Raw genomic sequence first — 72089 nt, 5'->3', positions numbered from 1 at the left:
AGTGGATATTTTCACAAAAAAGTGAAATTTTCAAAAATCCAGAAAATTGTCTGAAAACGACTAAATATCAAGGACTCATTGGGCGAATCGCTCTGGAACTGAAATCGGACCGCTCACTGACATTTACCCTATCTGAAAGTCTGATAAACGCCGGAAAAATGACTGAGTCCAAAAAAAAATTTTTTTCAACTTTTTTCAATTTTACCCCCGTGGGATATAAATTCTACCCACACACATTTGGTACTCTCCTGGGGTACCCTCACACATATTATTCCCTCATTTAGTTGATATTTTCACAAAAAAGTGAAATTTTCAAAAATCCAGAAAATTGGCTGAAAACTACTAAATATCAAGTACTCATTGGCCGAATCACTCTGGAACTGAAATCGGAACGCTCACTGACATTAGACCTATCTGAAAGTCTGATAAACGCCGGAAAAATTACTAAGTCAAAAATTATTTTTTTTTAATTTTACCCCCGTGGGATATATATTCTACCCACACACATTTGGAACTCTCCTGGTGTACCCTCACACATATTATTCCCTCATTTAGTGGATATTTTCACAAAAAAGTAAAATTTTCAAAAATCCAGAAAATTGGCTGAAAACGACTAAATATCAAGGACTCATTGGGTGAATCGCTCTGGAACTGAAATCGAAACGCTCACTGACATTTGCCCCATCTGAAAGTCTGATAAACGCCGGAAAAATGACTAAGTCCGAAAAAAAAAAATTTTTGAACTTTTTTCAATTTTACCCCCTTGGGATATATATTCTACCCACACACATTTGGAACTCTCCTGGGGTACCCTCACACATATTATTCCCTCATTTAGTGGATATTTTCACAAAAAAGTGAAATTTTCAAAAATCCAGAAAATTGGCTGAAAATGAATAAATATCAAGGACTCATTGGGCAAATCGCTCTGGAACTGAAATCGGAACGCTCACTGACATTTGCCCTATCTGAAAGTCTGATAAAAGGCGGAAAAATAGCTAAGTCCAAAAAAAATTTTTTTCAACTTTTTTCAATTTTACCCTGTGGGATATATATTCTACCCACACACATTTGGAACTCTCCTGCTGTACCCTCACACATATTATTCCCTCCTTTAGGGGATATTTTCACAAAAAAGTGAAATTTTCAAAAATCCAGAAAATTGTCTGAAAACGACTAAATATCAAGGACTCATTGGGCAAATCGCTCTGGAACTGAAATCGGACCGCTCACTGACATTTACCCTATCTGAAAGTCTGATAAACGCCGGAAAAATGACTAAGTCCAAAAAAAAAATTTTTTTGAACTTTTTTCAATTTTACCCCCGTGGGATATATATTCTACCCACACACATTTGGAACTCTCCTGGGGTACCCTCACACATATTATTCCCTCATTTAGTGGATATTTTCACAAAAAAGTGAAATTTTCAAAAATCCAGAAAATTGTCTGAAAACGACTAAATATCAAGGACTCATTGGGCGAATCGCTCTGGAACTGAAATCGGACCGCTCACTGACATTTACCCTATCTGAAAGTCTGATAAACGCCGGAAAAATGACTAAGTCCAAAAAAAAAATTTTTTTGAACTTTTTTCAATTTTACCCCCGTGGGATATATATTCTACCCACACACATTTGGAACTCTCCTGGGGTACCCTCACACATATTATTCCCTCATTTAGTGGATATTTTCACAAAAAAGTGAAATTTTCAAAAATCCAGAAAATTGGCTGAAAACGAATAAATATCAAGGACTCAATGGGCGAATCGCTCTGGAGCTGAAATCGGAACGCTCACTGACATTTGCCCTATCTGTAAGTCTGATAAACGCCGGAAAAATGACTAAGTCCAAAAAAAAATGTTTTTCAACTTTTTTCAATTTTACCCCCGTGGGATATATATTCTACCCACACACATTTGGAACTCTCCTGGGGTATCCTCACACATTTTATTCCCTCATTTAGTGGATATTTTCACAAAAAAGTGAAATTTTCAAAAATCCAGAAAATTGGCTGAAAACGACTAAATATCAAGGACTTATTTGGCGAATCACTCTGGAACTGAAATCGGAACGCTCACTGACATTTACCCTATCTGAAAGTCTGATAAACGACGGAAAAATGACTAATTCCAAAAAAAATTTTTTTCCAACTTTTTTTAATTTTACCCCTGTGGGATATATAATGTACCCACACACATTTGGAACTCTCCTGGGGTACCCTCAAACATATTATTCCCTCATTTAGTGGATATTTTCACAAAAAAGTGAAATTTTCAAAAATCCAGAAAATTGGCTGAAAACTACTAAATATCAAGGACTCATTGGGCGAATCACTCTGGAACTGAAATCTCACTGACATGTCCCCTATCTGAAAGTCTGATAAACGCAGGAAAAATAACTAAGTCCAAAAAAAAATGTTTTTCAATTTTTTTCAATTTTACCCCCGTGGGATATATATTCTACCCACACACATTTGGAACTCTCCTGCTGTACCCTCACACATATTATTCCCTCATTTAGTGGATATTTTCACAAAAAAGTGAAATTTTCAAAAATCCAGAAAATTGGCTGAAAACGACTAAATATCAAGGACTCATTGGGCGAATCGCTCTGGAACTGAAATCGGAACGCTCACTGACATTTGCCCTATCTGAAAGTCTGATAAACGCCGGAAAAATAGCTAAGTCCAAAAAAAATTTTTTTTCAATTTTACCCCCGTGGGATATGTATTCTACCCACACACATTTGAAACTCTCCTGCTGTACCCTCACACATTTTATTCCCTCATTTTGTGGATATTTTCACAAAAAAGTGAAATTTTCAAAATTCCAGAAAATTGGCTGAAAACGACTAAATATCAAGGACTCATTGGGCGAATCGCTCTGGAACTGAAATCGGAACGCTCACTGACATTTGCCCTAACTGAAAGTCTAATAAACGCCGGAAAAATAACTAAGTCCAAAAAAAATTTTTTTTTAATTTTACCCCCGTGGGATATATATTCTACCCACACACATTTGGAACTCTCCTGCTGTACCCTCACACATATTATTCCCTCATTTAGTTGATATTTTCACAAAAAAGTGAAATTTTCAAAAATCCAGAAAATTGGCTGAAAACTACTAAATATCAAGGACTCATTGGGCGATTCGCTCTGGAACTGAAATTGTAACGCTCACTGACATTAGACCTATCTGAAAGTCTGATAAACGCCGGAAAAATGACTAAGTCAAAATTTTTTTTTTTTTTATTTTACCCCCGTGGGATATATATTCTACCCACACACATTTGGAACTCTCCTGGTGTACCCTCACACATATTATTCCCTCATTTAGTGGATATTTTCACAAAAAAGTGAAATTTTCAAAATTCCAGAAAATTGGCTGAAAACGACTAAATATCAAGGACTCATTGGGCGAATCGCTCTGGAACTGAAATCGGAACGCTCACTGACATTTGCCCTATCTGAAAGTCTAATAAACGCCGGAAAAATAACTAAGTCCAAAAAAAAATTTTTTTCAATTTTACCCCCGTGGGATATATATTCTACACACACACATTTGGAACTCTCCTGCTATACCCTCACACATATTATTCCCTCATTTAGTGAATATTTTCACAAAAAAGTGAAATTTTAAAAAATCCAGAAAATTGGCTTAAAACGACTAAATATCAAGGACTCATTGGGCGAATCGCTCTGGAACTGAAATCGGAGCGCTCACTGACATGTCCCCTATCTGAAAGTCTGATAAACGCAGGAAAAATAACTAAGTCCAAAAAAAAATGTTTTTCAATTTTTTTCAATTTTACCCCCTTGGGATATATATTCTACCCACACACATTTGGAACTCTCCTGCTGTACCCTCACACATATTATTCCCTCATTTAGTTGATATTTTCACAAAAAAGTGAAATTTTCAAAAATCCAGAAAATTGGCTGAAAACTACTAAATATCAAGGACTCATTGGGCGAATCGCTCTGGAACTGAAATCGGAACGCTCACTGACATTTGCCCTATCTGAAAGTCTGATAAACGCCGGAAAAATGACTAAGTACAAAAATAAATTTTTTTCTACTTTTTTCAATTTTACTCCTGTGGGATATATATTCTACCCAAACACATTTGGAACTCTCCTGGGGTACCCTCACACATATTATTCCCTCATTTAGTGGATATTTTCACAAAAAAGTGAAATTTTCAAAAATCCAGGAAGTTGGCTGAAAACGACTAAATATCAAGGACTCATTGGGCGAATCGCTCTGGAACTGAAATCGGAACGCTCACTGACATTTACCCTATCTGAAAGTCTGATAAACGCCGGAAAAATGACTGAGTCCAAAAAAAAATTTTTTTAAACTTTTTTCAATTTTACCCCCGTGGGATATATATTCTATCCACACACATTTGGAACTCTCCTGGGGTACCCTCACACATATTTTTCCCTCATTTAGTTGATATTTTCACAAAAAAGTGAAATTTTCAAAAATCCAGAAAATTGGCTGAAAACTACTAAATATCACGGACTCATTAGGCGATTCGCTCTGGAACTGAAATCGGAACGCTCACTGACATTTGCCCTATCTGAAAGTCTGATAAACGCCGGAAAAATAACTAAGTCCCCAAAAAAATTTTTTTAAACTTTTTTCAATTTTACCCCCGTGGGATATATATTCCACCCACACACATTTGGAACTCTCATGCTGTACCCTCACACATATTATTCCATCATTTAGTGGATATTTTCACAAAAAAGTGAAATTTTAAAAAATCCAGAAATTGGCTGAAGACGACTAAATATCAAGTACTTATTGGGCGAATCGCTCTGGAACTGAAATCGGAACGCTCACTGACATTTGCCCTATCTGAAAGTCTGATAAACGCCGGAAAAATGACTGAGTCCAAAAAAAATTTTTTTTCAACTTTTTTCAATTTTACCCCCGTGGGATATAAATTCTACCCACACACATTTGGTACTCTCCTGGGGTACCCTCACACATATTATTCCCTCATTTAGTTGATATTTTCACAAAAAAGTGAAATTTTCAAAAATCCAGAAAATTGGCTGAAAACTACTAAATATCAAGTACTCATTGGCCGAATCACTCTGGAACTGAAATCGGAACGCTCACTGACATTTCCCCTATCTGAAAGTCTGATAAACGCCGGAAAAATTACTAAGTCAAAAATTATTTTTTTTTAATTTTACCCCCGTGGGATATATATTCTACCCACACACATTTGGAACTCTCCTGGTGTACCCTCACACATATTATTCCCTCATTTAGTGGATATTTTCACAAAAAAGTGAAATTTTCAAAAATCCAGAAAATTGGCTGAAAACGACTAAATATCAAGGACTCATCGGGCGAATCGCTCTGGAACTGAAATCGGAACGCTCACTGACATTTGCCTTATCTGAAAGTCTGATAAACGCAGGAAAAATAACTAAGTCCAAAAAAAGATGTTTTTCAACTTTTTTCAATTTTATCCCCCGTGGGATATATATTCTACCCACACACATTTGGAACTCTCTTGGGGTACCCTCACACATATTATTCCCTCATTTAGTGGATATTTTCACAAAAAAGTAAAATTTTCAAAAATCCAGAAAATTGGCTGAAAACGACTAAATATCAAGGACTCATTGGGCGAATCGCTCTGGAACTGAAATCGGAACGCTCACTGACATTTGCCCTATCTGAAAATCTGATAAACGCCGGAAAAATAACTAAGTCCAAAAAAAAATTTTTTTAAACTTTTTTCAATTTTACCCCCCTGGGATATATATTCTACCCACACACATTTGGAACTCTCCTGCTGTACCCTCACACATATTATTCCCTCATTTAGTGGATATTTTCACAAAAAAGTGAAATTTTCAAAAATCCAGAAAATTGGCTGAAAATGAATAAATATCAAGGACTCATTGGGTGAATCGCTCTGGAACTGAAATTGGAACGCTCACTGACATGTCCCCTATCTGAAATTCTGATAAACGCATGAAAAATAACTAAGTAAAAAAAAAATGTTTTTCAATTTTTTTCAATTTTACCCCCGTGGGATATATATTCTACCCACACACATTTGGAACTCTCCTGGGGTACCCTCACACATATTATTCCCTCATTTAGTGGATATTTTCACAAAAAAGTGAAATTTTCAAAAATCCAGAAAATTGGCTGAAAACGACTAAATATCAAGGACTCATCGGGCGAATCGCTCTGGAACTGAAATCGGAACGCTCACTGACATTTGCCCTATCTGAAAGTCTGATAAACGCAGGAAAAATAACTAAGTCCAAAAAAAAATGTTTTTCAACTTTTTTCAATTTTACCCCCGTGGGATATATATTCTACCCACACACATTTGGAACTCTCTTGGGGTACCCTCACACATATTATTCCCTCATTTAGTGGATATTTTCACAAAAAAGTAAAATTTTCAAAAATCCAGAAAATTGGCTGAAAACGACTAAATATCAAGGACTCATTGGGCGAATCGCTCTGGAACTGAAATCGGAACGCTCACTGACATTTGCCCTATCTGAAAGTCTGATAAACGCCGGAAAAATGACTAAGTCAAAAAAATTTTTTTTTTTAACTTTTTTTTAATTTTACCCCCGTGGGATATATATTCTACCCACACACATTTGGAACTCTCCTGGTGTACCCTCGCACATATTATTCCCTCATTTAGTGGATATTTTCACAAAAAAGTGAAATTTTCAAAAATCCAGAAAATTGGCTGAAAACGACTAAATATCAAGGACTCATTTGGCGAATCGCTCTGGAACTGAAATCGGAATGCTCACTGACATTTACCCTATCTGAAAGTCTGATAAACGTTGGAAAAATGACTAATTCCCAAAAAAATTTTTTTCCAACTTTTTTTTAATTTTACCCCCGTGGGATATATAATGTACCCACACACATTTGGTACTCTCCTGGGGTACCCTCACACATATTATTCCCTCATTTAATGGATATTTTCACAAAAAAGTGACATTTTCAAAAATCCAGAAAATTGGCTGAAAACGAATAAATATCAAGGACTCATTGGGCAAATCGCTCTGGAACTGAAATCGGAACGCTCACTGACATGTCCCCTATCTGAAAGTCTGATAAACGCAGGAAAAATAACTAAGTCCAAAAAAAAATGTTTTTCAATTTTTTTCAATTTTACCCCCGTGGGATATATATTCTACCCACACACATTTGGAACTCTCCTGCTGTACCCTCACACATATTATTCCCTCATTTAGTTGATATTTTCACAAAAAAGTGAAATTTTCAAAAATCCAGAAAATTGGCTGAAAACTACTAAATATCAAGGACTGATTGGGCGAATCGCTCTGGAACTGAAATCGGAACGCTCACTGACATTTGCCCTATCTGAAAGTCTGATAAACGCCGGAAAAATAACTAAGTACAAAAATAAATTTTTTTCTACTTTTTTCAATTTTACTCCTGTGGGATATATATTCTACCCAAACACATTTGGAACTCTCCTGGGGTACCCTCACACATATTATTCCCTCATTTAGTGGATATTTTCACAAAAAAGTGAAATTTTCAAAAATCCAGGAAATTGGCTGAAAACTACTAAATATCAAGTACTCATTGGCCGAATCGCTCTGGAACTGAAATCGGAACGCACACTGACATTAGACCTATCTGAAAGTCTGATAAACGCCGGAAAAATTACTAAGTCAAAAATTATTTTTTTTTAATTTTACCCCCGTGGGATATATATTCTACCCACACACATTTGGAACTCTCCTGGTGTACCCTCACACATATTATTCCCTCATTTAGTGGATATTTTCACAAAAAAGTGAAATTTTCAAAAATCCAGAAAATTGGCTGAAAACGACTAAATATCAAGGACTCATTGGGCGAATCGCTCTGGAACTGAAATCGGAACGCTCACTGACATTTGCCCTATCTGAAAGTCTAATAAACGCCGGAAAAATAACTAAGTCCAAAAAAAATTTTTTTTCAATTTTACCCCCGTGGGATATATATTCTACCCACACACATTTGGAACTCTCCTGGGGTACCCTCACACATATTATTCCCTCGTTTAGTGGATATTTTCACAAAAAAGTGAAATTTTCAAAAATCCAGAAAATTGGCTGAAAACGACTAAATATCAAGGACTCATCGGGCGAATCGCTCTGGAACTGAAATCGGAACGCTCACTGACATTTGCCCTATCTGAAAGTCTGATAAACGCAGGAAAAATAACTAAGTCCAAAAAAAAATGTTTTTCAACTTTTTTCAATTTTACCCCCGTGGGATATATATTCTACCCACACACATTTGGAACTCTCTTGGGGTACCCTCACACATATTATTCCCTCATTTAGTGGATATTTTCACAAAAAAGTTAAATTTTCAAAAATCCAGAAAATTGGCTGAAAACGACTAAATATCAAGGACTCATTGGGCGAATCGCTCTGGAACTGAAATCGGAACGCTCACTGACATGTCCCCTATCTGAAAGTCTGATAAACGCATGAAAAATAACTAAGCCAAAAAAAAAATGTTTTTCAATTTTTTTCAATTTTACCCCCGTGGGATATATATTCTACCCACACACATTTGGAACTCTCCTGGGGTACCCTCACACATATTATTCCCTCATTTAGTGGATATTTTCACAAAAAAGTGAAATTTTCAAAAATCCAGAAAATTGGCTGAAAACTACTAAATATCAAGGACTCATTGGGCGATTCGCTCTGGAACTGAAATCGGAGCGCTCACTGACATTTGCTCTATCTGAAAGTCTGATAAACGCCGGAAAAATAACTAAGTCCCAAAAAAATTTTTTTTTTACTTTTTTCAATTTTACCCCCGTGGGATATATATTCTACCCACACACATTTGGAACTCTCCTGGGGTACCCTCACACATATTATTCCCTCATTTAGTGGATATTTTCACAAAAAAGTGAAATTTTCAAAAATCCAGAAAATTGGCTGAAAACTACTAAATATCAAGGACTCATTGGGCGAATCGCTCTGGAACTGAAATCGTAACGCTAACTGTCATTAGACCTATCTGAAAGTCTGATAAACGCCGGAAAAATGACTAAGTCAAAAAAATTTTTTTTTTTAACTTTTTTAATTTTACCCCCGTGGGATATATATTCTACCCACACACATTTGGAAGTCTCTTGGTGTACCCTCGCACATATTATTCCCTCATTTAGTGGATATTTTCACAAAAAAGTGAAATTTTCAAAAATCCAGACAATTGGCTGAAAACGACTAAATATCAAGGACTCATTTGGCGAATCGCTCTGGAACTGAAATCGGAATGCTCACTGACATTTACCCTATCTGAAAGTCTGATAAACGCTGGAAAAATGACTAATTCCCAAAAAAAATTTTTTCCAACTTTTTTTAATTTTACCCCCGTGGGATATATATTCTACCCACACACATTTGGAACTCTCCTGGGGTACCCTCACACATATTATTCCCTCATTTAGTGGATATTTTCATAAAAAAGTGAAATTTTCAAAAATCCAGAAAATTGGCTGAAAACGACTAAATATCAAGGACTCATTCGGCGAATCGCTCTGGAACTGAAATCGGAACGTTCACTGACATTTCCCCTATCTGAAAGTCTGATAAACGCCGGAAAAATAACAGTCCAAAAAAAAAATGTTTTCAACTTTTTTCAATTTTACCCCCGTGGGATATATATTCTACCCACACACATTTGGAACTCTCCTGGGGTACCCTCACACATATTATTCCCTCATTTAGTGGATATTTTTACAAAAAAGTGAAATTTTCAAAAATCCAGAAAATTGGCTGAAAACGACTAAATATCAAGCACTCATTGGGCGAATCGCTCTGGAACTGAAATCGGAAAGCTCACTGACATTTGCCCTATCTGAAAGTCTGATAAACGCCCAAAAAATGACTAAGTCCAAAAAAAATTTTTTTTCAACTTTTTTTTAATTTTACCCCCGTGGGATATATATTCTACCCACACACATTTGGAAGTCTCCTGGGGTACCCTCACACATATTATTCCCTCATTTAGTGGATATTTTCACAAAAAAGTGAAATTTTCAAAAATCCAGAAAATTGGCTGAAAACGACTAAATATCAAGGACTCATTGGGCAAATCGCTCTGGAACTGAAATTGGAACGCTCACTGACATCTCCCCTATCTGAAAGTCTGATAAACGCCGGAAAAGTAAGTCCAAAATAAATTTTTTTTTAAACTTCTTTCAATTTTACCCCCGTGGGATATATATTCTACCCACACACATTTGGCACTCTCCTGGGGTACCCTCACACATATTATTCCCTCATTTAATGGATATTTTCACAAAAAAGTGAAATTTTCAAAAATCCAGAAAATTGGCTGAAAATGACTAAATATCAAGGACTCATTGGGCGAATCGCTCTGGAACTGAAATCGGAACGCACACTGACATTAGACCTATCTGAAAGTCTGATAAACGCCGGAAAAATTACTAAGTCAAAAATTATTTTTTTTTAATTTTACCCCCGTGGGATATATATTCTACCCACACACATTTGGAACTCTCCTGGTGTACCCTCACACATATTATTCCCTCATTTAGTGGATATTTTCACAAAAAAGTGAAATTTTCAAAAATCCAGAAAATTGGCTGAAAACGACTAAATATCAAGGACTCATTGGGCGAATCGCTCTGGAACTGAAATCGGAACGCTCACTGACATTTGCCCTATCTGAAAGTCTAATAAACGCCGGAAAAATAACTAAGTCCAAAAAAAATTTTTTTTCAATTTTACCCCCGTGGGATATATATTCTACCCACACACATTTGGAACTCTCCTGGGGTACCCTCACACATATTATTCCCTCGTTTAGTGGATATTTTCACAAAAAAGTGAAATTTTCAAAAATCCAGAAAATTGGCTGAAAACGACTAAATATCAAGGACTCATCGGGCGAATCGCTCTGGAACTGAAATCGGAACGCTCACTGACATTTGCCCTATCTGAAAGTCTGATAAACGCAGGAAAAATAACTAAGTCCAAAAAAAAATGTTTTTCAACTTTTTTCAATTTTACCCCCGTGGGATATATATTCTACCCACACACATTTGGAACTCTCTTGGGGTACCCTCACACATATTATTCCCTCATTTAGTGGATATTTTCACAAAAAAGTTAAATTTTCAAAAATCCAGAAAATTGGCTGAAAACGACTAAATATCAAGGACTCATTGGGCGAATCGCTCTGGAACTGAAATCGGAACGCTCACTGACATGTCCCCTATCTGAAAGTCTGATAAACGCATGAAAAATAACTAAGCCAAAAAAAAAATGTTTTTCAATTTTTTTCAATTTTACCCCCGTGGGATATATATTCTACCCACACACATTTGGAACTCTCCTGGGGTACCCTCACACATATTATTCCCTCATTTAGTGGATATTTTCACAAAAAAGTGAAATTTTCAAAAATCCAGAAAATTGGCTGAAAACTACTAAATATCAAGGACTCATTGGGCGATTCGCTCTGGAACTGAAATCGGAGCGCTCACTGACATTTGCTCTATCTGAAAGTCTGATAAACGCCGGAAAAATAACTAAGTCCCAAAAAAATTTTTTTTTTACTTTTTTCAATTTTACCCCCGTGGGATATATATTCTACCCACACACATTTGGAACTCTCATGCTGTACCCTCACACATATTATTCCCTCATTTAGTGGATATTTTCACAAAAAAGTGAAATTGTCAAAAATCCAGAAAATTGGCTGAAAACAACTAAATATCAAGGACTCATTGGGCGAATCGCTCTGGAACTGAAATCGGAACGCTCACTGACATTTGCCCTATCTGAAAGTCTAATAAACGCCGGAAAAATAACTAAGTCCAAAAAAAATTTTTTTTCAATTTTACCCCCGTGGGATATATATTCTACCCACACACATTTGGAACTCTCCTGGGGTACCCTCACACATATTATTCCCTCGTTTAGTGGATATTTTCACAAAAAAGTGAAATTTTCAAAAATCCAGAAAATTGGCTGAAAACGACTAAATATCAAGGACTCATCGGGCGAATCGCTCTGGAACTGAAATCGGAACGCTCACTGACATTTGCCCTATCTGAAAGTCTGATAAACGCAGGAAAAATAACTAAGTCCAAAAAAAAATGTTTTTCAACTTTTTTCAATTTTACCCCCGTGGGATATATATTCTACCCACACACATTTGGAACTCTCTTGGGGTACCCTCACACATATTATTCCCTCATTTAGTGGATATTTTCACAAAAAAGTTAAATTTTCAAAAATCCAGAAAATTGGCTGAAAACGACTAAATATCAAGGACTCATTGGGCGAATCGCTCTGGAACTGAAATCGGAACGCTCACTGACATTTGCCCTATCTGAAAGTCTGATAAACGCCGGAAAAATAACTAAGTCCAAAAAAAAATTTTTTTCAACTTTTTTCAATTTTACCCCCGTGGGATATATATTCTACCCACACACATTTGGAACTCTCCTGAGGTACCCTCACACATATTATTCCCTCATTTAGTGGATATTTTCACAAAAAAGTGAAATTTTCAAAAATCCAGAAAATTGGCTGAAAACGACTAAATATCAAGGACTCATTGGGCGAATCGCTCTGGAACTGAAATCGGAACGCTCACTGACATGTCCCCTATCTGAAAGTCTGATAAACGCATGAAAAATAACTAAGCCAAAAAAAAAATGTTTTTCAATTTTTTTCAATTTTACCCCCGTGGGATATATATTCTACCCACACACATTTGGAACTCTCCTGGGGTACCCTCACACATATTATTCCCTCATTTAGTGGATATTTTCACAAAAAAGTGAAATTTTCAAAAATCCAGAAAATTGGCTGAAAACTACTAAATATCAAGGACTCATTGGGCGAATCGCTCTGGAACTGAAATCGTAACGCTAACTGTCATTAGACCTATCTGAAAGTCTGATAAACGCCGGAAAAATGACTAAGTCAAAAAAATTTTTTTTTTTAACTTTTTTAATTTTACCCCCGTGGGATATATATTCTACCCACACACATTTGGAAGTCTCTTGGTGTACCCTCGCACATATTATTCCCTCATTTAGTGGATATTTTCACAAAAAAGTGAAATTTTCAAAAATCCAGACAATTGGCTGAAAACGACTAAATATCAAGGACTCATTTGGCGAATCGCTCTGGAACTGAAATCGGAATGCTCACTGACATTTACCCTATCTGAAAGTCTGATAAACGCTGGAAAAATGACTAATTCCCAAAAAAAATTTTTTCCAACTTTTTTTAATTTTACCCCCGTGGGATATATATTCTACCCACACACATTTGGAACTCTCCTGGGGTACCCTCACACATATTATTCCCTCATTTAGTGGATATTTTCATAAAAAAGTGAAATTTTCAAAAATCCAGAAAATTGGCTGAAAACGACTAAATATCAAGGACTCATTCGGCGAATCGCTCTGGAACTGAAATCGGAACGTTCACTGACATTTCCCCTATCTGAAAGTCTGATAAACGCCGGAAAAATAACAGTCCAAAAAAAAAATGTTTTCAACTTTTTTCAATTTTACCCCCGTGGGATATATATTCTACCCACACACATTTGGAACTCTCCTGGGGTACCCTCACACATATTATTCCCTCATTTAGTGGATATTTTTACAAAAAAGTGAAATTTTCAAAAATCCAGAAAATTGGCTGAAAACGACTAAATATCAAGCACTCATTGGGCGAATCGCTCTGGAACTGAAATCGGAAAGCTCACTGACATTTGCCCTATCTGAAAGTCTGATAAACGCCCAAAAAATGACTAAGTCCAAAAAAAATTTTTTTTCAACTTTTTTTTAATTTTACCCCCGTGGGATATATATTCTACCCACACACATTTGGAAGTCTCCTGGGGTACCCTCACACATATTATTCCCTCATTTAGTGGATATTTTCACAAAAAAGTGAAATTTTCAAAAATCCAGAAAATTGGCTGAAAACGACTAAATATCAAGGACTCATTGGGCAAATCGCTCTGGAACTGAAATTGGAACGCTCACTGACATCTCCCCTATCTGAAAGTCTGATAAACGCCGGAAAAGTAAGTCCAAAATAAATTTTTTTTTAAACTTCTTTCAATTTTACCCCCGTGGGATATATATTCTACCCACACACATTTGGCACTCTCCTGGGGTACCCTCACACATATTATTCCCTCATTTAATGGATATTTTCACAAAAAAGTGAAATTTTCAAAAATCCAGAAAATTGGCTGAAAATGACTAAATATCAAGGACTCATTGGGCGAATCGCTCTGGCACTGAAATCGGAACGTTCACTGACATTTCCCCTGTCTGAAAGTCTTATAAATGCCGGAAAAATAACAGTCCAAAAAAAAATGTTTTCAACTTTTTTCAATTTTATCCCCGTGGGATATATATTCTACCAAACACATTTGGAACTCTCCTGGGGTACCCTCACACATATTGTTCCCTCATTTAGTGGATGTTTTTACAAAAAAGTGAAATTTTCAAAAATCCATAAAATTGGCTGAAAACGACTAAATATCAAGGACTCATTGGGCAAATCGCTCTGGAACTGAAATCGGAACGTTCACTGACATTTGCCCTATCTGAAAGTCTGATAAACGCCGGAAAAGTAAGTCCAAAATAAAAATTTTTTTAAACTTTTTTCAATTTTACCCCCGTGGGATATATATTCTACCCACACACATTTGGAACTCTCCTGGGGTACCCTCACACATATTATTCCCTCATTTAGTGGATATTTTCATAAAAAAGTAAAATTTTCAAAAATCCAGAAAATTGGCTGAAAACGACTAAATATCAAGGACTTATTGGGCGAATCGCTCTGGAACTGAAATCGGAACGCTCACTGACATTTCCCCTATCTGAAAGTCTGATAAACGCCGGAAAAATAACTAAGTCCAAAAAAAAAATGTTTTCAATTTTTTTCAATTTTACCCCCGTGGGATATATATTCTACCCACACACATTTGGAACTCTCCTGGGGTACCCTCACACATATTATTCCCTCATTTAGTGGATGTTTTTACAAAAAAGTGAAATTTTCAAAAATCCATAAAATTGGCTGAAAACGACTAAATATCAAGGACTCATTGGGCAAATCGCTCTGGAACTGAAATCGGAACGCTCACTGACATTTCCCCTATCTGAAAGTCTGATAAACGCAGGAAAAATAACTAAGTCCAAAAAAAAAATGTTTTCAACTTTTTTCAATTTTACCCCCGTGGGATATATATTCTACCCACACACATTTGGAACTCTCCTGGGGTACCCTCCCACATATTATTCCCTCATTTAGTGGATATTTTTACAAAAAAGTGAAATTTTCAAAAATCCAGAAAATTGGCTGAAAACGACTAAATATCAAGGACTCATTGGGCGAATCACTCTGGAACTGAAATCGGAACGCTCACTGACATTTCCCCTATCTGAAAGTCTGATAAACGCCAGAAAAATAACTAAGTCCAAAAAAAAAATGTTTTCAACTTTTTTCAATTTTACCCCCGTGGGATATATATTCTACCCACACACATTTGGAACTCTCCTGGGGTACCCTCACACATATTATTCCCTCATTTAGTGGATATTTTCACAAAAAAGTGAAATTTTCAAAAATCCAGAAAATTGGCTGAAAACTACTAAATATCAAGGACTCATTGGGCGAATCGCTCTGGAACTGAAATCGGAATGCTCACTGACATTTCCCCTATCTGAAAGTCTGATAAACGCCAGAAAAATAACTAAGTCCAAAAAAAAAAAATTTTTCAACTTTTTTCAATTTTACCCCCGTGGGATATATATTCTACCCACACACATTTGGCACTTTCCTGGGGTACCCTCACACATATTATTCCCTCATTTAGTGGATATTTTCACAAAAAAGTGAAATTTTCAAAAATCCAGAAAATTGCCTGAAAGCGACTAAATATCAAGGACTCATTGGGCGAATCGCTCTGGTACTGAAATCGGAACGTTTACTGACATTTGCCCTATCTGAAAGTCTGATAAACGCCAGAAAAGTAAGTCCAAAATAAATTTTTTTTTAAACTTTTTTCAATTTTACCCCCGTGGGATATATATTCTACCCACACACATTTGGCACTCTCCTGGGGTACCCTCACACATATTATTCCCTCATTTAATGGATATTTTCACAAAAAAGTGAAATTTTCAAAAATCCAGAAAATTGGCTGAAAACGACTAAATATCAAGGACTCATTGGGCGAATCGCTCTGGCACTGAAATCGGAACGTTCACTGACATTTCCCCTGTCTGAAAGTCTTATAAATGCCGGAAAAATAACAGTCCAAAAAAAAATGTTTTCAACTTTTTTCAATTTTATCCCCGTGGGATATATATTCTACCAAACACATTTGGCACTCTCCTGGGGTACCCTCACACATATTATTCCCTCATTTAGTGGATATTTTCACAAAAAAGAGAAAATTTCAAAAATCCCAAAAATTGGCTGAAAACGACTAAATATCAAGGACTCATTGGGCAAATCGCTCTGGAACTGAAATCGGAATGCTCACTGACATTTCCCCTATTTGAAAGTCTGATAAACGCAGGAAAAATGACTAAGTCCAAAAAAAAAATATTTTCAACTTTTTTCAATTTTACCCCTGTGGGATATATATTCTACCCACACACATTTGGAACTCTCCTGGGGAAACCTCACATATATTATTCCTTCGTTTAGTGGATATTTTCACAAAAAAGTGAAAATTTCAAAAATCCCAAAAATTGGCTGAAAACGACTAAATATCAAGGACTCATTGGGCAAATCGCTCTGGAACTGAAATCGGAATGCTCACTGACATTTCCCCTATTTGAAAGTCTGATAAACGCAGGAAAAATGACTAAGTCCAAAAAAAAAATGTTTTCAACTTTTTTCAATTTTACCCCTGTGGGATATATATTCTACCCACACACATTTGGAACTCTCCTGGGGTACCCTCACACATAGTATTCCCTCATTTAGTGGATATTTTCACAAAAAAGTGAAATTTTCAAAAATCCAGAAAATTGGCTGAAAACGACTAAATATCAAGGACTCATTGGGCGAATCGCTCTGGAACTGAAATCGGAATGCTCACTGACATGTCCCCTATCTGAAAGTCTGATAAACGGCGGAAAAATAACTAAGTGCAAAAAAAAAATTTTTTCAATTTTACCCCCGTGGATATATATTCTACCCAAACACATTTGGAACTCTCCTGGGGTACCCTCACACATATTATTCCCTCATTTAGTGGATATTTTCACAAAAAAGTGAAATTTTCAAAAATCCAGAGAATTGGCTGAAAACGACTAAATATCAAGGACTCATTGAGCAAATTGCTCTGGAAATGAAATCAGAATGCTCACTGACATTTGCCCTATCTGAAAGTCTGATAAACGCTGGAAAAGTAAGTCCCAAAAAAATTTTTTTTCAACTTTTTTAATTTTACCCCGTGGGATATATATTCTACCCACACACATTTGGAACTCTCCTGGGGTACCCTCACACATATTATTCCCTCATTTAGTGGATATTTTCACAAAAAAGTGAAATTTTCAAAAATCCAGAAAATTGGCTGAAAACGACTAAATATCAAGGACTCATTGGGCGAATCGCTCTGGAACTGAAATCGTAATGCTCACTGACATTTCCCCTTTCTGAAAGTCTAATAAACGCCAGAAAAGTAAGTCCAAAAAAAAATTTTTTTTAAACTTTTTTCAATTTTGCCCCTTGGGATATATATTCTACCCACATGCATTTGGAACTCTCCTGGGGTACCCTCACATATATTATTCCTTCATTTAGTGGATATTTTCACAAAAAAGTGAAATTTTCAAAAATCCAGGAAATTGACTGAAAACGACTAAATATGAAGGACTCATTGGGCAAATCGCTCTGGAACTGAAATCGGAAAGCTCACTGACATTTCCCCTATCTGAAAGTGTGATAAATGTCGGAAAAATGACTAAGTCAAAAAAAAAAATTTTTCAACTTTTTTCAATTTTACCCCCGTGGGATATATATTCTACCCACACACATTTGGAACTCTCCTGGGGTACCCTCACACATATTATTCCCTCATTTAGTGGATATTTTCACAAAAAAGTTAAATTTTCAAAAATCCAGAATATTGGCTGAAAACGACTAAATATCAAGGACTCATTGGGCGAATCGCTCTGGAACTGAAATCGGAACGCTCACTGACATGTCCCCTATCTGAAAGTCTGATAAACGCATGAAAAATAACTAAGCCAAAAAAAAAATGTTTTTCAATTTTTTTCAATTTTACCCCCGTGGGATATATATTCTACCCACACACATTTGGAACTCTCCTGGGGTACCCTCACACATATTATTCCCTCATTTAGTGGATATTTTCACAAAAAAGTGAAATTTTCAAAAATCCAGAAAATTGGCTGAAAACTACTAAATATCAAGGACTCATTGGGCGATTCGCTCTGGAACTGAAATCGGAGCGCTCACTGACATTTGCTCTATCTGAAAGTCTGATAAACGCCGGAAAAATAACTAAGTCCCAAAAAAATTTTTTTTTTACTTTTTTCAATTTTACCCCCGTGGGATATATATTCTACCCACACACATTTGGAACTCTCATGCTGTACCCTCACACATATTATTCCCTCATTTAGTGGATATTTTCACAAAAAAGTGAAATTGTCAAAAATCCAGAAAATTGGCTGAAAACGACTAAATATCAAGGACTCATTGGGCGAATCGCTCTGGAACTGAAATCGGAACGCTCACTGACATTTGCCCTATCTGAAAGTCTAATAAACGCCGGAAAAATAACTAAGTCCAAAAAAAATTTTTTTTCAATTTTACCCCCGTGGGATATATATTCTACCCACACACATTTGGAACTCTCCTGGGGTACCCTCACACATATTATTCCCTCGTTTAGTGGATATTTTCACAAAAAAGTGAAATTTTCAAAAATCCAGAAAATTGGCTGAAAACGACTAAATATCAAGGACTCATCGGGCGAATCGCTCTGGAACTGAAATCGGAACGCTCACTGACATTTGCCCTATCTGAAAGTCTGATAAACGCAGGAAAAATAACTAAGTCCAAAAAAAAATGTTTTTCAACTTTTTTCAATTTTACCCCCGTGGGATATATATTCTACCCACACACATTTGGAACTCTCTTGGGGTACCCTCACACATATTATTCCCTCATTTAGTGGATATTTTCACAAAAAAGTTAAATTTTCAAAAATCCAGAAAATTGGCTGAAAACGACAAAATATCAAGGACTCATTGGGCGAATCGCTCTGGAACTGAAATCGGAACGCTCACTGACATTTGCCCTATCTGAAAGTCTGATAAACGCCGGAAAAATAACTAAGTCCAAAAAAAAATTTTTTTCAACTTTTTTCAATTTTACCCCCGTGGGATATATATTCTACCCACACACATTTGGAACTCTCCTGAGGTACCCTCACACATATTATTCCCTCATTTAGTGGATATTTTCACAAAAAAGTGAAATTTTCAAAAATCCAGAAAATTGGCTGAAAACGACTAAATATCAAGGACTCATTGGGCGAATCGCTCTGGAACTGAAATCGGAACGCTCACTGACATGTCCCCTATCTGAAAGTCTGATAAACGCATGAAAAATAACTAAGCCAAAAAAAAAATGTTTTTCAATTTTTTTCAATTTTACCCCCGTGGGATATATATTCTACCCACACACATTTGGAACTCTCCTGGGGTACCCTCACACATATTATTCCCTCATTTAGTGGATATTTTCACAAAAAAGTGAAATTTTCAAAAATCCAGAAAATTGGCTGAAAACTACTAAATATCAAGGACTCATTGGGCGAATCGCTCTGGAACTGAAATCGTAACGCTAACTGTCATTAGACCTATCTGAAAGTCTGATAAACGCCGGAAAAATGAATAAGTCAAAAAAATTTTTTTTTTTAACTTTTTTAATTTTACCCCCGTGGGATATATATTCTACCCACACACATTTGGAAGTCTCTTGGTGTACCCTCGCACATATTATTCCCTCATTTAGTGGATATTTTCACAAAAAAGTGAAATTTTCAAAAATCCAGACAATTGGCTGAAAACGACTAAATATCAAGGACTCATTTGGCGAATCGCTCTGGAACTGAAATCGGAATGCTCACTGACATTTACCCTATCTGAAAGTCTGATAAACGCTGGAAAAATGACTAATTCCCAAAAAAAATTTTTTCCAACTTTTTTCAATTTTACCCCCGTGGGATATATATTCTACCCACACACATTTGGAACTCTCCTGGGGTACCCTCACACATATTATTCCCTCATTTAGTGGATATTTTTACAAAAAAGTGAAATTTTCAAAAATCCAGAAAATTGGCTGAAAACGACTAAATATCAAGCACTCATTGGGCGAATCGCTCTGGAACTGAAATCGGAAAGCTCACTGACATTTGCCCTATCTGAAAGTCTGATAAACGCCCAAAAAATGACTAAGTCCAAAAAAAATTTTTTTTCAACTTTTTTTTAATTTTACCCCCGTGGGATATATATTCTACCCACACACATTTGGAAGTCTCCTGGGGTACCCTCACACATATTATTCCCTCATTTAGTGGATATTTTCACAAAAAAGTGAAATTTTCAAAAATCCAGAAAATTGGCTGAAAACGACTAAATATCAAGGACTCATTGGGCAAATCGCTCTGGAACTGAAATTGGAACGCTCACTGACATCTCCCCTATCTGAAAGTCTGATAAACGCCGGAAAAGTAAGTCAAAAATAAATTTTTTTTTAAACTTCTTTCAATTTTACCCCCGTGGGATATATATTCTACCCACACACATTTGGCACTCTCCTGGGGTACCCTCACACATATTATTCCCTCATTTAATGAATATTTTCACAAAAAAGTGAAATTTTCAAAAATCCAGAAAATTGGCTGAAAATGACTAAATATCAAGGACTCATTGAGCGAATCGCTCTGGCACTGAAATCGGAATGTTCACTGACATTTCCCCTGTCTGAAAGTCTTATAAATGCCGGAAAAATAACAGTCCAAAAAAAAATGTTTTCAACTTTTTTCAATTTTATCCCCGTGGGATATATATTCTACCAAACACATTTGGAACTCTCCTGGGGTACCCTCACACATATTGTTCCCTCATTTAGTGGATGTTTTTACAAAAAAGTGAAATTTTCAAAAATCCATAAAATTGGCTGAAAACGACTAAATATCAAGGACTCATTGGGCAAATCGCTCTGGAACTGAAATCGGAACGTTCACTGACATTTGCCCTATCTGAAAGTCTGATAAACGCCGGAAAAGTAAGTCCAAAATAAAATTTTTTTTAAACTTTTTTCAATTTTACCCCCGTGGGATATATATTCTACCCACACACATTTGGAACTCTCCTGGGGTACCCTCACACATATTATTCCCTCATTTAGTGGATATTTTTACAAAAAAGTGAAATTTTCAAAAATCCAGAAAATTGGCTGAAAACGACTAAATATCAAGCACTCATTGGGCGAATCGCTCTGGAACTGAAATCGGAAAGCTCACTGACATTTGCCCTATCTGAAAGTCTGATAAACGCCCAAAAAATGACTAAGTCCAAAAAAAATTTTTTTTCAACTTTTTTTTAATTTTACCCCCGTGGGATATATATTCTACCCACACACATTTGGAAGTCTCCTGGGGTACCCTCACACATATTATTCCCTCATTTAGTGGATATTTTCACAAAAAAGTGAAATTTTCAAAAATCCAGAAAATTGGCTGAAAACGACTAAATATCAAGGACTCATTGGGCAAATCGCTCTGGAACTGAAATTGGAACGCTCACTGACATCTCCCCTATCTGAAAGTCTGATAAACGCCGGAAAAGTAAGTCAAAAATAAATTTTTTTTTAAACTTCTTTCAATTTTACCCCCGTGGGATATATATTCTACCCACACACATTTGGCACTCTCCTGGGGTACCCTCACACATATTATTCCCTCATTTAATGAATATTTTCACAAAAAAGTGAAATTTTCAAAAATCCAGAAAATTGGCTGAAAATGACTAAATATCAAGGACTCATTGAGCGAATCGCTCTGGCACTGAAATCGGAATGTTCACTGACATTTCCCCTGTCTGAAAGTCTTATAAATGCCGGAAAAATAACAGTCCAAAAAAAAATGTTTTCAACTTTTTTCAATTTTATCCCCGTGGGATATATATTCTACCAAACACATTTGGAACTCTCCTGGGGTACCCTCACACATATTGTTCCCTCATTTAGTGGATGTTTTTACAAAAAAGTGAAATTTTCAAAAATCCATAAAATTGGCTGAAAACGACTAAATATCAAGGACTCATTGGGCAAATCGCTCTGGAACTGAAATCGGAACGTTCACTGACATTTGCCCTATCTGAAAGTCTGATAAACGCCGGAAAAGTAAGTCCAAAATAAAATTTTTTTTAAACTTTTTTCAATTTTACCCCCGTGGGATATATATTCTACCCACACACATTTGGAACTCTCCTGGGGTACCCTCACACATATTATTCCCTCATTTAGTGGATATTTTCATAAAAAAGTAAAATTTTCAAAAATCCAGAAAATTGGCTGAAAACGACTAAATATCAAGGACTCATTGGGCGAATCGCTCTGGAACTGAAATCGGAATGCTCACTGACATTTCCCCTATCTGAAAGTCTGATAAACGCGGGAAAAATGACTAAGTCAAAAAAAAAACTTTTTCAACTTTTTTCAATTTTACCCCCGAGGGATATATATTCTACCCACACACATTTGGAACACTCCTGGGGTACCCTCACACATAGTATTCCCTCATTTAGTGGATATTTTCACAAAAAAGTGAAATTTTCAAAAATCCAGAAAATTGGCTGAAAACGACTAAATATCAAGGACTCATTGGTCGAATCGCTCTGGAACTGAAATTGGAACGCTCACTGACATTTCCCCTATCTTAAAGTCTGATAAACGCCGGAAAAATGACTAAGTCCAAAAAAAAATTTTTTTCAACTTTTTTCAATTTTACCCCCGTGGGATATATATTCTACCCACACACATTTGGAACTCTCCTGGGGTACCCTCACACATAGTATTCCCTCATTTAGTGGATATTTTCACAAAAAAGTGAAATTTTCAAAAATCCAGAAAATTGGCTGAAAACGACTAAATATCAAGGACTCATTGGGCGAATCGCTCTGGAACTGAAATCGGAACGCTCACTGACATTTCCCCTATCTGAAAGTCTGATAAACGCCGGAAAAATGACTAAGTCCAAAAAAAAAAATTTTTCAACTTTTTTCAATTTTACCCCCGTGGGATATATATTCTACCCACACACATTTGGAACTCTCCTGGGGTACCCTCACACATATTATTCCCTCATTTAGTGGCAATTTTCACAAAAAAGTAAAATTTTCAAAAATCCAGAAAATTGGCTAAAAACGACTAAATATCAAGGACTCATTGGGCGAATCGCTCTGGAACTGAAATCGGAATGCTCACTGACATTTCCCCTATCTGAAAGTCTGATAAACGCCGGAAAAATGACTAAGTCCAAAAAAAAATTATTTTCAACTTTTTTCAAATTTACCCCCGTGGGATATATATTCTACCCACACACATTTGGAACTCTCCTGGGGTACCCTCACACATATTATTCCCTCATTTAGTGGCAATTTTCACAAAAAAGTAAAATTTTCAAAAATCCAGAAAATTGGCTGAAAATGACTAAATATCAAGGACTCATTGGGCGAATCGCTCTGGAACTGAAATCGGAATGCTCACTGACATTTCCCCTATCTGAAAGTCTGATAAACGCGGGAAAAATGACTAAGTCAAAAAAAAAATTTTTTCAACTTTTTTCAATTTTACCCCCGTGGGATATATATTCTACCCACACACATTTGGAACTCTCCTGGGGTACCCTCACACATAGTATTCCCTCATTTAGTGGATATTTTCACAAAAAAGTGAAATTTTCAAAAATCCAGAAAATTGGCTGAAAACGACTAAATATCAAGGATTCATTGGGCGAATCGCTCTGGAACTGAATTCGAACGCTCACTGACATTTCCCCTATCTGAAAGTCTGATAAACGCCGGAAAAATGATTAAGTCCAAAAAAAAAAATTTTTCAACTTTTTTCAATTTTACCCCCGTGAGATATATATTCTACCTGCACACATTTGGAACTCTCCTGGGGTACCCTCACACATATTATTCCCTCATTTAGTGGATATTTTAACAAAAAAGTGAAATTTTCAAAAATCCAGAAAATTGGCTGAAAACGACTAAATATCAAGGACTCATTGCTCGAATCGCTCTGGAACTGAAATCGCAACGCTCACTGACATTTCCCCTATCTGAAAGTCTGATAAACGCCGGAAAAATGACTAAGTCCAAATAAAAATTATTTTCAACTTTTTTCAAATTTACCCCCGTGGGATATATATTCTACCCACACACATTTGGAACTCTCCTGGGGTACCCTCACACATATTATTCCCTCATTTAGTGGCAATTTTCACAAAAAAGTTAAATTTTCAAAAATCCAGAAAATTGGCTGAAAATGACTAAATATCAAGGACTCATTGGGCGAATCGCTCTGGAACTGAAATCGGAATGCTCACTGACATTTCCCCTATCTGAAAGTCTGATAAACGCGGGAAAAATGACTAAGTCAAAAAAAAAACTTTTTCAACTTTTTTCAATTTTACCCCCGAGGGATATATATTCTACCCACACACATTTGGAACTCTCCTGGGGTACCCTCACACATAGTATTCCCTCATTTAGTGGATATTTTCACAAAAAAGTGAAATTTTCAAAAATCCAGAAAATTGGCTGAAAACGACTAAATATCAAGGACTCATTGGTCGAATCGCTCTGGAACTGAAATTGGAACGCTCACTGACATTTCCCCTATCTTAAAGTCTGATAAACGCCGGAAAAATGACTAAGTCCAAAAAAAAAAATTTTTCAACTTTTTTCAATTTTACCCCCGTGGGATATATATTCTACCCACACACATTTGGAACTCTCCTGGGGTACCCTCACACATAGTATTCCCTCATTTAGTGGATATTTTCACAAAAAAGTGAAATTTTCAAAAATCCAGAAAATTTGCTGAAAACGACTAAATATCAAGGACTCATTGGTCGAATCGCTCTGGAACTGAAATCGGAACGCTCACTGACATTTCCCCTATCTGAAAGTCTGATAAACGCCGGAAAAATGACTAAGTCCAAAAACAAATTATTTTCAACTTTTTTCAAATTTACCCCCGTGGGATATATATTCTACCCACACACATTTGGAACTCTCCTGGGGTACCCTCACACATAGTATTCCCTCATTTAGTGGATATTTTCACAAAAAAGTGAAATTTTCAAAAATCCAGAAAATTGGCTGAAAACGACTAAATATCAAGGACTCATTGGGCGAATCGCTCTGGAACTGAAATCGGAACGCTCACTGACATTTCCCCTATCTGAAAGTCTGATAAACGCCGGAAAAATGACTAAGTCCAAAAAAAAATTATTTTCAACTTTTTTCAAATTTACCCCCGTGGGATATATATTCTACCCACACACATTTGGAACTCTCCTGGGGTACCCTCACACATATTATTCCCTCATTTAGTGGCAATTTTCACAAAAAAGTTAAATTTTCAAAAATCCAGAAAATTGGCTGAAAATGACTAAATATCAAGGACTCATTGGGCGAATCGCTCTGGAACTGAAATCGGAATGCTCACTGACATTTCCCCTATCTGAAAGTCTGATAAACGCGGGAAAAATGACTAAGTCAAAAAAAAAACTTTTTCAACTTTTTTCAATTTTACCCCCGAGGGATATATATTCTACCCACACACATTTGGAACTCTCCTGGGGTACCCTCACACATATTATTCCCTCATTTAGTGGATATTTTCACAAAAAAGTGAAATTTTCAAAAATCCAGAAAATTGGCTGAAAACGACTAAATATCAAGGACTCATTGGGCGAATCGCTCTGGAACTGAAATTGGAACGCTCACTGACATTTGCCCTATCTGAAAGTCTGATAAACGCCGGAAAAATAACTAAGTCCAAATAAAAAATGTTTTCAACTTTTTTCAATTTTACCCCCGTGGGATATATATTCTACCCACACACATTTGGAGCTCTCCTGGGGTATCCTCACACATTTTATTCCCTCATTTAGTGGATATTTTCACAAAAAAGTGAAATTTTCAAAAATCCATAAAATGGCTGAAAATGAATAAATATCAAGGACTCATTGGGTGAATCGCTCTGGAACTGAAATCGGAACGCTCACTGACATGTCCCCTATCTGAAAATCTGATAAACGCATGAAAAATAACTAAGTCCAAAAAAAAATGTTTTTCAATTTTTTTCTATTTTACCCCCGTGGGATATATATTCTACCCACACACATTTGGAACTCTCCTGGGGTACCCTCACACATATTATTCCCTCATTTAGTGGATATTTTCACAAAAAAGTGAAATTTTCAAAAATCCAGAAAATTGGCTGAAAACGACTAAATATCAAGGACTCATTGGGCAAATCGCTCTGGAACTGAAATCGTAATGCTCACTGTCATTAGACCTATCTGAAAGTCTGATAAACGCCGGAAAAATGACTAAGTCAAAAAATTTTTTTTTTTTAACTTTTTTTAATTTTACCCCCGTGGGATATATATTCTACCCACACACATTTGGAACTCTCCTGGTGTACCCTCACACATATTATTCCCTCATTTAGTGGATATTTTCACAAAAAAGTGAAATTTTCAAAAATCCAGAAAATTGGCTGAAAACGACTAAATATCAAGGACTCATTGGGCGAATCACTCTTGAACTGAAATCGGAATGCTCACTGACATTTGCCCTATCTGAAATTCTGATAAACGCCGGAAAAATGACTGAGTCCAAAAAAAAAATTTTTTCAACTTTTTTCAATTTTACCCCCGTGGGATATAGATTCTACACACACACATGTGGAACTCTCCTGGGGTACCCTCACACATATTATTCCCTCATTTAGTGGATATTTTCACAAAAAAGTTAAATTTTCAAAAATCCAGAAAATTGGCTGAAAACGAATAAATATCAAGGACTCATTGGGCAAATCGCTCTGGAACTGAAATCGGAATGTTCACTGACATTTGCCCTATCTGAAAGTCTGATAAACGCCGGAAAAATAACTAAGTCCAAAAAAAAATTTTTTTCAATTTTACCCCCGTGGGATATATATTCTACCCACACACATTTGGAACTCTCATGCTGTACCCTCACACATATTATTCCCTCATTTAGTGGATATTTTCACAAAAAAGTGAAATTTTCAAAAATCCAGAAAATTGGCTGAAAATGACTAAATATCAAGGACTCATTGGGCGAATCGTTCTGGAACTGAAATCGGAATGTTCACTGACATTTGCCCTATCTGAAAGTCTGATAAACGCCGGAAAAATAACTAAGTCCAAAAAAAATTTTTTTTCAATTTTACCCCCGTGGGATATATATTCTACCCACACACATTTGGAACTCTCATGCTGTACCCTCACACATATTATTCCCTCATTTAGTGGATATTTTCACAAAAAAGTGAAATTTTCAAAAATCCAGAAAATTGGCTGAAAGCAAATAAATATCAAGGACTCAATGGGCGAATCGCTCTGGAACTGAAATCGGAACGCTCACTGACATTTGCCCTATCTGAAAGTCTGATAAACGCCAGAAAAATGACTAAGTCCAAAAAAAAAATTTTTTCAACTTTTTTCAATTTTACCCCCGTGGGATATATATTCTTCCCACAGACATTTGGAACTCTCCTGGGGTACCCTCACACATATTATTCCCTCATTTAGTGGATATTTTCACAAAAAAGTTAAATTTTCAAAAATCCAGAAAATTGGCTGAAAACGAATAAATATCAAGGACTCATTGGGCGAATCGCTCTGGAACTGAAATCGGAACGTTCACTGACATTTGCCCTATCTGAAAGTCTGATAAACGCCGGAAAAATGACTAAGTCCAAAAAAAAATTTTTTTCAACTTTTTTCAATTTTACCCCCGTGGGATATATATTCTACCCACACACATTTGGAACTCTCCTGGGGTACCCTCACACATATTATTCCCTCATTTAGTGGATATTTTCACAAAAAAGTGAAATTTTCAAAAATCCAGAAAATTGGCTGAAAACGACTAAATATCATGGACTCATTGGGCGAATCGCTCTGGAACTGAAATCAGAACGCTCACTGACATTTGCCCTATCTGAAAGTCTGATAAACGCACGAAAAATGACTAAGTCCAAAAAAAATTTTTTCTACTTTTTTCAATTTACCCCCGTGGGATATATATTCTACCCAAACACATTTGGAACTCTCCTGGGGTACCCTCACACATATTATTCCCTCATTTAGTGGATATTTTCACAAAAAAGTGAAATTTTCAAAAATCCAGAAAATTGGCTGAAAACGACTAAATATCAAGGACTCATCGGGCGAATCGCTCTGGAACTGAAATCGGAACGCTCACTGACATTTGCCCTATCTGAAAGTCTGATAAACGCAGGAAAAATAACTAAGTCCAAAAAAAAATGTTTTTCAACTTTTTTCAATTTTACCCCCGTGGGATATATATTCTACCCACACACATTTGGAACTCTCTTGGGGTACCCTCACACATATTATTCCCTCATTTAGTGGATATTTTCACAAAAAAGTAAAATTTTCAAAAATCCAGAAAATTGGCTGAAAACGACTAAATATCAAGGACTCAATGGGCGAATCGCTCTGGAACTGAAATCGGAATGCTCACTGACATTTGCCCTATCTGAAAGTCTGATAAACGCCGGAAAAATGACTAAGTCCAAAAAAAAAATTTTTTCAACTTTTTTCAATTTTACCCCCGTGGGATATATATTCTACCCACACACATTTGGAACTCTCCTGGGGTACCCTCACACATATTATTCCCTCATTTAGTGGATATTTTCACAAAAAAGTGAAATTTTCAAAAATCCAGAAAATTGGCTGAAAACGACTAAATATCAAGGACTCATTGGGCGCATCGCTCTGGAACTGAAATCAGAACGCTCACTGACATTTGCCCTATCTGAAAGTCTGATAAACGCACGAAAAATGACTAAGTCCAAAAAAAAATTTTTTCAACTTTTTTCAATTTTACCCCCGTGGGATATATATTCTACCCACACACATTTGGAACTCTCCTGGGGTACCCTCACACATATTATTCCCTCATTTAGTGGATATTTTCACAAAAAAGTGAAATTTTCAAAAGTCCAGAAAATTGGCTGAAAACGACTAAATATCAAGGACTCAATGGGCGAATCGCTCTGGAACTGAAATCGGAACGCTCACTGACATTTGCCCTATCTGAAAGTCTGATAAACGCCGGAAAAATGACTAAGTCCCAAAAAAATTTTTTTTCAACTTTTTTTAATTTTACCCCCGTGGGATATATATTCTACCCACAGACATTTGGAACTCTCCTGGGGTACCCTCACACATATTATTCCCTCATTTAGTGGATATTTTCACAAAAAAAGTGAAATTTTCAAAAATCCAGAAAATTGGCTGAAAACGACTAAATATCAAGGACTCATCGGGCGAATCGCTCTGGAACTGAAATCAGAACGCTCACTGACATTTGCCGTATCTGAAAGTCTGATAAACGCAGGAAAAATAACTAAGTCCAAAAAAAAATGTTTTTCAACTTTTTTCAATTTTACCCCCGTGGGATATATATTCTACTCACACACATTTGGAACTCTCCTGGGGTACCCTCACACATATTATTCCCTCACTTAGTGGATATTTTCACAAAAAAGTGAAATTTTCAAAAATCCAGAAAATTGGCTGAAAACGACTAAATATCAAGGACTCATTGGGTGAATCGCTCTGGAACTGAAATCGGAACGCTCACTGACATTTACCCTATCTGAAAGTCTGATAAACGGCGGAAAAATGACTGAGTCCAAAAAAAAATTGTTTTCAATTTTTTTCAATTTTACCCCCGTGGGATATATATTCTACCCACACACATTTGGAACTCTCATGCTGTACCCTCACACATATTATTCCCTCATTTAGTGGATATTTTCACAAAAAAGTGAAATTTTCAAAAATCCAGAAAATTGGCTGAAAACGACTAAATATCAAGGACTCATTGGGCGCATCGCTCTGGAACTGAAATCAGAACGCTTACTGACATTTGCCCTATCTGAAAGTCTGATAAAAGGCGGAAAAATAGCTAAGTCCAAAAAAAATTTTTTTCAACTTTTTTAAATTTTACCCCCGTGGGATATATATTCTACCCACAGACATTTGGAACTCTCCTGGGGTACCCTCACACATATTATTCCCTCATTTAGTGGATATTTTCACAAAAAAGTGAAATTTTCAAAAATCCAGAAAATTGGCTGAAAACGATTAAATATCAAGGACTTATTGGGCAAATCGCTCTGGAACTGAAATCGGAACGCTCACTGACATTTGCCCTATCTGAAAGTCTGATAAAAGGCGGAAAAATAGCTAAGTCCAAAAAAAAATTTTTTCAACTTTTTTAAATTTTACCCCGTGGGATATATATTCTACCCACACACATTTGGAACTCTCATGCTGTACCCTCACACATATTATTCCCTCATTTAGTGGATATTTTCACAAAAAAGTGAAATTTTCAAAAATCCAGAAAATTGGCTGAAAACGACTAAATATCAAGGACTCATTGGGCGCATCGCTCTGGAACTGAAATCAGAACACTCACTGACATTTGCCCTATCTGAAAGTCTGATAAACGCACGAAAAATGACAGTCCAAAAAAAAATTTTTTAAACTTTTTTCAATTTTACCCCCGTGGGATATATATTCTACCCACACACATTTGGAACTCTCCTGGGGTACCCTCACACATATTATTCCCTCAGTTAGTGGATATTTTCACAAAAAAGTGAAATTTTCAAAAATCCATAAAATTGGCTGAAGACGACTAAATATCAAGGACTCATTGGACGAATCGCTCTGGAACTGAAATCGGAACGCTCACTGACATTTGCCCTATCTGAAAGTCTGATAAAAGGCAGAAAAATAGCTAAGTCCAAAAAAAATTTTTTTCAACTTTTTTAAATTTTACCCCCGTGGGATATATATTCTACCCACAGACATTTGGAACTCTCCTGGGGTACCCTCACACATATTATTCCCTCATTTAGTGGATATTTTCACAAAAAAGTGAAATTTTCAAAAATCCAGAAAATTGGCTGAAAACGATTAAATATCAAGGACTCATTGGGCAAATCGCTCTGGAACTGAAATCGGAACCCTCACTGACATTTGCCCTATCTGAAAGTCTGATAAAAGGCGGAAAAATAGCTAAGTCCAAAAAAAAATTTTTTCAACTTTTTTAAATTTTACCCCGTGGGATATATATTCTACCCACACACATTTGGAATTCTCATGCTGTACCCTCACACATATTATTCCCTCATTTAGTGGATATTTTCACAAAAAAGTGAAATTTTCAAAAATCCAGAAAATTGTCTGAAAACGACTAAATATCAAGGACTCATTGGGCGAATCGCTCTGGAACTGAAATCAGAACGCTCACTGATATTTGCCCTATCTGAAAGTCAGATAAACGCACGAAAAATGACTAAGTCCAAAAAAAAAATTTTTTCAACTTTTTTCAATTTTACCCCCGTGGGATATATATTCTACCCACACACATTTGGAACTCTCCTGGGGTACCCTCACACATATTATTCCCTCATTTAGTGGATATTTTCACAAAAAAGTGAAATTTTCAAAAATCCAGAAAATTGGCTGAAGACAACTAAATATCAAGGACTCATAGGACGAATCGCTCTGGAACTGAAATCGGAACGCTCACTGACATTTACCCTATCTGAAAGTCTGATAAACGCCGGAAAAATGACTAAGTCCAAAAAAAAAATTTTTTCAACTTTTTTCAATTTTACCCCCGTGGGATATATATTCTACCCACACACATTTTGGAACTCTCCTGGGGTACACTCACACATATTATTCCCTCATTTAGTGGATATTTTCACAAAAAAGTGAAATTTTCAAAAATCCAGAAAATTGGCTGAAAACGACTAAATATCAAGGACTCATTGGGTGAATCGCTCTGGAACTGAAATCGAAACGCTCACTGACATTTGCCCTATCTGAAAGTCTGATAAACGCCGGAAAAATGACTAAGTCCAAAAAAAAATTTTTTTTGAACTTTTTTCAATTTTACCCCCGTGGGATATATATTCTACCCACACACATTTGGAACTCTCCTGGGGTACCCTCACACATATTATTCCCTCATTTAGTGGATATTTTCACAAAAAAGTGAAATTTTCAAAAGTCCAGAAAATTGGCTGAAAACAACTAAATATCAAGGACTCAATGGGCGAATCGCTCTGGAACTGAAATCGGAACGCTCACTGACATTTGCCCTATCTGAAAGTCTGATAAACGCACGAAAAATGACTAAGTCCAAAAAAAAAATTTTTTCAACTTTTTTCAGTTTTACCCCCGTGGGATATATATTCTACCCACACACATTTGGAACTCTCCTGGGGTACCCTCACTCATATTATTCCCTCATTTAGTGGATATTTTCACAAAAAAGTGAAATTTTCAAAAATCCAGAAAATTGGCTGAAGACGACTAAATATCAAGGACTCATTGGACGAATCGCTCTGGAGCTGAAATCGGAACGCTCACTGACATTTGCCCTATCTGAAAGTCTGATAAACGCCGGAAAAATGACTAAGTCCCAAAAAAATTTTTTTTCAACTTTTTTTAATTTTACCCCCGTGGGATATATATTCTACCCACAGACATTTGGAACTATCCTGGGGTACCCTCACACATATTATTCCCTCATTTAGTGGATATTTTCACAAAAAAGTGAAATTTTCAAAAATCCAGAAAATTGGCTGAAAACGACTAAATATCAAGGACTCATCGGGCGAATCGCTCTGGAACTGAAATCGGAACGCTCACTGACATTTGCCCTATCTGAAAGTCTGATAAACGCAGGAAAAATAACTAAGTCCAAAAAAAAATGTTTTTCAACTTTTTTCAATTTTACCCCCGTGGGATATATATTCTACCCACACACATTTGGAACTCTCCTGGGGTACCCTCACACATATTATTCCCTCATTTAGTGGATATTTTCACAAAAAAGTGAAATTTTCAAAAATCCAGAAAATTGGCTGAAAACGAATAAATATCAAGGACTCATTGGGCAAATCGCTCTGGAACTGAAATCGGAACGCTCACTGACATTTGCCCTATCTGAAAGTCTGATAAAAGGCGGAAAAATAGCTAAGTCCAAAAAAAATTTTTTTCAACTTTTTTCAATTTTACCCTGTGGGATATATATTCTACCCACACACATTTGGAACTCTCCTGCTGTACCCTCACACATATTATTCCCTCATTTAGGGGATATTTTCACAAAAAAGTGAAATTTTCAAAAATCCAGAAAATTGTCTGAAAACGACTAAATATCAAGGACTCATTGGGCGAATCGCTCTGGAACTGAAATCGGACCGCTCACTGACATTTACCCTATCTGAAAGTCTGATAAACGCCGGAAAAATGACTAAGTCCAAAAAAAAAATTTTTTTGAACTTTTTTCAATTTTACCCCCGTGGGATATATATTCTACCCACACACATTTGGAACTCTCCTGGGGTACCCTCACACATATTATTCCCTCATTTAGTGGATATTTTCACAAAAAAGTGAAATTTTCAAAAATCCAGAAAATTGGCTGAAAACGACTAAATATCAAGGACTCAATGGGCGAATCGCTCTGGAGCTGAAATCGGAACGCTCACTGACATTTGCCCTATCTGTAAGTCTGATAAACGCCGGAAAAATGACTAAGTCCAAAAAAAAATGTTTTTCAACTTTTTTCAATTTTACCCCCGTGGGATATATATTCTACCCACACACATTTGGAACTCTCCTGGGGTATCCTCACACATTTTATTCCCTCATTTAGTGGATATTTTCACAAAAAAGTGAAATTTTCAAAAATCCAGAAAATTGGCTGAAAACGACTAAATATCAAGGACTTATTTGGCGAATCACTCTGGAACTGAAATCGGAACGCTCACTGACATTTACCCTATCTGAAAGTCTGATAAACGACGGAAAAATGACTAATTCCAAAAAAAATTTTTTTCCAACTTTTTTTAATTTTACCCCTGTGGGATATATAATGTACCCACACACATTTGGAACTCTCCTGGGGTACCCTCAAACATATTATTCCCTCATTTAGTGGATATTTTCACAAAAAAGTGAAATTTTCAAAAATCCAGAAAATTGGCTGAAAACTACTAAATATCAAGGACTCATTGGGCGATTCGCTCTGGAACTGAAATTGTAACGCTCACTGACATTAGACCTATCTGAAAGTCTGATAAACGCCGGAAAAATGACTAAGTCAAAAATTTTTTTTTTTTTATTTTACCCCCGTGGGATATATATTCTACCCACACACATTTGGAACTCTCCTGGTGTACCCTCACACATATTATTCCCTCATTTAGTGGATATTTTCACAAAAAAGTGAAATTTTCAAAATTCCAGAAAATTGGCTGAAAACGACTAAATATCAAGGACTCATTGGGCGAATCGCTCTGGAACTGAAATCGGAACGCTCACTGACATTTGCCCTATCTGAAAGTCTAATAAACGCCGGAAAAATAACTAAGTCCAAAAAAAAATTTTTTTCAATTTTACCCCCGTGGGATATATATTCTACACACACACATTTGGAACTCTCCTGCTATACCCTCACACATATTATTCCCTCATTTAGTGAATATTTTCACAAAAAAGTGAAATTTTAAAAAATCCAGAAAATTGGCTTAAAACGACTAAATATCAAGGACTCATTGGGCGAATCGCTCTGGAACTGAAATCGGAGCGCTCACTGACATGTCCCCTATCTGAAAGTCTGATAAACGCAGGAAAAATAACTAAGTCCAAAAAAAAATGTTTTTCAATTTTTTTCAATTTTACCCCCTTGGGATATATATTCTACCCACACACATTTGGAACTCTCCTGCTGTACCCTCACACATATTATTCCCTCATTTAGTTGATATTTTCACAAAAAAGTGAAATTTTCAAAAATCCAGAAAATTGGCTGAAAACTACTAAATATCAAGGACTCATTGGGCGAATCGCTCTGGAACTGAAATCGGAACGCTCACTGACATTTGCCCTATCTGAAAGTCTGATAAACGCCGGAAAAATGACTAAGTACAAAAATAAATTTTTTTCTACTTTTTTCAATTTTACTCCTGTGGGATATATATTCTACCCAAACACATTTGGAACTCTCCTGGGGTACCCTCACACATATTATTCCCTCATTTAGTGGATATTTTCACAAAAAAGTGAAATTTTCAAAAATCCAGGAAGTTGGCTGAAAACGACTAAATATCAAGGACTCATTGGGCGAATCGCTCTGGAACTGAAATCGGAACGCTCACTGACATTTACCCTATCTGAAAGTCTGATAAACGCCGGAAAAATGACTGAGTCCAAAAAAAAATTTTTTTAAACTTTTTTCAATTTTACCCCCGTGGGATATATATTCTATCCACACACATTTGGAACTCTCCTGGGGTACCCTCACACATATTTTTCCCTCATTTAGTTGATATTTTCACAAAAAAGTGAAATTTTCAAAAATCCAGATAATTGGCTGAAAACTACTAAATATCACGGACTCATTAGGCGATTCGCTCTGGAACTGAAATCGGAACGCTCACTGACATTTGCCCTATCTGAAAGTCTGATAAACGCCGGAAAAATAACTAAGTCCCCAAAAAAATTTTTTTAAACTTTTTTCAATTTTACCCCCGTGGGATATATATTCCACCCACACACATTTGGAACTCTCATGCTGTACCCTCACACATATTATTCCATCATTTAGTGGATATTTTCACAAAAAAGTGAAATTTTAAAAAATCCAGAAATTGGCTGAAGACGACTAAATATCAAGTACTTATTGGGCGAATCGCTCTGGAACTGAAATCGGAACGCTCACTGACATTTGCCCTATCTGAAAGTCTGATAAACGCCGGAAAAATGACTGAGTCCAAAAAAAATTTTTTTTCAACTTTTTTCAATTTTACCCCCGTGGGATATAAATTCTACCCACACACATTTGGTACTCTCCTGGGGTACCCTCACACATATTATTCCCTCATTTAGTTGATATTTTCACAAAAAAGTGAAATTTTCAAAAATCCAGAAAATTGGCTGAAAACTACTAAATATCAAGTACTCATTGGCCGAATCACTCTGGAACTGAAATCGGAACGCTCACTGACATTAGACCTATCTGAAAGTCTGATAAACGCCGGAAAAATTACTAAGTCAAAAATTATTTTTTTTTAATTTTACCCCCGTGGGATATATATTCTACCCACACACATTTGGAACTCTCCTGGTGTACCCTCACACATATTATTCCCTCATTTAGTGGATATTTTCACAAAAAAGTGAAATTTTCAAAAATCCAGAAAATTGGCTGAAAACGACTAAATATCAAGGACTCATTGGGCGAATCGCTCTGGAACTGAAATCGGAACGCTCACTGACATTTGCCCTATCTGAAAGTCTAATAAACGCCGGAAAAATAACTAAGTCCAAAAAAAATTTTTTTTCAATTTTATCCCCGTGGGATATATATTCTACCCACACACATTTGGAACTCTCCTGGGGTACCCTCACACATATTATTCCCTCGTTTAGTGGATATTTTCACAAAAAAGTGAAATTTTCAAAAATCCAGAAAATTGGCTGAAAACGACTAAATATCAAGGACTCATCGGGCGAATCGCTCTGGAACTGAAATCGGAACGCTCACTGACATTTGCCCTATCTGAAAGTCTGATAAACGCAGGAAAAATAACTAAGTCCAAAAAAAGATGTTTTTCAACTTTTTTCAATTTTACCCCCGTGGGATATATATTCTACCCACACACATTTGGAACTCTCTTGGGGTACCCTCACACATATTATTCCCTCATTTAGTGGATATTTTCACAAAAAAGTAAAATTTTCAAAAATCCAGAAAATTGGCTGAAAACGACTAAATATCAAGGACTCATTGGGCGAATCGCTCTGGAACTGAAATCGGAACGCTCACTGACATTTGCCCTATCTGAAAATCTGATAAACGCCGGAAAAATAACTAAGTCCAAAAAAAAATTTTTTTCAACTTTTTTCAATTTTACCCCCCTGGGATATATATTCTACCCACACACATTTGGAACTCTCCTGCTGTACCCTCACACATATTATTCCCTCATTTAGTGGATATTTTCACAAAAAAGTGAAATTTTCAAAAATCCAGAAAATTGGCTGAAAATGAATAAATATCAAGGACTCATTGGGTGAATCGCTCTGGAACTGAAATTGGAACGCTCACTGACATGTCCCCTATCTGAAATTCTGATAAACGCATGAAAAATAACTAAGTAAAAAAAAAATGTTTTTCAATTTTTTTCAATTTTACCCCCGTGGGATATATATTCTACCCACACACATTTGGAACTCTCCTGGGGTACCCTCACACATATTATTCCCTCATTTAGTGGATATTTTCACAAAAAAGTGAAATTTTCAAAAATCCAGAAAATTGGCTGAAAATGACTAAATATCAAGGACTCATTGGGCGAATCGCTCTGGAACTGAAATCGTAACGCTCACTGTCATTAGAACTATCTGAAAGTCTGATAAACGCCGGAAAAATGACTAAGTCAAAAAAATTTTTTTTTTTAACTTTTTTTTAATTTTACCCCCGTGGGATATATATTCTACCCACACACATTTGGAACTCTCCTGGTGTACCCTCGCACATATTATTCCCTCATTTAGTGGATATTTTCACAAAAAAGTGAAATTTTCAAAAATCCAGAAAATTGGCTGAAAACGACTAAATATCAAGGACTCATTTGGCGAATCGCTCTGGAACTGAAATCGGAATGCTCACTGACATTTTCCCTATCTGAAAGTCTGATAAACGTTGGAAAAATGACTAATTCCCAAAAAAATTTTTTTCCAACTTTTTTTTAATTTTACCCCCGTGGGATATATAATGTACCCACACACATTTGGTACTCTCCTGGGGTACCCTCACACATATTATTCCCTCATTTAATGGATATTTTCACAAAAAAGTGACATTTTCAAAAATCCAGAAAATTGGCTGAAAACGAATAAATATCAAGGACTCATTGGGCAAATCGCTCTGGAACTGAAATCGGAACGCTCACTGACATGTCCCCTATCTGAAAGTCTGATAAACGCAGGAAAAATAACTAAGTCCAAAAAAAAATGTTTTTCAATTTTTTTCAATTTTACCCCCGTGGGATATATATTCTACCCACACACATTTGGAACTCTCCTGCTGTACCCTCACACATATTATTCCCTCATTTAGTTGATATTTTCACAAAAAAGTGAAATTTTCAAAAATCCAGAAAATTGGCTGAAAACTACTAAATATCAAGGACTGATTGGGCGAATCGCTCTGGAACTGAAATCGGAACGCTCACTGACATTTGCCCTATCTGAAAGTCTGATAAACGCCGGAAAAATAACTAAGTACAAAAATAAATTTTTTTCTACTTTTTTCAATTTTACTCCTGTGGGATATATATTCTACCCAAACACATTTGGAACTCTCCTGGGGTACCCTCACACATATTATTCCCTCATTTAGTGGATATTTTCACAAAAAAGTGAAATTTTCAAAAATCCAGGAAATTGGCTGAAAACGACTAAATATCAAGGACTCATTGGGCGAATCGCTCTGGAACTGAAATCGGAACGCTCACTGACATTTACCCTATCTGAAAGTCTGATAAACGCCGGAAAAATGACTGAGTCCAAAAAAAATTTTTTTTCAACTTTTTTCAATTTTACCCCCGTGGGATATAAATTCTACCCACACACATTTGGTACTCTCCTGGGGTACCCTCACACATATTATTCCCTCATTTAGTTGATATTTTCACAAAAAAGTGAAATTTTCAAAAATCCAGAAAATTGGCTGAAAACTACTAAATATCAAGTACTCATTGGCCGAATCGCTCTGGAACTGAAATCGGAACGCACACTGACATTAGACCTATCTGAAAGTCTGATAAACGCCGAAAAATTACTAAGTCAAAAATTATTTTTTTTTAATTTTACCCCCGTGGGATATATATTCTACCCACACACATTTGGAACTCTCCTGGTGTACCCTCACACATATTATTCCGTCATTTAGTGGATATTTTCACAAAAAAGTGAAATTTTCAAAAATCCAGAAAATTGGCTGAAAACGACTAAATATCAAGGACTCATTGGGCGAATCGCTCTGGAACTGAAATCGGAACGCTCACTGACATTTGCCCTATCTGAAAGTCTAATAAACGCCGGAAAAATAACTAAGTCCAAAAAAAATTTTTTTTCAATTTTACCCCCGTGGGATATATATTCTACCCACACACATTTGGAACTCTCCTGGGGTACCCTCACACATATTATTCCCTCGTTTAGTGGATATTTTCACAAAAAAGTGAAATTTTCAAAAATCCAGAAAATTGGCTGAAAACGACTAAATATCAAGGACTCATCGGGCGAATCGCTCTGGAACTGAAATCGGAACGCTCACTGACATTTGCCCTATCTGAAAGTCTGATAAACGCAGGAAAAATAACTAAGTCCAAAAAAAAATGTTTTTCAACTTTTTTCAATTTTACCCCCGTGGGATATATATTCTACCCACACACATTTGGAACTCTCTTGGGGTACCCTCACACATATTATTCCCTCATTTAGTGGATATTTTCACAAAAAAGTTAAATTTTCAAAAATCCAGAAAATTGGCTGAAAACGACTAAATATCAAGGACTCATTGGGCGAATCGCTCTGGAACTGAAATCGGAACGCTCACTGACATGTCCCCTATCTGAAAGTCTGATAAACGCATGAAAAATAACTAAGCCAAAAAAAAAATGTTTTTCAATTTTTTTCAATTTTACCCCCGTGGGATATATATTCTACCCACACACATTTGGAACTCTCCTGGGGTACCCTCACACATATTATTCCCTCATTTAGTGGATATTTTCACAAAAAAGTGAAATTTTCAAAAATCCAGAAAATTGGCTGAAAACTACTAAATATCAAGGACTCATTGGGCGATTCGCTCTGGAACTGAAATCGGAGCGCTCACTGACATTTGCTCTATCTGAAAGTCTGATAAACGCCGGAAAAATAACTAAGTCCCAAAAAAATTTTTTTTTTACTTTTTTCAATTTTACCCCCGTGGGATATATATTCTACCCACACACATTTGGAACTCTCATGCTGTACCCTCACACATATTATTCCCTCATTTAGTGGATATTTTCACAAAAAAGTGAAATTGTCAAAAATCCAGAAAATTGGCTGAAAACAACTAAATATCAAGGACTCATTGGGCGAATCGCTCTGGAACTGAAATCGGAACGCTCACTGACATTTGCCCTATCTGAAAGTCTAATAAACGCCGGAAAAATAACTAAGTCCAAAAAAAATTTTTTTTCAATTTTACCCCCGTGGGATATATATTCTACCCACACACATTTGGAACTCTCCTGGGGTACCCTCACACATATTATTCCCTCGTTTAGTGGATATTTTCACAAAAAAGTGAAATTTTCAAAAATCCAGAAAATTGGCTGAAAACGACTAAATATCAAGGACTCATCGGGCGAATCGCTCTGGAACTGAAATCGGAACGCTCACTGACATTTGCCCTATCTGAAAGTCTGATAAACGCAGGAAAAATAACTAAGTCCAAAAAAAAATGTTTTTCAACTTTTTTCAATTTTACCCCCGTGGGATATATATTCTACCCACACACATTTGGAACTCTCTTGGGGTACCCTCACACATATTATTCCCTCATTTAGTGGATATTTTCACAAAAAAGTTAAATTTTCAAAAATCCAGAAAATTGGCTGAAAACGACTAAATATCAAGGACTCATTGGGCGAATCGCTCTGGAACTGAAATCGGAACGCTCACTGACATTTGCCCTATCTGAAAGTCTGATAAACGCCGGAAAAATAACTAAGTCCAAAAAAAAATTTTTTTCAACTTTTTTCAATTTTACCCCCGTGGGATATATATTCTACCCACACACATTTGGAACTCTCCTGAGGTACCCTCACACATATTATTCCCTCATTTAGTGGATATTTTCACAAAAAAGTGAAATTTTCAAAAATCCAGAAAATTGGCTGAAAACGACTAAATATCAAGGACTCATTGGGCGAATCGCTCTGGAACTGAAATCGGAACGCTCACTGACATGTCCCCTATCTGAAAGTCTGATAAACGCATGAAAAATAACTAAGCCAAAAAAAAAATGTTTTTCAATTTTTTTCAATTTTACCCCCGTGGGATATATATTCTACCCACACACATTTGGAACTCTCCTGGGGTACCCTCACACATATTATTCCCTCATTTAGTGGATATTTTCACAAAAAAGTGAAATTTTCAAAAATCCAGAAAATTGGCTGAAAACTACTAAATATCAAGGACTCATTGGGCGAATCGCTCTGGAACTGAAATCGTAACGCTAACTGTCATTAGACCTATCTGAAAGTCTGATAAACGCCGGAAAAATGACTAATTCCCAAAAAAAATTTTTTCCAACTTTTTTTAATTTTACCCCCGTGGGATATATATTCTACCCACACACATTTGGAAGTCTCTTGGTGTACCCTCGCACATATTATTCCCTCATTTAGTGGATATTTTCACAAAAAAGTGAAATTTTCAAAAATCCAGACAATTGGCTGAAAACGACTAAATATCAAGGACTCATTTGGCGAATCGCTCTGGAACTGAAATCGGAATGCTCACTGACATTTACCCTATCTGAAAGTCTGATAAACGCCGGAAAAATGACTAATTCCCAAAAAAAATTTTTTCCAACTTTTTTTAATTTTACCCCCGTGGGATATATATTCTACCCACACACATTTGGAACTCTCCTGGGGTACCCTCACACATATTATTCCCTCATTTAGTGGATATTTTCATAAAAAAGTGAAATTTTCAAAAATCCAGAAAATTGGCTGAAAACGACTAAATATCAAGGACTCATTCGGCGGATCGCTCTGGAACTGAAATCGGAACGTTCACTGACATTTCCCCTATCTGAAAGTCTGATAAACGCCGGAAAAATAACAGTCCAAAAAAAAAATGTTTTCAACTTTTTTCAATTTTACCCCCGTGGGATATATATTCTACCCACACACATTTGGAACTCTCCTGGGGTACCCTCACACATATTATTCCCTCATTTAGTGGATATTTTTACAAAAAAGTGAAATTTTCAAAAATCCAGAAAATTGGCTGAAAACGACTAAATATCAAGCACTCATTGGGCGAATCGCTCTGGAACTGAAATCGGAAAGCTCACTGACATTTGCCCTATCTGAAAGTCTGATAAACGCCCAAAAAATGACTAAGTCCAAAAAAAATTTTTTTTCAACTTTTTTTTAATTTTACCCCCGTGGGATATATATTCTACCCACACACATTTGGAAGTCTCCTGGGGTACCCTCACACATATTATTCCCTCATTTAGTGGATATTTTCACAAAAAAGTGAAATTTTCAAAAATCCAGAAAATTGGCTGAAAACGACTAAATATCAAGGACTCATTGGGCAAATCGCTCTGGAACTGAAATTGGAACGCTCACTGACATCTCCCCTATCTGAAAGTCTGATAAACGCCGGAAAAGTAAGTCCAAAATAAATTTTTTTTTAAACTTCTTTCAATTTTACCCCCGTGGGATATATATTCTACCCACACACATTTGGCACTCTCCTGGGGTACCCTCACACATATTATTCCCTCATTTAATGGATATTTTCACAAAAAAGTGAAATTTTCAAAAATCCAGAAAATTGGCTGAAAATGACTAAATATCAAGGACTCATTGGGCGAATCGCTCTGGCACTGAAATCGGAACGTTCACTGACATTTCCCCTGTCTGAAAGTCTTATAAATGCCGGAAAAATAACAGTCCAAAAAAAAATGTTTTCAACTTTTTTCAATTTTATCCCCGTGGGATATATATTCTACCAAACACATTTGGAACTCTCCTGGGGTACCCTCACACATATTGTTCCCTCATTTAGTGGATGTTTTTACAAAAAAGTGAAATTTTCAAAAATCCATAAAATTGGCTGAAAACGACTAAATATCAAGGACTCATTGGGCAAATCGCTCTGGAACTGAAATCGGAACGTTCACTGACATTTGCCCTATCTGAAAGTCTGATAAACGCCGGAAAAGTAAGTCCAAAATAAAATTTTTTTTAAACTTTTTTCAATTTTACCCCCGTGGGATATATATTCTACCCACACACATTTGGAACTCTCCTGGGGTACCCTCACACATATTATTCCCTCATTTAGTGGATATTTTCATAAAAAAGTAAAATTTTCAAAAATCCAGAAAATTGGCTGAAAACGACTAAATATCAAGGACTTATTGGGCGAATCGCTCTGGAACTGAAATCGGAACGCTCACTGACATTTCCCCTATCTGAAAGTCTGATAAACGCCGGAAAAATAACTAAGTCCAAAAAAAAAATGTTTTCAATTTTTTTCAATTTTACCCCCGTGGGATATATATTCTACCCACACACATTTGGAACTCTCCTGGGGTACCCTCACACATATTATTCCCTCATTTAGTGGATGTTTTTACAAAAAAGTGAAATTTTCAAAAATCCATAAAATTGGCTGAAAACGACTAAATATCAAGGACTCATTGGGCAAATCGCTCTGGAACTGATATCGGAACGCTCACTGACATTTCCCCTATCTGAAAGTCTGATAAACGCAGGAAAAATAACTAAGTCCAAAAAAAAAATGTTTTCAACTTTTTTCAATTTTACCCCCGTGGGATATATATTCTACCCACACACATTTGGAACTCTCCTGGGGTACCCTCACACATATTATTCCCTCATTTAGTGGATATTTTTACAAAAAAGTGAAATTTTCAAAAATCCAGAAAATTGGCTGAAAACGACTAAATATCAAGGACTCATTGGGCGAATCACTCTGGAACTGAAATCGGAACGCTCACTGACATTTCCCCTATCTGAAAGTCTGATAAACGCCAGAAAAATAACTAAGTCCAAAAAAAAAATGTTTTCAACTTTTTTCAATTTTACCCCCGTGGGATATATATTCTACCCACACACATTTGGAACTCTCCTGGGGTACCCTCACACATATTATTCCCTCATTTAGTGGATATTTTCACAAAAAAGTGAAATTTTCAAAAATCCAGAAAATTGGCTGAAAACTACTAAATATCAAGGACTCATTGGGCGAATCGCTCTGGAACTGAAATCGGAATGCTCACTGACATTTCCCCTATCTGAAAGTCTGATAAACGCCAGAAAAATAACTAAGTCCAAAAAAAAAAAATTTTTCAACTTTTTTCAATTTTACCCCCGTGGGATATATATTCTACCCACACACATTTGGCACTTTCCTGGGGTACCCTCACACATATTATTCCCTCATTTAGTGGATATTTTCACAAAAAAGTGAAATTTTCAAAAATCCAGAAAATTGCCTGAAAGCGACTAAATATCAAGGACTCATTGGGATAATCGCTCTGGTACTGAAATCGGAACGTTTACTGACATTTGCCCTATCTGAAAGTCTGATAAACGCCAGAAAAGTAAGTCCAAAATAAATTTTTTTTTAAACTTTTTTCAATTTTACCCCCGTGGGATATATATTCTACCCACACACATTTGGCACTCTCCTGGGGTACCCTCACACATATTATTCCCTCATTTAATGGATATTTTCACAAAAAAGTGAAATTTTCAAAAATCCAGAAAATTGGCTGAAAACGACTAAATATCAAGGACTCATTGGGCGAATCGCTCTGGCACTGAAATCGGAACGTTCACTGACATTTCCCCTGTCTGAAAGTCTTATAAATGCCGGAAAAATAACAGTCCAAAAAAAAATGTTTTCAACTTTTTTCAATTTTATCCCCGTGGGATATATATTCTACCAAACACATTTGGAACTCTCCTGTGGTACCCTCACACATATTGTTCCCTCATTTAGTGGATGTTTTTACAAAAAAGTGAAATTTTCAAAAATCCATAAAATTGGCTGAAAACGACTAAATATCAAGGACTCATTGGGCAAATCGCTCTGGAACTGAAATCGGAACGTTCACTGACATTTGCCCTATCTGAAAGTCTGATAAACGCCGGAAAAGTAAGTCCAAAATAAAATTTTTTTTAAACTTTTTTCAATTTTACCCCCGTGGGATATATATTCTACCCACACACATTTGGAACTCTCCTGGGGTACCCTCACACATATTATTCCCTCATTTAGTGGATATTTTTACAAAAAAGTGAAATTTTCAAAAATCCAGAAAATTGGCTGAAAACGACTAAATATCAAGGACTCATTGGGCGAATCACTCTGGAACTGAAATCGGAACACTCACTGACATTTCCCCTATCTGAAAGTCTGATAAACGCCAGAAAAATAACTAAGTCCAAAAAAAAAATGTTTTCAACTTTTTTCAATTTTACCCCCGTGGGATATATATTCTACCCACACACATTTGGAACTCTCCTGGGGTACCCTCACACATATTATTCCCTCATTTAGTGGATATTTTCACAAAAAAGTGAAATTTTCAAAAATCCAGAAAATTGGCTGAAAACTACTAAATATCAAGGACTCATTGGGCGAATCGCTCTGGAACTGAAATCGGAATGCTCACTGACATTTCCCCTATCTGAAAGTCTGATAAACGCCAGAAAAATAACTAAGTCCAAAAAAAAAAAATGTTTCAACTTTTTTCAATTTTACCCCCGTGGGATATATATTCTACCCACACACATTTGGCACTTTCCTGGGGTACCCTCACACATATTATTCCCTCATTTAGTGGATATTTTCACAAAAAAGTGAAATTTTCAAAAATCCAGAAAATTGCCTGAAAGCGACTAAATATCAAGGACTCATTGGGCGAATCGCTCTGGTACTGAAATCGGAACGTTTACTGACATTTGCCCTATCTGAAAGTCTGATAAACGCCAGAAAAGTAAGTCCAAAATAAATTTTTTTTAAACTTTTTTCAATTTTACCCCCGTGGGATATATATTCTACGCACACACATTTGGAACTCTCCTGGGGTACCCTCACACATATTATTCCCTCATTTAGTGGATATTTTCACAAAAAAGAGAAAATTTCAAAAATCCCAAAAATTGGCTGAAAACGACTAAATATCAAGGACTCATTGGGCAAATCGCTCTGGAACTGAAATCGGAATGCTCACTGACATTTCCCCTATTTGAAAGTCTGATAAACGCAGGAAAAATGACTAAGTCCAAAAAAAAAATGTTTTCAACTTTTTTCAATTTTACCCCTGTGGGATATATATTCTACCCACACACATTTGGAACTCTCCTGGGGAAACCTCACATATATTATTCCTTCGTTTAGTGGATATTTTCACAAAAAAGTGAAAATTTCAAAAATCCCAAAAATTGGCTGAAAACGACTAAATATCAAGGACTCATTGGGCAAATCGCTCTGGAACTGAAATCGGAATGCTCACTGACATTTCCCCTATTTGAAAGTCTGATAAACGCAGGAAAAATGACTAAGTCCAAAAAAAAAATGTTTTCAACTTTTTTCAATTTTACCCCTGTGGGATATATATTCTACCCACACACATTTGGAACTCTCCTGGGGTACCCTCACACATAGTATTCCCTCATTTAGTGGATATTTTCACAAAAAAGTGAAATTTTCAAAAATCCAGAAAATTGGCTGAAAACGACTAAATATCAAGGACTCATTGGGCGAATCGCTCTGGAACTGAAATCGGAATGCTCACTGACATGTCCCCTATCTGAAAGTCTGATAAACGGCGGAAAAATAACTAAGTGCAAAAAAAAAATTTTTTCAATTTTACCCCCGTGGATATATATTCTACCCAAACACATTTGGAACTCTCCTGGGGTACCCTCACACATATTATTCCCTCATTTAGTGGATATTTTCACAAAAAAGTGAAATTTTCAAAAATCCAGAGAATTGGCTGAAAACGACTAAATATCAAGGACTCATTGAGCAAATTGCTCTGGAAATGAAATCAGAATGCTCACTGACATTTGCCCTATCTGAAAGTCTGATAAACGCTGGAAAAGTAAGTCCCAAAAAAATTTTTTTTCAACTTTTTTAATTTTACCCCGTGGGATATATATTCTACCCACACACATTTGGAACTCTCCTGGGGTACCCTCACACATATTATTCCCTCATTTAGTGGATATTTTCACAAAAAAGTGAAATTTTCAAAAATCCAGAAAATTGGCTGAAAACGACTAAATATCAAGGACTCATTGGGCGAATCGCTCTGGAACTGAAATCGTAATGCTCACTGACATTTCCCCTTTCTGAAAGTCTAATAAACGCCAGAAAAGTAAGTCCAAAAAAAAATTTTTTTTAAACTTTTTTCAATTTTGCCCCTTGGGATATATATTCTACCCACACGCATTTGGAACTCTCCTGGGGTACCCTCACATATATTATTCCTTCATTTAGTGGATATTTTCACAAAAAAGTGAAATTTTCAAAAATCCAGGAAATTGACTGAAAACGACTAAATATGAAGGACTCATTGGGCAAATCGCTCTGGAACTGAAATCGGAAAGCTCACTGACATTTCCCCTATCTGAAAGTGTGATAAATGTCGGAAAAATGACTAAGTCAAAAAAAAAATTTTTTCAACTTTTTTCAATTTTACCCCCGTGGGATATATACTCTACCCACACACATTTGGAACTCTCCTGGGGTACCCTCACACATATTATTCCCTCACTTAGTGGATATTTTTACAAAAAAGTGAAATTTTCAAAAATCCAGAAAATTGGCTGAAAACGACTAAATATCAAGGACTCATTGGGCAAATCACTCTGGAACTGACATCGGAACGCTCACTGACATTTCCCCTATCTGAAAGTCTGATAAACGTCGGAAAAACGACTAAGTCAAAAAAAAAATTTTTTTCAACTGTTTTTAATTTTACCCCCGTGGGATATATATTCTACCCACACACATTTGGAACTCTCCTGGGGTACCCTCACACATATTATTCCCTCATTTAGTGGATATTTTCACAAAAAAGTGAAATTTTCAAAAATCCAGAAAATTGGCTGAAAACTACTAAATATCAAGGACTCATTGGGCGAATCGCTCTGGTACTGAAATCGGAACGTTTACTGACATTTGCCCTATCTGAAAGTCTGATAAACGCTAGAAAAGTAAGTCCAAAATAAATTTTTTTTTAAACTTTTTTCAATTTTACCCCCGTGGGATATATATTCTACCCACACACATTTGGAACTCTCCTGGGGTACCCTCACACATATTATTCCCTCATTTAGTGGATATTTTCACAAAAAAGTGAAATTTTCAAAAATCCAGAAAATTGGCTGAAAACGACTAAATATCGAGGACTCATTGGGCGAATCGCTCTGGAACTGAAATCGGAACGCTCACTGACATTTCCCCTATCTGAAAGTCTGATAAACGCCGGAAAAATAACTAAGTCCAAAAAAAAAATGTTTTCAACTTTTTTCAATTTTACCCCCGTGGGATATATATTCTACCCACACACATTTGGAACTCTCCTGGGGTACCCTCACACATATTATTCCCTCATTTAGTGGATATTTTTACAAAAAAGTGAAATTTTCAAAAATCCAGAAAATTGGCTGAAAACGACTAAATATCAAGCACTCATTGGGCGAATCGCTCTGGAACTGAAATCGGAACGCTCACTGACATTTCCCCTATCTGAAAGTCTGATAAACGCCGGAAAAATGACTAAGTCCAAAAAAAATTTTTTTGCAACTTTTTTCAATTTTACCCCTGTGGGATATATATTCTACCCACACACATTTGGAACTCTCCTGGGGTACCCTCACATATATTATTCCTTCGTTTAGTGGATATTTTCACAAAAAAGTGAAAATTTCAAAAATCCCAAAAATTGGCTGAAAACGACTAAATATCAAGGACTCATTGGGCAAATCGCTCTGGAACTGAAATCGGAACGCTCACTGACATTTCCCCTATCTGAAAGTCTGATAAACGTCGGAAAAATGACTAAGTCCAAAAAAAAAATTTTTTCAACTTTTTTCAATTTTACCCCCGTGGGATATATATTCTACCCACACACATTTGGCACTTTCCTGGGGTACCCTCACACATATTATTCCCTCATTTAGTGGATATTTTCACAAAAAAGTGAAATTTTCAAAAATCCAGAAAATTGCCTGAAAGCGACTAAATATCAAGGACTCATTGGGCGAATCGCTCTGGTACTGAAATCGGAACGTTTACTGACATTTGCCCTATCTGAAAGTCTGATAAACGCCAGAAAAGTAAGTCCAAAATAAATTTTTTTTAAACTTTTTTCAATTTTACCCCCGTGGGATATATATTCTACGCACACACATTTGGAACTCTCCTGGGGTACCCTCACACATATTATTCCCTCATTTAGTGGATATTTTCACAAAAAAGAGAAAATTTCAAAAATCCCAAAAATTGGCTGAAAACGACTAAATATCAAGGACTCATTGGGCAAATCGCTCTGGAACTGAAATCGGAATGCTCACTGACATTTCCCCTATTTGAAAGTCTGATAAACGCAGGAAAAATGACTAAGTCCAAAAAAAAAATGTTTTCAACTTTTTTCAATTTTACCCCTGTGGGATATATATTCTACCCACACACATTTGGAACTCTCCTGGGGAAACCTCACATATATTATTCCTTCGTTTAGTGGATATTTTCACAAAAAAGTGAAAATTTCAAAAATCCCAAAAATTGGCTGAAAACGACTAAATATCAAGGACTCATTGGGCAAATCGCTCTGGAACTGAAATCGGAATGCTCACTGACATTTCCCCTATTTGAAAGTCTGATAAACGCAGGAAAAATGACTAAGTCCAAAAAAAAAATGTTTTCAACTTTTTTCAATTTTACCCCTGTGGGATATATATTCTACCCACACACATTTGGAACTCTCCTGGGGTACCCTCACACATAGTATTCCCTCATTTAGTGGATATTTTCACAAAAAAGTGAAATTTTCAAAAATCCAGAAAATTGGCTGAAAACGACTAAATATCAAGGACTCATTGGGCGAATCGCTCTGGAACTGAAATCGGAATGCTCACTGACATGTCCCCTATCTGAAAGTCTGATAAACGGCGGAAAAATAACTAAGTGCAAAAAAAAAATTTTTTCAATTTTACCCCCGTGGATATATATTCTACCCAAACACATTTGGAACTCTCCTGGGGTACCCTCACACATATTATTCCCTCATTTAGTGGATATTTTCACAAAAAAGTGAAATTTTCAAAAATCCAGAGAATTGGCTGAAAACGACTAAATATCAAGGACTCATTGAGCAAATTGCTCTGGAAATGAAATCAGAATGCTCACTGACATTTGCCCTATCTGAAAGTCTGATAAACGCTGGAAAAGTAAGTCCCAAAAAAATTTTTTTTCAACTTTTTTAATTTTACCCCGTGGGATATATATTCTACCCACACACATTTGGAACTCACCTGGGGTACCCTCACACATATTATTCCCTCATTTAGTGGATATTTTCACAAAAAAGTGAAATTTTCAAAAATCCAGAAAATTGGCTGAAAACGACTAAATATCAAGGACTCATTGGGCGAATCGCTCTGGAACTGAAATCGTAATGCTCACTGACATTTCCCCTTTCTGAAAGTCTAATAAACGCCAGAAAAGTAAGTCCAAAAAAAAATTTTTTTTAAACTTTTTTCAATTTTGCCCCTTGGGATATATATTCTACCCACACGCATTTGGAACTCTCCTGGGGTACCCTCACATATATTATTCCTTCATTTAGTGGATATTTTCACAAAAAAGTGAAATTTTCAAAAATCCAGGAAATTGACTGAAAACGACTAAATATGAAGGACTCATTGAGCAAATCGCTCTGGAACTGAAATCGGAAAGCTCACTGACATTTCCCCTATCTGAAAGTGTGATAAATGTCGGAAAAATGACTAAGTCAAAAAAAAAATTTTTTCAACTTTTTTCAATTTTACCCCCGTGGGATATATACTCTACCCACACACATTTGGAACTCTCCTGGGGTACCCTCACACATATTATTCCCTCACTTAGTGGATATTTTTACAAAAAAGTGAAATTTTCAAAAATCCAGAAAATTGGCTGAAAACGACTAAATATCAAGGACTCATTGGGCAAATCACTCTGGAACTGACATCGGAACGCTCACTGACATTTCCCCTATCTGAAAGTCTGATAAACGTCGGAAAAACGACTAAGTCAAAAAAAAAATTTTTTTCAACTGTTTTTAATTTTACCCCCGTGGGATATATATTCTACCCACACACATTTGGAACTCTCCTGGGGTACCCTCACACATATTATTCCCTCATTTAGTGGATATTTTCACAAAAAAGTGAAATTTTCAAAAATCCAGAAAATTGGCTGAAAACTACTAAATATCAAGGACTCATTGGGCGAATCGCTCTGGTACTGAAATCGGAACGTTTACTGACATTTGCCCTATCTGAAAGTCTGATAAACGCCAGAAAAGTAAGTCCAAAATAAATTTTTTTTTAAACTTTTTTCAATTTTACCCCCGTGGGATATATATTCTACCCACACACATTTGGAACTCTCCTGGGGTACCCTCACACATATTATTCCCTCATTTAGTGGATATTTTCACAAAAAAGTGAAATTTTCAAAAATCCAGAAAATTGGCTGAAAACGACTAAATATCGAGGACTCATTGGGCGAATCGCTCTGGAACTGAAATCGGAACGCTCACTGACATTTCCCCTATCTGAAAGTCTGATAAACGCCGGAAAAATAACTAAGTCCAAAAAAAAAATGTTTTCAACTTTTTTCAATTTTACCCCCGTGGGATATATATTCTACCCACACACATTTGGAACTCTCCTGGGGTACCCTCACACATATTATTCCCTCATTTAGTGGATATTTTTACAAAAAAGTGAAATTTTCAAAAATCCAGAAAATTGGCTGAAAACGACTAAATATCAAGCACTCATTGGGCGAATCGCTCTGGAACTGAAATCGGAACGCTCACTTACATTTCCCCTATCTGAAAGTCTGATAAACGCCGGAAAAATGACTAAGTCCAAAAAAAATTTTTTTGCAACTTTTTTCAATTTTACCCCTGTGGGATATATATTCTACCCACACACATTTGGAACTCTCCTGGGGTACCCTCACATATATTATTCCTTCGTTTAGTGGATATTTTCACAAAAAAGTGAAAATTTCAAAAATCCCAAAAATTGGCTGAAAACGACTAAATATCAAGGACTCATTGGGCAAATCGCTCTGGAACTGAAATCGGAATGCTCACTGACATTTCCCCTATCTGAAAGTCTGATAAACGTCGGAAAAATGACTAAGTCCAAAAAAAAAAATTTTTCAACTTTTTTCAATTTTACCCCCGTGGGATATATATTCTACCCACACACATTTGGCACTTTCCTGGGGTACCCTCACACATATTATTCCCTCATTTAGTGGATATTTTCACAAAAAAGTGAAATTTTCAAAAATTCAGAAAATTGGCTGAAAGCGACTAAATATCAAGGACTCATTGGGCGAATCGCTCTGGTACTGAAATCGGAACGTTCACTGACATTTGCCCTATCTGAAAGTCTGATAAACGCCGGAAAAGTAAGTCCAAAATAAAAATTTTTTTAAACTTTTTTCAATTTTACCCCCGTGGGATATATATTCTACCCACACACATTTGGAACTCTCCTGGGGTACCCTCACACATATTATTCCCTCATTTAGTGGATATTTTTACAAAAAAGTGAAATTTTCAAAAATCCAGAAAATTGGCTGAAAACGACTAAATATCAAGGACTCATTGGGCGAATCACTCTGGAACTGAAATCGGAACGCTCACTGACATTTCCCCTATCTGAAAGTCTGATAAACGCCAGAAAAATAACTAAGTCCAAAAAAAAAATGTTTTCAACTTTTTCAATTTTACCCCCGTGGGATATATATTCTACCCACACACATTTGGAACTCTCCTGGGGTACCCTCACACATATTATTCCCTCATTTAGTGGATATTTTTACAAAAAAGTGAAATTTTCAAAAATCCAGAAAATTGGCTGAAAACGACTAAATATCAAGGACTCATTGGGCGAATCACTCTGGAACTGAAATCGGAACGCTCACTGACATTTCCCCTATCTGAAAGTCTGATAAACGCCAGAAAAATAACTAAGTCCAAAAAAAAAATGTTTTCAACTTTTTTCAATTTTACCCCCGTGGGATATATATTCTACCCACACACATTTGGAACTCTCCTGGGGTACCCTCACACATATTATTCCCTCATTTAGTGGATATTTTCACAAAAAAGTGAAATTTTCAAAAATCCAGAAAATTGGCTGAAAACTACTAAATATCAAGGACTCATTGGGCGAATCGCTCTGGAACTGAAATCGGAATGCTCACTGACATTTCCCCTATCTGAAAGTCTGATAAACGCCAGAAAAATAACTAAGTCCAAAAAAAAAAAATTTTTCAACTTTTTTCAATTTTACCCCCGTGGGATATATATTCTACCCACACACATTTGGCACTTTCCTGGGGTACCCTCACACATATTATTCCCTCATTTAGTGGATATTTTCACAAAAAAGTGAAATTTTCAAAAATCCAGAAAATTGCCTGAAAGCGACTAAATATCAAGGACTCATTGGGCGAATCGCTCTGGTACTGAAATCGGAACGTTTACTGACATTTGCCCTCTCTGAAAGTCTGATAAACGCCATAAAAGTAAGTCCAAAATAAATTTTTTTTTAAACTTTTTTCAATTTTACCCCCGTGGGATATATATTCTACCCACACACATTTGGAACTCTCCTGGGGTACCCTCACACATATTATTCCCTCATTTAGTGGATATTTTCATAAAAAAGTGAAATTTTCAAAAATCCAGAAAATTGGCTGAAAACGACTAAATATCGAGGACTCATTGGGCGAATCGCTCTGGAACTGAAATCGGAACGCTCACTGACATTTCCCCTATCTGAAAGTCTGATAAACGCCGGAAAAATAAGTAAGTCCAAAAAAAAAATGTTTTCAACTTTTTTCAATTTTACCCCCGTGGGATATATATTCTACCCACACACATTTGGAACTCTCCTGGGGTAACCTCACATATATTATTCCTTCGTTTAGTGGATATTTTCACAAAAAAGTGAAAATTTCAAAAATCCCAAAAATTGGCTGAAAACGACTAAATATCAAGGACTCATTGGGCAAATCGCTCTGGAACTGAAATCGGAATGCTCACTGACATTTCCCCTATTTGAAAGTCTGATAAACGCAGGAAAAATGACTAAGTCCAAAAAAAAAATGTTTTCAACTTTTTTCAATTTTACCCCTGTGGGATATATATTCTACCCACACACATTTGGAACTCTCCTGGGGTACCCTCACACATAGTATTCCCTCATTTAGTGGATATTTTCACAAAAAAGTGAAATTTTCAAAAATCCAGAAAATTGGCTGAAAACGACTAAATATCAAGGACTCATTGGGCGAATCGCTCTGGAACTGAAATCGGAATGCTCACTGACATGTCCCCTATCTGAAAGTCTGATAAACGGCGGAAAAATAACTAAGTGCAAAAAAAAAATTTTTTCAATTTTACCCCCGTGGATATATATTCTACCCAAACACATTTGGAACTCTCCTGGGGTACCCTCACACATATTATTCCCTCATTTAGTGGATATTTTCACAAAAAAGTGAAATTTTCAAAAATCCAGAGAATTGGCTGAAAACGACTAAATATCAAGGACTCATTGAGCAAATTGCTCTGGAAATGAAATCAGAATGCTCACTGACATTTGCCCTATCTGAAAGTCTGATAAACGCTGGAAAAGGAAGTCCCAAAAAAATTTTTTTTCAACTTTTTTAATTTTACCCCGTGGGATATATATTCTACCCACACACATTTGGAACTCTCCTGGGGTACCCTCACACATATTATTCCCTCATTTAGTGGATATTTTCACAAAAAAGTGAAATTTTCAAAAATCCAGAAAATTGGCTGAAAACGACTAAATATCAAGGACTCATTGGGCGAATCGCTCTGGAACTGAAATCGTAATGCTCACTGACATTTCCCCTTTCTGAAAGTCTAATAAACGCCAGAAAAGTAAGTCCAAAAAAAAATTTTTTTTAAACTTTTTTCAATTTTGCCCCTTGGGATATATATTCTACCCACACGCATTTGGAACTCTCCTGGGGTACCCTCACATATATTATTCCTTCATTTAGTGGATATTTTCACAAAAAAGTGAAATTTTCAAAAATCCAGGAAATTGACTGAAAACGACTAAATATGAAGGACTCATTGGGCAAATCGCTCTGGAACTGAAATCGGAAAGCTCACTGACATTTCCCCTATCTGAAAGTGTGATAAATGTCGGAAAAATGACTAAGTCAAAAAAAAAATTTTTTCAACTTTTTTCAATTTTACCCCCGTGGGATATATATTCTACCCACACACATTTGGAACTCTCCTGGGGTACCCTCACACATATTATTCCCTCATTTAGTGGATATTTTCATAAAAAAGTGAAATTTTCAAAAATCCAGAAAATTGGCTGAAAACGAATAAATATCAAGGACTCATTGGGCGAATTGCTCTGGAACTGAAATCGGAATGCTCACTGACATTTCCCCTATCTGAAAGTCTGATAAACGCCGGAAAAATAACTAAGTCCAAAAAAAAAATGTTTTCAACTTTTTTCAATTTTACCCCCGTGGGATATATATTCTACCCACACACATTTGGAACTCTCCTGGGGTACCCTCACACATATTATTCCCTCATTTAGTGGATATTTTCACAAAAAAGTGAAATTTTCAAAAATCCAGAAAATTGGCTGAAAGCGACTAAATATCAAGGACTCATTGGGCGAATCGCTCTGGTACTGAAATCGGAACGTTCACTGACATTTGCCCTATCTGAAAGTCTGATAAACGCCGGAAAAATGACTAAGTCCCAAAAAATTTTTTTTTCAACTTTTTTTAATTTTACCCCCGTGGGATATATACTCTACCCACACACATTTGGAACTCTCCTGGGGTACCCTCACACATATTATTCCCTCACTTAGTGGATATTTTTACAAAAAAGTGAAATTTTCAAAAATCCAGAAAATTGGCTGAAAACGACTAAATATCAAGGACTCATTGGGAAAATCACTCTGGAACTGACATCGGAACGCTCACTGACATTTCCCCTATCTGAAAGTCTGATAAACGTCGGAAAAACGACTAAGTCAAAAAAAAAATTTTTTTCAACTGTTTTTAATTTTACCCCCGTGGGATATATATTCTACCCACACACATTTGGAACTCTCCTGGGGTACCCTCACACATATTATTCCCTCATTTAGTGGATATTTTCACAAAAAAGTGAAATTTTCAAAAATCCAGAAAATTGGCTGAAAACTACTAAATATCAAGGACTCATTGGGCGAATCGCTCTGGTACTGAAATCGGAACGTTTACTGACATTTGCCCTATCTGAAAGTCTGATAAACGCCAGAAAAGTAAGTCCAAAATAAATTTTTTTTTAAACTTTTTTCAATTTTACCCCCGTGGGATATATATTCTACCCACACACATTTGGAACTCTCCTGGGGTACCCTCACACATATTATTCCCTCATTTAGTGGATATTTTCACAAAAAAGTGAAATTTTCAAAAATCCAGAAAATTGGCTGAAAACGACTAAATATCGAGGACTCATTGGGCGAATCGCTCTGGAACTGAAATTGGAACGCTCACTGACATTTCCCCTATCTGAAAGTCTGATAAACGCCGGAAAAATAACTAAGTCCAAAAAAAAAATGTTTTCAACTTTTTTCAATTTTACCCCCGTGGGATATATATTCTACCCACACACATTTGGAACTCTCCTGGGGTACCCTCACACATATTATTCCCTCATTTAGTGGATATTTTTACAAAAAAGTGAAATTTTCAAAAATCCAGAAAATTGGCTGAAAACGACTAAATATCAAGCACTCATTGGGCGAATCGCTCTGGAACTGAAATCGGAACGCTCACTGACATTTCCCCTATCTGAAAGTCTGATAAACGCCGGAAAAATGACTAAGTCCCAAAAAAATTTTTTTGCAACTTTTTTCAATTTTACCCCTGTGGGATATATATTCTACCCACACACATTTGGAACTCTCCTGGGGTACCCTCACATATATTATTCCTTCATTTAGTGGATATTTTCACAAAAAAGTGAAATTTTCAAAAATCCAGGAAATTGACTGAAAACGACTAAATATGAAGGACTCATTGGGCAAATCGCTCTGGAACTGAAATCGGAAAGCTCACTGACATTTCCCCTATCTGAAAGTGTGATAAATGTCGGAAAAATGACTAAGTCAAAAAAAAAATTTTTTCAACTTTTTTCAATTTTACCCCCGTGGGATATATATTCTACCCACACACATTTGGAACTCTCCTGGGGTACCCTCACACATATTATTCCCTCATTTAGTGGATATTTTCATAAAAAAGTGAAATTTTCAAAAATCCAGAAAATTGGCTGAAAACGAATAAATATCAAGGACTCATTGGGCGAATTGCTCTGGAACTGAAATCGGAATGCTCACTGACATTTCCCCTATCTGAAAGTCTGATAAACGCCGGAAAAATAACTAAGTCCAAAAAAAAAATGTTTTCAACTTTTTTCAATTTTACCCCCGTGGGATATATATTCTACCCACACACATTTGGAACTCTCCTGGGGTACCCTCACACATATTATTCCCTCACTTAGTGGATATTTTTACAAAAAAGTGAAATTTTCAAAAATCCAGAAAATTGGCTGAAAACGACTAAATATCAAGGACTCATTGGGAAAATCACTCTGGAACTGACATCGGAACGCTCACTGACATTTCCCCTATCTGAAAGTCTGATAAACGTCGGAAAAACGACTAAGTCAAAAAAAAAATTTTTTTCAACTGTTTTTAATTTTACCCCCGTGGGATATATATTCTACCCACACACATTTGGAACTCTCCTGGGGTACCCTCACATATATTATTCCTTCGTTTAGTGGATATTTTCACAAAAAAGTGAAAATTTCAAAAATCCCAAAAATTGGCTGAAAACGACTAAATATCAAGGACTCATTGGGCAAATCGCTCTGGAACTGAAATCGGAATGCTCACTGACATTTCCCCTATCTGAAAGTCTGATAAACGCCGGAAAAATGACTAAGTCCCAAAAAAATTTTTTTGCAACTTTTTTCAATTTTACCCCCGTGGGATATATATTCTACCCACACACATTTGGCACTTTCCTGGGGTACCCTCACACATATTATTCCCTCATTTAGTGGATATTTTCACAAAAAAGTGAAATTTTCAAAAATTCAGAAAATTGGCTGAAAGCGACTAAATATCAAGGACTCATTGGGCAAATCGCTCTGGTACTGAAATCGGAACGTTCACTAACATTTGCCCTATCTGAAAGTCTGATAAACGCCGGAAAAGTAAGTCCAAAATAAAATTTTTTTTAAACTTTTTTCAATTTTACCCCCGTGGGATATATATTCTACCCACACACATTTGGAACTCTCCTGGGGTACCCTCACACATATTATTCCCTCATTTAGTGGATATTTTCATAAAAAAGTGAAATTTTCAAAAATCCAGAAAATTGGCTGAAAACGACTAAATATCAAGGACTCATTGGGTGAATCGCTCTGGAACTGAAATCGGAACGCTCACTGACATATCCCCTATCTGAAAGTCTGATAAACGCCGGAAAAATAGCTAAGTCCAAAAAAAAAATGTTTTCAACTTTTTTCAATTTTACCCCTGTGGGATATATATTCTACCCACACACATTTGGAACTCTCCTGGGGTAACCTCACATATATTATTCCTTCGTTTAGTGGATATTTTCACAAAAAAGTGAAAATTTCAAAAATCCCAAAAATTGGCTGAAAACGACTAAATATCAAGGACTCATTGGGCAAATCGCTCTGTAACTGAAATCGGAATGCTCACTGACATTTCCCCTATTTGAAAGTCTGATAAACGCAGGAAAAATGACTAAGTCCAAAAAAAAAATGTTTTCAACTTTTTTCAATTTTACCCCTGTGGGATATATATTCTACCCACACACATTTGGAACTCTCCTGGGGAAACCTCACATATATTATTCCTTCGTTTAGTGGATATTTTCACAAAAAAAGTGAAAATTTCAAAAATCCCAAAAATTGGCTGAAAACGACTAAATATCAAGGACTCATTAGGCAAATCGCTCTGGAACTGAAATCGGAATGCTCACTGACATTTCCCCTATTTGAAAGTCTGATAAACGCAGGAAAAATGACTAAGTCCAAAAAAAAAATGTTTTCAACTTTTTTCAATTTTACCCCTGTGGGATACATATTCTACCCAAACACATTTGGAACTCTCCTGGGGTACCCTCACACATATTATTCCCTCATTTAGTGGATATTTTCACAAAAAAGTGAAATTGTCAAAAATCCAGAGAATTGGCTGAAAACGACTAAATATCAAGGACTCATTGAGCAAATTGCTCTGGAAATGAAATCAGAATGCTCACTGACATTTGTCCTATCTGAAAGTCTGATAAACGCTGGAAAAGTAAGTCCCAAAAAATTTTTTTTTCAACTTTTTTAATTTTACCCCGTGGGATATATATTCTACCCACACACATTTGGAACTCTCCTGGGGTACCCTCACACATATTATTCCCTCATTTAGTGGATATTTTCACAAAAAAGTGAAATTTTCAAAAATCCAGAAATAGGCTGAAAACGACTAAATATCAAGGACTCATTGGGCGAATCGCTCTGGAACTGAAATCGTAATGCTCACTGACATTTCCCCTGTCTGAAAGTCTAATAAACGCCAGAAAAGTAAGTCCAAAAAAAAATTTTTTTTAAACTTTTTTCAATTTTGCCCCTTGGGATATATATTCTACCCACACGCATTTGGAACTCTCCTGGGGTACCCTCACATATATTATTCCTTCATTTAGTGGATATTTTCACAAAAAAGTGAAATTTTCAAAAATCCAGGAAATTGGCTGAAAACGACTAAATATGAAGGACTCATTGGGCAAATCGCTCTGGAACTGAAATCGGAAAGCTCACTGACATTTCCCCTATCTGAAAGTGTGATAAATGTCGGAAAAATGACTAAGTCAAAAAAAAATTTTTTTCAACTTTTTTCAATTTTACCCCCGTGGGATATATATTCTACCCACACACATTTGGAACTCTCCTGGGGTACCCTCACACATATTATTCCCTCATTTAGTGGATATTTTCATAAAAAAGTGAAATTTTCAAAAATCCAGAAAATTGGCTGAAAACGACTAAATATCAAGGACTCATTGGGCGAATCGCTCTGGTACTGAAATCGGAACGTTCACTGACATTTGCCCTATCTGAAAGTCTGATAAACGCCGGAAAAATGACTAAGTCCCAAAAAAATTTTTTTTCAACTTTTTTTAATTTTACCCCCGTGGGATATATATTCTACCCACACACATTTGGAACTCTCCTGGGGTACCCTCACACATATTATTCCCTCATTTAGTGGATATTTTCACAAAAAAAGTTAAATTTTCAAAAATCCAGAAAATTGGCTGAAAACGACTAAATATGAAGGACTCATTGGGCGAATCACTCTGGAACTGAAATCGGAACACTTACTGACGTTTGCTCTATCTGAAAGTCTGATAAATGCCGGAAAAATAACTAAGTCCAAAAAAGTTTTTTTTTCAACTTTTTTCAATTTTACCCCCGTGGGATATATACTCTACCCACACACATTTGGAACTCTCCTGGGGTACCCTCAAACATATTATTCCCTCATTTAGTGGATATTTTTACAAAAAAGTGAAATTTTCAAAAATCCAGAAAATTGGCTGAAAACGACTAAATATCAAGGACTCATTGGGCAAATCACTCTGGATCTGAAATCGGAAGGCTCACTGACATTTCCCCTATCTGAAAGTCTGATAAACGCCGGAAAAATAACTACGTACATAAAAAAAAATGTTTTCAACTTTTTTCAATTTTACCCCCGTGGGAGTTATATTCTACCCACACACATTTGGAACTCTCCTGGGGTACCCTCACACATATTATTCCCTAATTTAGTGGATATTTTTACAAAAAAGTGAAATTTTCAAAAATCCAGAAAATTGGCTGAAAACGACTAAATATCAAAGACTCATTGGGCAAATCGCTCTGGATCTGAAATCGGAACGCTCACTGACATTTCCCCTATCTGAAAGTCTGATAAACGTCGGAAAAACGCCTAAGTCCAAAAAAAAAATTTTTCAACTTTTTTCAATTTTACTCCCGTGGGATATATATTCTACCCACACACATTTGGAACTCTCCTGGGGTACCCTCACACATATTATTCCCTCATCTAGTGGATATTTTCACAAAAAAGTGAAATTTTCAAAAATCCAGAAAATTGGCTGAAAATGACTAAATATCAAGGACTCATTGGGCGAATCACTCTGGAACTAAAATCGGAATGCTCACTGACATTTCCCCTGTCTGAAAGTCTGATAAACACCAGAAAAGTAAGTCCAAAAAAAATTTTTTTTCAACTTTTTTCAATTTTGCCCCGTGGGATATATATTCTACCCACACGCATTTGGAACTCTCCTGGGGTACCCTCACACATATTATTCCCTCATTTAGTGGATATTTTCACAAAAAAGTGAAATTTTCAAAAATCCAGAAAATTGGCTGAAAACGACTAAATATCAAGGACTCATTGGGCAAATCGCTCTGGAACTGAAATCGGAACGCTCACTGACATTTCCCCTATCTGAAAGTCTGATAAACGTTGGAAAAATGACTAAGTCCAAAAAAAAAAATTTTTCAACTTTTTTCAATTTTACCCCCGTGGGATATATATTCTACCCACACACATTTGGAACTCTCCTGGGGTACCCTCACACATATTATTCCCTCATTTAGTGGATATTTTCATAGAAAAGTGAAATTTTCAAAAATCCAGAAAATTGGCTGAAAACTACTAAATATCAAGGACTCATTGGGCAAATCGCTCTGGAACTGAAATCGGAACGCTCACTGACATTTCCCCTATCTGAAAGTCTGATAAACGTCGGAAAAATGACTAAGTCCCAAAAAAAAAATTTTTCAACTTTTTTCAATTTTACCCCCGTGAGATATATATTCTACCCACACACATTTGGCACTTTCCTGGGGTACCCTCACACATATTATTCCCTCATTTAGTGGATATTTTCACAAAAAAGTGAAATTTTCAAAAATCCAGAAAATTGGCTGAAAGCGACTAAATATCAAGGACTCATTGGGCGAATCGCTCTGGTACTGAAATCGGAACGTTCACTGACATTTGCCCTATCTGAGAGTCTGATAAACGCCGGAAAAATGACTAAGTCCCAAAAAAATTTTTTTTCAACTTTTTTTAATTTTACCCCCGTGGGATATATATTCTACCCACACACATTTGGAACTCTCCTGGGGTACCCTCACACATATTATTCCCTCATTTAGTGGATATTTTCACAAAAAAGTGAAATTTTCAAAAATCCAGAAAATTGGCTGAAAACGACTAAATATGAAGGACTCATTGGGCGAATCGCTCTGGAACTGAAATCGGAACACTTACTGACATTTGCTCTATCTGAAAGTCTGATAGACGCCGGAAAAATAACTAAGTCCAAAAAAAAATTTTTTTCAACTTTTTTCAATTTTACCCCCGTGGGATATATACTCTATCCACACACATTTGGAACTCTCCTGGGGTACCCTCACACATATTATTCCCTCATTTAGTGGATATTTTTACAAAAAAGTGAAATTTTCAAAAATCCAGAAAATTGGCTGAAAACAACTAAATATCAAGGACTCATTGGGCAAATCACTCTGGAACTGACATCGGAACGCTCACTGACATTTCCCCTATCTGAAAGTCTGATAAACGCAGGAAAAATGACTAAGTCCAGAAAAAATATTTTTTCAACTTTTTTCAATTTTACCCCTGTGGGATATATATTCTACCCTCACACATTTGGAACTCTCCTGGGGTACCCTCACACATATTATTCAATCATTTAGTGGATATTTTCACAAAAAAGTGAAATTTTCAAAAATCCAGAAAATTGGCTGAAAACGACTAAATATCAAGGACTCATTGAGCAAATCGCTCTGGAACTGAAAACGGAACGCTCACTGACATTTCCCCTATCTGAAAGTCTGATAAACGTCGGAAAAATGACTAAGTCCAAAAAAAAAATTTTTCAACTTTTTTCAATTTTACCCCCGTGGGATATATATTCTACCCACACACATTTGGCACTCTCCTGGGGTACCCTCACACATATTATTCCCTCATTTAGTGGATATTTTCACAAAAAAGTGAAATTTTCAAAAATCCAGAAAATTGGCTGAAAGCGACTAAATATCAAGGACTCATTGGGCAAATCGCTCTGGTACTGAAATCGGAACGTTCACTGACATTTCCCCTATCTGAAAGTCTGATAAACGCCGGAAAAATAACTAAGTGCAAAAAAAAAAATGTTTTAAACTTTTTTCAGTTTTATCCCCGTGGGATATATATTCTACCCACACACATTTGGAACTCTCCTGGGGTACCCTCACACATATTATTCCCTCATTTAGTGGATATTTTCACAAAAAAGTGAAATTTTCAAAAATCCAGAAAATTGGCTGAAAACGACTAAATATCAAGGTCTCATTGGGCAAATCGCTCTGGAACTGAAATCGGAACGCTCACTGACATTTCCCCTATCTGAAAGTCTGATAAACGCAGGAAAAATGACTAAGTCCAAAAAAAAAAATTTTTAAACTTTTTTAAATTTTACCCCCGTGGGATATATATTCTACCCACACACATTTGGAACTCTCCTGGGGTACCCTCACACATATTATTCCCTCATTTAGTGGATATTTTCACAAAAAAGTGAAATTTTAAAAAATCCAGAAAATTGGCTGAAAACGACTAAATATCAAGGACTCATTGGGCAAATTGCTCTGGAACTGAAATCGGAATGCTCACTGACACTTCCCCTATCTGAAAGTCTGATAAACGTCGGAAAAATGACTAAGTCCAAAAAAAAATTTTTTTCAACTTTTTTCAATTTTACCCCCGTGGGATATATATTCTACCCACACACATTTGGAACTCTCCTGGGGTACCCTCACACATATTATTCCCACATTTAGTGGATATTTTCACAAAAAAGTGAAATTTTCAAAAATCCAGAAAATTGGCTGAAAATGACTAAATATCAAGCACTCAATGGGTGAATCGCTCTGGAGCTGAAATCGGAATGCTCACTAACATTTCCCCTATCTGAAAGTCTGGTAAACTTAGGAAAAATGACTAAGTCCAAAAAAAAAATTTTTTTCAACTTTTTTCAATTTTACCCCCGTGGGATATATATTCTACCCACACACATTTGGAACTCTCCTGGGGTACCCTCACACATATTATTCCCTCATTTAGTGGATATTTTCACAAAAAAGTGAAATTTTCAAAAATCCAGAAAATTGTCTGAAAACGACTAAATATTAAGGACTCATTGGTCAAATCGCTCTGGATCTGAAATCGGAACGCTCACTGACATTTCCCCTATCTGAAAGTCTGATAAACGCCGGAAAAATAACAAAGTCCAAAAAAAATAATTTTTCAACTTTTTTCAATTTTACCCCCGTGGGATATATATTATACCCACACACATTTGGAACTCTCCTGGAGTACCCTCACACATTTTATTCCCTCATTTAGTGGATATTTTCGCAAAAAAGTGAAATTTTCAAAAATCCAGAAAATTGGCTGAAAACGACTAAATATCAAGGACTCATTGGGTGAATCGCTCTGGAACTGAAATCGGGACGCTCACTAACATTTGCCCTATCGGAAAGTCTGATAAACGCCGGAAAAATGATTAAGTCCAAAAAAAAAAATTTTTCAACTTTTTTCAATTTTACCCCCGTGGGATATATTCTACCCACACACATTTGGAACTCTCCTGGGGTAACCTCACACATATCATTCCCTCATTTAGTGGATATTTTCACAAAAAAGTGAAATTTTCAAAAATCCAGAAAATTGGCTGAAAATGACTAAATATCAATGACTCATTGGGCAAATCGCTCTGGAACTGAAATCGGAAAGCTCACTGACATTTCCCCTATCTGAAAGTCTGATAAACGCAGGAAAAATGACTAAGTCCAGAAAAAATATTTTTTCAACTTTTTTCAATTTTACCCCTGTGGGATATATATTCTACCCTCACACATTTGGAACTCTCCTGGGGTACCCTCACAAATATTATTCAATCATTTAGTGGATATTTTCACAAAAAAGTGAAATTTTCAAAAATCCAGAAAATTGGCTGAAGGCGACTAAATATCAAGGACTCATTGGGTGAATCGCTCTGGTACTGAAATTGGAATGTTCACTGACATTTCCCCTATCTGAAAGTCTGATAAACGCCGGAAAATTAACTAAGTGCAAAAAAAAAAATGTTTTCAACTTTTTCCAATTTTACACCCGTGGGATATATATTCTACCCACACGCATTTGGAACTCTCCTGGGGTACCCTCACACATATTATTCCCTCATTTAGTGGATATTTTCACAAAAAAGTGAAATTTTCAAAAATCCAGAAAATTGGCTGAAAACGACTAAATATCAAGGACTCATTGGGCAAATCGCTCTGGAACTGAAATCGGAACGCTCACTGACATTTCCCCTATCTGAAAGTCTGATAAACGTTGGAAAAATGACTAAGTCCAAAAAAAAAATTTTTCAACTTTTTTCAATTTTACCCCGTGGGATATATATTCTACCCACACACATTTGGAACTCTCCTGGGGTACCCTCACACATATTATTCCCTCATTTAGTGGATATTTTCATAAAAAAGTGAAATTTTCAAAAATCCAGAAAATTGGCTGAAAACGACTAAATATCAAGGACTCATTGGGCGAATCGCTCTGGAACTGAAATCGGAACGCTCACTGACATTTCCCCTATCTGAAAGTCTGATAAACGCCGGAAAAATAACTAAGTCCAAAAAAAAATTTTTTTCAACTTTTTTCAATTTTACCCCCGTGGGATATATACTCTACCCACACACATTTGGAACTCTCCTGGGGTACCCTCACACATATTATTCCCTCATTTAGTGGATATTTTCACAAAAAAGTGAAATTTTCAAAAATCCAGAAAATTGGCTGAAAACTACTAAATATCAAGGACTCATTGGGCAAATCGCTCTGGAACTGAAATCGGAACGCTCACTGACATTTCCCCTATCTGAAAGTCTGATAAACGTCGGAAAAATGACTAAGTCCCAAAAAAAAAATTTTTCAACTTTTTTCAATTTTACCCCCGTGAGATATATATTCTACCCACACACATTTGGCACTTTCCTGGGGTACCCTCACACATATTATTCCCTCATTTAGTGGATATTTTCACAAAAAAGTGAAATTTTCAAAAATCCAGAAAATTGGCTGAAAGCGACTAAATATCAAGGACTCATTGGGCGAATCGCTCTGGTACTGAAATCGGAGCGTTCACTGACATTTGCCCTATCTGAGAGTCTGATAAACGCCGGAAAAATGACTAAGTCCCAAAAAAATTTTTTTTAAACTTTTTTTAATTTTACCCCCGTGGGATATATATTCTACCCACACACATTTGGAACTCTCCTGAGGTACCCTCACACATATTATTCCCTCATTTAGTGGATATTTTCACAAAAAAATGAAATTTTCAAAAATCCAGAAAATTGGCTGAAAACGACTAAATATGAAGGACTCATTGGGCGAATCGCTCTGGAACTGAAATCGGAACACTTACTGACATTTGCTCTATCTGAAAGTCTGATAGACGCCGGAAAAATAACTAAGTCCAAAAAAAAATTTTTTTCAACTTTTTTCAATTTTACCCCCGTGGGATATATACTCTACCCACACACATTTGGAACTCTCCTGGGGTACCCTCACACATATTATTCCCTCATTTAGTGGATATTTTTACAAAAAAGTGAAATTTTCAAAAATCCAGAAAATTGGCTGAAAACAACTAAATATCAAGGACTCATTGGGCAAATCACTCTGGAACTGAAATCGGAAAGCTCACTGACATTTCCCCTATCTGAAAGTCTGATAAACGCCGGAAAAATAACTAAGTGCAAAAAAAAAAATGTTTTAAACTTTTTTCAGTTTTATCCCCGTGGGATATATATTCTACCCACACACATTTGGAACTCTCCTGGGGTACCCTCACACATATTATTCCCTCATTTAGTGGATATTTTCACAAAAAAGTGAAATTTTCAAAAATCCAGAAAATTGGCTGAAAACGACTAAATATCAAGGTCTCATTGGGCAAATCGCTCTGGAACTGAAATCGGAACGCTCACTGACATTTCCCCTATCTGAAAGTCTGATAAACGCAGGAAAAATGACTAAGTCCAAAAAAAAAAATTTTTAAACTTTTTTAAATTTTACCCCCGTGGGATATATATTCTACCCACACACATTTGGAACTCTCCTGGGGTACCCTCACACATATTATTCCCTCATTTAGTGGATATTTTCACAAAAAAGTGAAATTTTCAAAAATCCAGAAAATTGGCTGAAAACGACTAAATATCAAGCACTCAATGGGTGAATCGCTCTGGAGCTGAAATCGGAATGCTCACTAACATTTCCCCTATCTGAAAGTCTGATAAACTTAGGAAAAATGACTAAGTCCAAAAAAAAAATTTTTTTCAACTTTTTTCAATTTTACCCCCGTGGGATATATATTCTACCCACACACATTTGGAACTCTCCTGGGGTACCCTCACACATATTATTCCCTCATTTAGTGGATATTTTCACAAAAAAGTGACATTTTCAAAAATCCAGAAAATTGTCTGAAAACGACTAAATATCAAGGACTCATTGGTCAAATCGCTCTGGAACTGAAATCGGAACGCTCACTGACATTTCCCCTATCTGAAAGTCTGATGAACGCCGGAAAAATAACAAAGTCCAAAAAAAAAAATTTTTCAACTTTTTTCAATTTTACCCCCGTGGGATATATATTCTACCCACACACATTTGGAACTCTCCTGGGGTACCCTCACACATATTATTCCCTCATTTAGTGGATATTTTCACAAAAAAGTGAAATTTTCAAAAATCCAGAAAATTGGCTGAAAACAACTAAATATCAAGGACTCAATGGGCGAATCGCTCTGGAACTGAAATCGGAATGCTCACTAACATTTCCCCTATCTGAAAGTCTGATAAACGTAGGAAAAATGACAAAGTCCAAAAAAAAAATTTTTTTCAACTTTTTTCAATTTTACCCCCGTGGGATATATATTCTACCCACACACATTTGGAACTCTCCTGGGGTACCCTCACACATATTATTCCCTCATTTAGTGGATATTTTCACAAAAAAGTGACATTTTCAAAAATCCAGAAAATTGTCTGAAAACGACTAAATATCAAGGACTCATTGGTCAAATCGCTCTGGAACTGAAATCGGAACGCTCACTGACATTGCCCCTACCTGAAAGTCTGATAAACGCCGGAAAAATAACTAAGTACATAAAAAAAAATGTTTTCAACTTTTTTCAATTTTACCCCCGTGGGAGTTATATTCTACCCACACACATTTGGAACTCTCCTGGGGTACCCTCACACATATTATTCCCTAATTTAGTGGATATTTTTACAAAAAAGTGAAATTTTCAAAAATCCAGAAAATTGGCTGAAAACGACTAAATATCAAGGACTCATTGGGCAAATCGCTCTGGATCTGAAATCGGAACGCTCACTGACATTTCCCCTATCTGAAAGTCTGATAAACGTCGGAAAAACGCCTAAGTCCAAAAAAAAAATTTTTCAACTTTTTTCAATTTTACTCCCGTGGGATATATATTCTACCCACACACATTTGGAACTCTCCTGGGGTACCCTCACACATATTATTCCCTCATTTAGTGGATATTTTCACAAAAAAGTGAAATTTTCAAAAATCCAGAAAATTGGCTGAAAACGACTAAATATCAAGGACTCATTGGGCGAATCGCTCTGGAACTAAAATCGGAATGCTCACTGACATTTCCCCTGTCTGAAAGTCTGATAAACGCCAGAAAAGTAAGTGCAAAAAAAATTTTTTTTCAACTTTTTTCAATTTTGCCCCGTGGGATATATATTCTACCCACACGCATTTGGAACTCTCCTGGGGTACCCTCACACATATTATTCCCTCATTTAGTGGATATTTTCACAAAAAAGTGAAATTTTCAAAAATCCAGAAAATTGGCTGAAAACGACTAAATATCAAGGACTCATTGGGCAAATCGCTCTGGAACTGAAATCGGAACGCTCACTGACATTTCCCCTATCTGAAAGTCTGATAAACGTTGGAAAAATGACTAAGTCCAAAAAAAAAATTTTTCAACTTTTTTCAATTTTACCCCGTGGGATATATATTCTACCCACACACATTTGGAACTCTCCTGGGGTACCCTCACACATATTATTCCCTCATTTAGTGGATATTTTCATAAAAAAGTGAAATTTTCAAAAATCCAGAAAATTGGCTGAAAACGACTAAATATCAAGGACTCATTGGGCGAATCGCTCTGGAACTGAAATCGGAACGCTCACTGACATTTCCCCTATCTGAAAGTCTGATAAACGCCGGAAAAATAACTAAGTCCAAAAAAAAATTTTTTTCAACTTTTTTCAATTTTACCCCCGTGGGATATATACTCTACCCACACACATTTGGAACTCTCCTGGGGTACCCTCACACATATTATTCCCTCATTTAGTGGATATTTTCACAAAAAAGTGAAATTTTCAAAAATCCAGAAAATTGGCTGAAAACTACTAAATATCAAGGACTCATTGGGCAAATCGCTCTGGAACTGAAATCGGAACGCTCACTGACATTTCCCCTATCTGAAAGTCTGATAAACGTCGGAAAAATGACTAAGTCCCAAAAAAAAAATTTTTCAACTTTTTTCAATTTTACCCCCGTGAGATATATATTCTACCCACACACATTTGGCACTTTCCTGGGGTACCCTCACACATATTATTCCCTCATTTAGTGGATATTTTCACAAAAAAGTGAAATTTTCAAAAATCCAGAAAATTGGCTGAAAGCGACTAAATATCAAGGACTCATTGGGCGAATCGCTCTGTTACTGAAATCGGAGCGTTCACTGACATTTGCCCTATCTGAGAGTCTGATAAACGCCGGAAAAATGACTAAGTCCCAAAAAAATTTTTTTTAAACTTTTTTTAATTTTACCCCCGTGGGATATATATTCTACCCACACACATTTGGAACTCTCCTGAGGTACCCTCACACATATTATTCCCTCATTTAGTGGATATTTTCACAAAAAAATGAAATTTTCAAAAATCCAGAAAATTGGCTGAAAACGACTAAATATGAAGGACTCATTGGGCGAATCGCTCTGGAACTGAAATCGGAACACTTACTGACATTTGCTCTATCTGAAAGTCTGATAGACGCCGGAAAAATAACTAAGTCCAAAAAAAAATTTTTTTCAACTTTTTTCAGTTTTATCCCCGTGGGATATATATTCTACCCACACACATTTGGAACTCTCCTGGGGTACCCTCACACATATTATTCCCTCATTTAGTGGATATTTTTACAAAAAAGTGAAATTTTCAAAAATCCAGAAAATTGGCTGAAAACAACTAAATATCAAGGACTCATTGGGCAAATCACTCTGGAACTGAAATCGGAAAGCTCACTGACATTTCCCCTATCTGAAAGTCTGATAAACGCCGGAAAAATAACTAAGTGCAAAAAAAAAAATGTTTTAAACTTTTTTCAGTTTTATCCCCGTGGGATATATATTCTACCCACACACATTTGGAACTCTCCTGGGGTACCCTCACACATATTATTCCCTCATTTAGTGGATATTTTCACAAAAAAGTGAAATTTTCAAAAATCCAGAAAATTGGCTGAAAACGACTAAATATCAAGGTCTCATTGGGCAAATCGCTCTGGAACTGAAATCGGAACGCTCACTGACATTTCCCCTATCTGAAAGTCTGATAAACGCAGGAAAAATGACTAAGTCCAAAAAAAAAAATTTTTAAACTTTTTTAAATTTTACCCCCGTGGGATATATATTCTACCCACACACATTTGGAACTCTCCTGGGGTACCCTCACACATATTATTCCCTCATTTAGTGGATATTTTCACAAAAAAGTGAAATTTTCAAAAATCCAGAAAATTGGCTGAAAACGACTAAATATCAAGCACTCAATGGGTGAATCGCTCTGGAGCTGAAATCGGAATGCTCACTAACATTTCCCCTATCTGAAAGTCTGATAAACTTAGGAAAAATGACTAAGTCCAAAAAAAAAATTTTTTTCAACTTTTTTCAATTTTACCCCCGTGGGATATATATTCTACCCACACACATTTGGAACTCTCCTGGGGTACCCTCACACATATTATTCCCTCATTTAGTGGATATTTTCACAAAAAAGTGACATTTTCAAAAATCCAGAAAATTGTC

This window comes from Phyllobates terribilis, unplaced genomic scaffold, assembly GCF_046119375.1.
Source record: "Phyllobates terribilis strain yellow unplaced genomic scaffold, ASM4611937v1 Scaffold_8__6_contigs__length_399053987, whole genome shotgun sequence".
NCBI lineage: Eukaryota > Metazoa > Chordata > Amphibia > Anura > Dendrobatidae > Phyllobates > Phyllobates terribilis.
The sequence above is the reverse complement of the archived record's forward strand: the minus strand, read 5'-3'. Positions refer to the sequence as shown.